The 72089-nt window shown below is 43.5% G+C and overlaps 1 protein-coding gene across 1 annotated transcript; it reads left to right on the top strand.

Moving 5' to 3' along the window:
- The first annotated feature begins 13177 nt into the window (after positions 1–13177).
- Positions 13178–30043, top strand: LOC147731507 (uncharacterized). The gene is made up of 5 exons (XM_086958756.1): positions 13178–13231; positions 15756–15855; positions 27781–27879; positions 28020–28160; positions 28344–30043. Exons 1-5 carry the CDS (start codon positions 13178–13180, stop codon positions 30041–30043), a joined length of 2094 nt encoding a protein of 697 aa, XP_086814882.1.
- The last annotated feature ends 42046 nt before the right edge of the window (positions 30044–72089 follow it).

Consider the following 72089-nt stretch of genomic DNA (forward strand, 5'->3'; position numbering starts at 1 on the left):
AAGGATGAGAAAGGTACAAATGTTGTTCGTATAGTTGACTGGTGTTTAATCAATTAAAGGAATCACCTTTTCGTATTCACGAAAAGCCTGCAATTTACAGTACACTGTATTTATTTAGTTTATAATATGCAACCAATGTTTGTCTTTATTTTACCATTAATTTAGGGTTTCAATTTTGTGAGCCTCAGTTGACATCAGTTGGCAACTGGAAGTTCTTGGTTTGGCACCAATTATGAAAAGTGATGTGATGTCACAACATCACTAATATATACTAAGGGGAGCATGGAAACAAATTAAAAAAAATTGGCACACCCCACACTGAATAAAGGAAACTGCGTCTGAATGAGCAATCTTTGTAAAATGATTACAGAGATCAAATCGGAGAAAGCCGTTCTTGTGTGCTAAATATAAAAGAGGTAGCGTGGCTGAACCACCTCAATTCAGAACATATTTTTTTAGATGTACATGGGTTAAGAAATGGAAACTGTGAGCCTGTCGGATTTTATCTTGAAAAAAAAGAATCATATATTATCTAAGATGGCTATAGAAAATGTAATTCGCAATGTTCTGTCTCCAAGGGCCTCGGGGACATACAGAATCCCAATTAACATACTCAAATTGAATCCACAGCTCTGGGCGTGCATATCTGATTCCGTTTTAAATTATATTTTACGAACTGCTTCCACACCAGAAGAGAGGCTGAGATAATACTAGCTACTTATATTAAAAAAGTGGCCGAAATCAGACCCAAAGACATTACGCAGCATATTTATAAGGGCTTATCGCCACCAGAACGTCACTTTTGATGGAGTTCTGGTGGTGATAAGCCCTTTGCCTTATTTACAAGGCAGCATTAGGCCATTTAATGTGGCTTAATGACACCTTGTAAATAAGGCCCCTTTTCATGCAGCACTTAGCATGAAAGAAGCGGGCAATGGGTGTTGCCGTTGGCGTGCCGCCAGAACACCCATTGCTCTTGATGCTGCCCTCTATTTACAAGGGTGGCGTAAATATGGGGCAGCGCCAAAAATAAGACCAGGAAAAACCTGGTTTTAACTTGGCAAAACAAGGTGAAATTATTGATTTCTCCTTGTTTTTGTTGTTTCTAATGTTATGCATTATGCAGCACACATAGAAGCAGCAAATTGCCTTTAGGGATTGTTCACCATCTGTACTTAAACAATCATTTAAAAATGGCAAGTTGCAACTTCTATGTGTGCTGCACAAAGCAGCATACAAAGAAGTTACAAATCGCTATTATGTATTGTTTATGTGCAGGAAGGGAAACCTTCCTGCACAATAACAATCATTCCCTGTAATGCAGACACCCATGTACTATCGTGCAAGGGTGCCTGCGATGGCACTAGGAAGCTAGATTTAGTGTCAATGCTAGGAGAAACGCATCGGTGCATCGCATTCCTTTGAATACGAAACATCCTTGCATTTTTAAACTGACGGCGCTCTGCGTTTAAAGTCCCGGAGCTGCACCGCGCTCTGCCAGTTTATTGTAAATATGCCCCCACGTCTCATTGCCTCAATTCGGAGGTAAACATTTTAGCTGAGTGTTCAAGAACTTGAAATTATCCATTCGTTGAAAACAGGTCTCAGGGCAAGCCACGGATTAATCAACAATATGAGGGTACTAATGGTGATAGTGTTGTATGGCATTTTAGGATCTAAGTGAAATTTCCCGATTCATGCCCTTATATAGGTACAATGCACATTGCCCTAATATAGGCATAGAAATCATTCCCTTATTTAGACATGGCCCATGCAGTTCAAATACAGGCATGGCTACTTCCACCCGTACCAAAACGTCACAACAATTTCTTGGAAAATCGGCTTAAGCAGTCAGGAACCTCCCTCTGCTTGAATATTGATTTGTCCAAGAACTCGTACTTTACAAAGAACTACTATTCTCTTTGGGGTTCTTTACTGACGTTATTATGCCCCACTTTACGTCAAACTAGGCACTTTCAAGGTATAAATATGCCTTCACTTGCTCTAGCAAGACACAGTGGTTCGGAGCAGTTCGACTATCTACTTGCCCAACACAGCTCGCTACAGCAAGTGCCAAAGGAAGCCGACCCTCCAGCTGACGCACTGATCGAGAGGCCGCATTTCTCTCTGCGATAATCCAGCTTCAGTGTTTCCAAGCTCCCCTTGCGGGGAATCGAGTCCCGAGCAAGAGATACCAGACCTCCTTCATTCTAAACTAAAGGTATGGAGCTGATTAGAACCTAAGAGAAATCTTGGATGGATTCTTGGCAAAGAAAACTAAACCTATGCTACAGCACACTTACTTCTTCCCTCGTACTAGACTTAGGTTAGGTACATTGGTGTAGGCGAATTTTAGAAGCACTGGTTGAGTACTTTTAGTCATTATTATTTATGTATGTATTTATATATGGTTTAGACACCCTACAATGCTCTTACAGTATTATTTTATAATATTGTTCTCGCTGTACGCACTATACTTTGCAGTCTGCATTACGATTGTAGCAGTTCACTTTACTTGCATGAGAAAGAAGACTGTTCAATAAATCCTTTTATTGAAAACGCCCGTCTCTCTATTTCTCTGCACCTCTGTTAAAACGAAGCATGCACGATTGACTGAGTGAAATAGTTATCTATTGTTTCAGCGACTCTAGAGATACAATTCATATTCTTGGGAAACAAAGTTGTCATGTTTATGCGGTTGTCAGAAACGAATCCCTTCTTGTGAATTCGAGAAGGTTTCTAGTGACCTCTGAGCTAGCTGGCACTCACTATTAAGTTTAATATACTTGATAGAGACCTTGTTGACCTTAGTCCTACGTCTAATCTACAGGATATATTATTCCAATGCGCAGAGCCTATTGGAAATATAGGAACTACACTACAATAGCACCTGAGATGAAGCGCGTCAGGATCATTGTTGGATTTCCCTGGTTGGTCCACCTCGTATGGCTATCCTGAGCAGTGAAATCAACTGAATTTTCACCACACCCTAAATAGAGTGGGGTGACTGTCACCGTGACCTGACTGTCAGAAGACTGAGGCATGCCAAGGCAGGCACTTACACCAGTGGATCCCACTGCGGCTCCCACAGTTGAAACCGAGCGCTACCCTCACCTTGAAAGGGAGACAGGAGTTTGGTGGTGTGGGAGCACGCTGGTTTATGTAGGGTGTCGAGATCTGCAAACCTTAAATGAAGATCTATGCGCTTTGGAAAAAGTGATAGGAATTTTCTTTGGCAATTGAAAGGAAAGAAAATTTAATAACCCTGCAGTTATATAAGTTAGATACTGACCTGCCTTAGATATCATGAATATGGAAACAGGAAAACCAAAATGCACCAGAGCAGCGGGGGTAAAATTTATAAGTGCCAGGGCCCAAAGGTTTGCCTCAGAAGCCCTCAGCCAGTGTAATAGAATGTCAGGCGGACCTGCACGAACCCGCCCTTCCTCCAACGCCTTGAGACCCTCACGGGTGAGTAGTGCGCTTCACAAATACCTGATTGATTGATTAAGAGGTGTGAATGCCAAGGTTGTTTAGTCTTGATTCCATCTCATGCCGCTTTCATTACCACCAGACACCCCTTGTCCCTTTCTCTCACTATTGCAGGTTCTTTACGGTGCTTCATTCTGCCTTTGCTACCGCTGTTCCGACTTTCTCCTTCTTCTCCTTTCCCTCTTTTATGGTTCTCTCTCTCCTGCTCTAGGTCAAAGTTTGATGAGTAAAACTAAGTGCTGGTACCTAAATATGATCACAAGTTGGCCCCACCTGCAACCACTGGCTCAAATTAACCACAGGCTCAAATTAAGCAGTGCTTGCAGGTATCTGGAGAAATCTAGGGGCTTCTTTACAAGGCCCTTGCAACACTTTTGCGTCGTTTTTGACATGGGAAAAGTGGCGCAAAAGTGGTGCAAGGTCCTTGTAAATCTGCCCCCTATTGCTTCCACCGCTGCCAGGCTCACCGTCCATAACTCCTGCCTTCATCGAAGGTGAAGGTATTAGACAGACCTGACACATCCCTGAATGTGCTAAGGAGATTCCAGAGTCCAGAACCAGCTGTTTATGCTGAAAACAAGCACTGAGCTTTTGGATAACTTTTAACCCAGCGTTAGACAGAAATATCCGATACAAGGCAGCTCGAACGCAAATGATAAAAGCATATTGCCTGAAAAGACTACTCAAGCTGACTCCAACCTCATACAACGGGCAGCTGAAATAATTACCACTCTTGGACCTATTTTATGAAAGCCTCTCCTCGAATTCATACACCAAATCTATTGGTTTAGAGAATAGGGAACAACTTAGGTAATGTATGTGGAATTAATGGCTACGCTGTTGTCTGAGTCAAAGAGGTGGGTAAGCATCATGCCTTGGCTGGAGATTGACAAGTGCACCTCATTCTTAAAGCATCTGCTGTTTTCTTTGGCCCAGAAACACCTAGAATCCAGGTTCTGTCTTGATATATCAGTGCACTTGCTTGAGCACAGTAACGAGTCATGCATTTCAAAGCTCTCTTTCATTCCCCATATTCTAATTACGAAGATTTAGGGCATGCAGCCCATCCTCATTAGTGAATCTAGACAGGCACTAGATAATGTAAGCATCGCATAGCCTATTACAGTAAAAACAGGCTGTGTCTACTTATTTAAATACATAGTTAGACGTCTATTGTCCAGTCGTACTTTGAACATGGAGAAATCCGGAAAATGTGACATGGGTTAGTGCTAGTGACATGGGTTCTGCATTGAAGTGCTACATTTAAAGGAGTATTTCCGAGATGATATGGCAGCTGTTTGGTGATCTGTGTGGATGACTGCCTGCATAACTGGTGATCTGGGTGCATGGGTGCACATAGGTCTGGTGATGTGTGTGTTTTGTAGTGAATATATGTGATTGCTTTGGTACGAATTCATTTATTTCACATTCCTTAATCCATCAAACTTTCATAATAGCAATAACATATACAATGTCCATGACTGTACAGTTTTTCACATCTGATCAACATAACACATATATATTTAAAACATCAATCAATTAAGAAACTCTCATAAACTACATCTATTTCCCAAAGGACAAAATTATCCACCGATTGGTAAATACCTCATACGTGTCCAGTGAACAATTTGAATACTGATATTTGTACTGTCTATACCCCAAAACCTCTGGCTCTATTCTGTACCACAGTACCACCAGTGCTAGACACCCGATGGGTCAACCCACGGTAAAATCTATAAGTAAAATCTGCTGGTGTGGCATCACACAGATGAGGGATCCACTCGAAATATTTGCTATGATATTTACAGTTTTGTCTACATTACAGTGGCACTCATAGATTTTATTGCAAGCTCTATGGCCATTGAGATACCTAAAATGCGCAGACTTTAAGAACAACATGGAAAGTCTGAATTCCTTTCTCAGTACTAGAGTAGCCATTTTTTTCTAGGGCCTTGGTTAAGTAGGCAGAAAAAACTAAGGGGTTTCAGATACAGCAAAGTTCTCACAATGATAACAATGCACAACTGGGAAGAAACTGTCCCCCGTGTTTCGGTAACAGTTGCTAATGGTAAAAATAGCATATTTAAATTAGATACACATTAGCAGCTTCAGAGTCAATGAGATCTTAAAAGATTCACAAAGAGAACACATTTAAACAATAAACATTTTCCAATTTCAAAGCGTGTTATCACCACACATATAAAGAAAATCGTGACGTCTTCTTTTGAACAAATATTTCCCATTCAACACCAAACATGGCCCAAGTGCTGGACATATTGAAGGTATGACAGTTTTTCTGCACTCTTCAAGCCAAAGACTTCCTGCTATGGCAGCTCTGCAAGGATCCGGCTCATCAATGCCCTACTTCTTACCCATTGATGGGAGGGATTCAGCTCTATGATGGATTCCATATCCCTGATGCCCACATCCCACATCCAGGAACAGTCATATTAGGGTTACTTGGGGCAATTCCTAAAAGATCTTGTAAAAGTTGAATATCAGTAGAAACATTTAAGAAACCCCAATCAATCAATCATGGACATTTGTATAGCGCGCTACTCACTCGGAAGGGTCTCAAGGCGCTGGGGGGTGGGGGGGTCCGCTACTAAGCATGGGCGAATTTTGCGAATCTCGCGTTCGCGAATTTTGCGGATTTGCGAACTCGCAATTCGCAAAATCCGCGAATTCTCGCGAATTTGCGGATTTTTTTTTTGTGTTCGCGCGTGTTTCTGCCAGTTCGCGAGGGTTTTGTACAATTTCGCAAAACGCGAACTTACCTGTCGGGTCGCAAGTTTTGCGAACTTGTTGTTTCTACGTGTCCGGCCTGTTTGGGACACTCTTCTTCATCACTGCCACTCTCTGTCACCACTGCCACTCTCTGACTACTCATGCCACCCTCTGGCCCACCCATGCCACCCTCTATTTCATCACAGCACCCTCTGGTTGTCCAGTTTTACATTATTGTGGCAAAGCAAAGCACACCTTCCCTGCCTCAAGTGACCTGAATTAATTTGGGGCTGATTAATGTGTCACAGAATATTTTTTTAGCTGGCACCTGCTTCCTTAGTGCTTCCTGATTAGTGATCTTTTGCACTTGCTAAGTGCTTTCATTGTTGCAAAATTAGTTACAACACCTGCCCTGCCCCAACTGACAATAATGAATTAGGGGCTGATTAATGGATTTGAACTTCCAGCCTGGCTCCTGCTTGTCTCCCTTAGCTGTAATTCAGGACCTTTGTGGCATATGTGTAACTATTCTGAGGTTCAGAGCAGGGTCACATAATAGTTGCAACTGGCAACTGAACTCTGGAGGGGCCCCTCAGGAAGCACTACAGGAAATGGCTACTAATGATGAGCCTGAACTTTTGAACCTGGTAAGTAGTTTCAGTTTTGCTAAGATCGTATTTCTGCAATTTAGCGCTTATTCGCGGGGCGCGAAGTTGTACTGGAAAGCCGCGAACTCACGCGAACAGTGCTAGCAAGCCATAAAATCCGCTGCTCGCGGATTTGCGGATTTTGCGGGAGATTCGCGAATCTCACGGATTGCGAATTTACCGAAAATCCGCAAAATCCGCGAGCGAAACGGATTTTCCGCCCATGCTTATCCGCTACTGCTCGAAGAGCCAGATTTTGAGGAGCTTCCTGGAGGAGAGATGATCCTGGGTCAGCCGGAGGTGGATCGGGAGGGAGTTCCATGTTTTGGCTGCCAGGTAGGAAAAGGATCTTCCCCCGGCAGTGGCTCTGCGGATGCGTGGTACGGCGGCGAGGGCGAGGCAGGTTGATCGTAGCTGGCGGGTGGGCGAGTAGAAGGTCAGGCGGTTGTTGAGGTACTTGGGGCCCCGGTCATGGAGGGCCTTGTGTGCGTGGGTGAGGAGCCTGAACATGATCCTCTTGCTGACGGGGAGCCAGTGCAGGTTTCTCAGGTGGCCGGAGATGTGGCTGTGTCGGGGGATGTCCAGGACGAGTCGTGCGGAGGCGTTCTGGATGCGCTGGAGTCTTTTCTGAAGTTTGGCTGTGGTTCAGGCGTAGAGGGTGTTTCCGTAGTCCAGTCGGCTGGTGACGAGTGCCTGGGTGATCTTCTTCCTGGTTTCGGTGCGGATCCATCTGAATATCTTACGGAGGATGCGCAGGGTGTTGAAGCATGATGATGAGATGGCGTTGACTTGTCTGGTCATCGAGAGGGAGGAGTCCAGGATGAAACCCAGGTTGCGTGCGTGGTCCGTTGGTTTGGGAGTGGTGCCCAGGGCAGGGGACCACCAGGAGTCATCCCAGGCGGAGGGTGATGATCCCAGGATGAGGATTTCCGTCTTGTCTGAGTTCAGTTTCAGGCGGCTGTTCTTCATCCATTCCGCGATGTCTTTCATCCCTTCGTGTAGGCTGGTTTTGGCGGTGGCGGGGTCGTTGGTGAGGGAGAGGATTAGCTGGGTGTCGTCAGCGTAGGAGATGATGTTGAGGTTGTGTTTGCGTGCGATGGCTGTGAGAGGGCTCATGTAGACGTTGAAAAGGGTTGGGCTGAGTGATGATCCTTGTGGTACGCCGCAAATGACTTCGGTGGCCTCGGATCTGAACGGGGGGAGGTGGACTCTCTGGGTTCTTCCGGCGAGGAACGAGATGATCCAATCCAGTGCCTTCTCTTGGATTCCGATGTTGCTGAGGCTCTGTAATAGGGTGCGGTGGCAGACAGTGTTGAATGCTGCGGAGAGGTCCAGGAGGATGAGGGCCGCTGTTTCCCCGTTGTCGAGCAGGGATCTGATGTCGTCAGTGGCTGCGATGAGGGCAGTCTCGGTGCTGTGGTTGGCTCGGAGACTGCGAGGGGTCGAGGGATTAGTTCGTCTCAAGGAAGGCGGCGAGCTGTCTGTTGACGGTCTTCTCGATGACTTTGGCAGGAGAAGGGAGGAGCGAGATGGGGCGGTAGTTCTTGAGGTCGGTGGGGTCCGCTGTTGGTTTCGTCAGGAGGGCGCTGAGTTTGGCGTGCTTCCAGAACTCCGGGAAGGTGGCGGTGTTGAAGGAGGTGTTGATGATGTCCCGGAGATGGGGTGCGATGATGGAGTCGGCCTTGTTGAAGACATGATGGGGGCAGGGGTCGGCTGTCGATCCGGAGTGGATGGTGTTCATCGTGCGGGTGGTGTCTTCGGTGCTGACCGGGGTCCAGGCGCACAGGGTGGTGGTGGGGGCGTTGGTTCGGTGGTTGGGTGCGTGGTTGGTGCGCCGAAGCTGTTGTGTATATCGGCGATCTAACGGTGGAAGAACGAGGCGAGTGAGTCGCAGAGGTCTTGCGAGGGAGTGGTGTCGTTGTTTCCGGCGCTGGGGTTGGAGAACTCTTTGATGATGCTGAAGAGTTCCTTGCTGTTGTGGGCGTTGTTGTCCAGTCGTTCTTTAAATGCTGTCTTCTTGGTGGTGCGGATCAGCTGGTGGTGTTTGCGGGTGGCGTGCTTGAGGGCTGTCATGTTGTCCGTGGTCTGGTCGTGGCGCCAGGCTTTCTCGAGGGTGCGGCAGTTCTTCTTGGAGATCTTGAGTTCGTTGTTGAACCAGGGGGCTTTCTTGCTGCCGGGTCTGCTGGGAGGGTTCTTCAGTGGTGCGAGATCATCTGCGCAGTTGGTGAGCCACTGTGTGAGGTTGCTGGCTGCTTCTTTGGGGTCCGTTGTGCTGGCGGGAGGGTTCTGGCGGAGGGAGGTGGTGAGCTGCTCGGCGGTGATCTTGCCCCAGCTCCTGCGAGGAATCTGTTGCGGGTGGTGGTGGGTCGTGGTTCTTCTGAAGCTGAAGTGGATGCAGCTGTGGTCAGTCCAATGGAGTCCGGTGGAGTGGCTGAAGGAGATGTGCTTGCTGGAGGAGAAGACGGGGTCAAGCATGTGGCCGGCGTAGTGGGTGGGGGTGTTCATCAGTTGCTTGAGTCCGAGGTTAGCGAGGTTGTCCAGCAGGGTGGTGGTGTTGCTGTCCTTGTTGTTCTCCAGGTGGAAGTTGAGGTCCCCTAGGAGGATGTAGTTGGCGGAGGGGAGGGCGTGCGGGCTGATGAAGTCGACGATGTCTTCGCTGAATTGGGTGCGTGGTCCCGAGGGTCTGTAGATGAGGGTGCCTCTGAGGGTGGTCTTGGGGTCAGCGTGTATCTGGAAGTGGAGGTGTTCGGCGGCGGTGACGGTGTCGTCGGAGTTGGTCGAGATGCGGATGGTGTTCCTGTGTACGATGGCGATGCCTCCTCCAGTCTGGTTGACGCGGTCCTTCCGGGTGATCTTGTATCTGTCCGGGATGGCTATGGCGATGTCAGGAGCTGAGGAGGCGTTCATCCAGGTTTCTGTAAGGAAGGCGACGTCTGGTGATGTTGTGTTGAGCAGGTTCCAGAGTTCGACGGCGTGTCTGTGGACTGAGCGGGTGTTGAGCAGGATGCACTTGAGGTGATTGCTGCTGATGCTTGGCTTGTCGGGTGCGGTGCAGGTCCGGAGGCAGGTGTATTTGCAGGCTTGGCAGGCGAAGGGTCCGTGGGTGCGTTTCGGGGTGGCTCGGTAGCAGGCGGGGGATCGGCCGGCGTTGAGTGCGTAGAGGGTGGCGGTGTCTTAGGTCCGTCGTGTGGTGTTCAAGAGTTCAAAACGTTCAAAACACAGGAGGCCGCCGACTGCGCAAAGACCAACTATACTTCTTAGACTATAGAAACAGTCTGCCCTAAATACTTAAAGATCCTGACCGTAGCCACAGTTCACTGTGTTAACAAGATGCTACTTTTGGTGAGTCATTTACAGCGGCAGCATCCAAGCTTAACCTGACACCCGGATCGTTTCTCTTTGTAACCCATTCAAGCCAGCACTTGTTGAGCTAAGGCTTATTTCTGAACCCGTTATGTGGATTATACATCATGAATTTAGTGTTTTTGTATTAATCGTCAATCTAGCTGAAAGACATAATTCCATAAAGCCATTTAACTGATTTTGTATAACCATTGAAGTGCGCAATTATAGCGCAGTGTCATCAGAGAAAAAGAATTTAGTGAAGGTGCAAAATTACTACAATTCTCCAAATGTGCCCTAACACCGCTGATTTACAAAAAGTTAGGTGCCAAGATATACCCTTGTCTAACACTCTGTCACTTCAAAGGGGTTTGCTCTCTCTTCATTTTGTCCCAGTCTTATTTTTGCATAAATCCGATTGTGCAATCTCATTATGAGATGAAGCAAACTCAAAAGAACACCCATTCTTTTTGAAAAGAAAAAAGAAAACAGGTGCAGGGCTCCATCGTATTGATGAAGCCATGTTTTAAATAGTTTCTTCTTATGTAGATTGATGTTATGATTTTATTATGTCTTTATCTGTACTTGTATGATCCTTGGTGATCGAAATAAAGTTAATATATATGTAACTCAGAGTTTGGATAGTCGGGGTGCACTATTTACAGTTCTTCCGTGGTTGGAACTTTCTGTATCTCATGGGATCAGACTATTTCAGTCCATCAAAGGGCATGGTTTTTAGTTGTTGATTGGGGGACAGAAAGAGGACATTTCCCAGTCAGAGAGTTTGTTTTCCTGCCCCTCAAATGGTGGATGTTCTAGCTGCGGCCTTTCCAGTTTATCAGAGGGGAGGACTTCAGGCTCAAGGACACTCACAAACATTTTTGTGGAGTCCAGAATGCATAGTTTGTTGTTTGTCCAAGGATCGCATTGACTCTTAATCAGTAGCCACTTTCGCCACTCCCAAATAAATTTCTCCTGGAGAGGGCCAAGATTACTCACTATGCTCACTCGCCGCATTTAGGTATGTCGTGATTGTTGTCTGGGTTGGTTTTGGCTCTGGAAGCTGTGCAAAATGTTAAGGATTTTGTAAATATATTTTTGTGTGTATTGCAGCCAGCACTGTACTTAATATTTACATTGGGTCCACAAAATGTGGACTTCACAATTAGCAACATATTTTGTGCTTTAGAAACACATCAAAAGTAAAAGCAAGACTCAGACAGCTGGTTTGTACACATGTACATGTAATCAACTATGCACATCACATTATTTTCACATCTTAGCAGTGAATACAGGCAATCTTTGAATCTAGGAGTGACAGGGGTACGCAGTCAGCATGAGAGCGTCGGTGGAAGCTTCTGTTGCTCTGAGGTTGTCTGTGCAGGCTGAAGTTTATATGAGATTAGTAGTAGGGTATGATACCTTCCCTTCAAACTCTGGCCTTAAATTTGACAGCTCCAGCCAGGAAATCCTGGCCTTAAATGTGATGGCTCTAGTCTTAAATATGACAGGCCTAGTCTTAAACTTCTGTCAGGAAATTTTACAGCTCTGGATGGAAACCCTGGCCTTAAATTTGACAGGGCCTGGGCACAGGCTGTTGGCCTTAAACAGGCCTGGTTTTAAAAGGGGGTGACATGTAGGGATATTCTCAAGAAGTAACAGGTAGGGTTGCAAAACATGAGGTAATTGTGTATATGTTTAAAAGTGTATAGGAAAGTGTGTGCATGTAGGGTGGAAATGTCTGTGCATGTTTAAAACTGGCTGTGTGTATATGTTTAAAAGTGCATAGGAAAGTGTGTGCATATAGGCTGGAAATGTCTGTGCATGTTTAAAAACTGGCGGTGTGTATGTGTTTAAAAGTGTATAGGAAAGTGTGTGAATGTAGGGTGGAAATGTCTGTGCATGTTTAAAACTGGCGGGTTGCAGACAGCTGTAGGCTGAACAGCTGCTGAGCAGGCCTGAGTCCCCAGACCCAGTGTGTGGGAGGTACTTTTTATGTTTGAAAAAAGGGTCTTTCTGTAGAAGTAACTGATTGCAACAGGGGAGCTTTGAAAATGTAGTTGGTGGGAAACACATAGAATGTTTTAAAAAGCACAAACCATGTTCACTTTTCCCAGGGAGGCTTGGGCCTGTTATAAAATAATAAACCACAGCCACCCTGAGCTTTGAGATGTTGAAAAAGACAGATGTCGTGTAGAGGCAAAGCTTCCAATGAGAACCTGAAACAGGGTGCCAACTGTTAGGATGTAATTCACACACCCCCAAAGCCCCTGGTCCCAAACTTGACAGCTCTAGATGGAAAGATGACAGCTTAGGCCCACACTTGATGGCTCTGGCTGGAAAGATGTCAGTTTAGGCCCAAACTTGATGACTCTGGCTGGAAAGATGACATGTGATGGGTTTAGTGCTGGGACAAGAGTCTGTTCCCGGCGGTCCCTACTTCCCAGGAGCAGGACCAAACAGCTTTAACATATGAGGCCCATTATAAAAATGTCTAGAAGATTTAGATATGTTTGCGAAGGCCATCCCAGCACCGGTGATAACCCTACTGTTCCCAAGATAGGCCAAGAGTGTAAGTAACAGATGTATACAGCATAAACTGTACAAGGATAGAAAAAAAGTTCCCGTCCAAAGACCCCCATGACATTGTTCTAAACCCCCTCAAGTCATAAAGGGTGTGGGGGCTTCTAATTAGCATGCATGGACAGGTATAAAAAGGCCCCTTAAGGAACACTGTCAAACACCCATTCAAAAAACCTCTGGAAGCGTGTGGCGTGGATTGCTTTTGCTGCACCTTGTGGACTCCTTCACCAACAACCAAGTCAAGAAACCTTTGGGATTGCCTGGCCTGGATTGGTTTTTTTTGCTGCACTTTGAGGATTTCTGCACCAACAAGCCCTTCAACACCCTTGGGGAGCGAGTGGATTGTCTTGGAGGCACAGCGCCAACCCTTGGATCTTAAGGCAAGAATGGACATGAGCAACTTCTCCCAAATTGAAGCCGCCTGTGACAATTTAAGGAAGGTAAATAAAGCATGGCGCAAGGATGTATGTGTATGTGGTATTTAAAGTATACAAAACTGTAGTTTTGAAAATGCTAAATAGTACTTTGTAAACTGTTAATGGTTAAGGCGATGCAACATGTTTAATGTGAATTATGTTGCCAATGAAGTTTTTTACAAGACGTGAAATGTAAATGTATTTAAAATGAATAAAGGCGTTGTTGAAGGTTTGAGTTTAAAGCTATGTGTGTATGTATTTAATGTTAATAGAGGAGGTGTTGTTGGGCTGGCGCAGAGTTTGCAGGGTTTGTATTTAAGGGGCATAATGTTGTAGGCCTTAGGAGGGTACATGCAGAGGGGGAAACGTGTATTTTACAGAGCATAGAAACATTTTACCTGGATGCTGTACATTTAATGCTAATAAATGTTAAAGGCTTTGAGGTGTTGGTATTGCAAGCTTACCAGAGGGTCTTTAAATAATATACAATGCATACAATTTCAAAATAAAGAAAGCATTATTGTACTCACCAAGCCGTTGTTTTGAGGGTCAGAAGTATTGGTCTGGATCCTTAAAAGAGTCTGCATGGGGGGTCCTTCAGTATGCTTGGAGCAGCTGAGGGGGCTCTGGGGCAGGGTTCCATGGTCCTGGGGTTTTGGGGCATGAGGCCCTTTTTAAAATAAGCCCGAGCCCGCTTCTCCATGGCGCTGCTCGGGGTGAGGGTGCTGTGTTCCTGGTGTCCTCGTGGCTCCTGGGGCCCTTGTGCTGCTTCTTTTTTTTTTTTTTTATTAACCAAAGGCCCCCGAGCCCACTTCTCCATGGCGCTGCTCAGAGGTACGATGGGGCTGCGAGGCTGTCCCGGGGGCTCTGTGGGTGCCCGAGCTCATACTGTTTGCCACTTTTATTTTAATAATCAAATACCCCCGAGCCCGCTTCTCCATGACGCTGCTCGGGGGGTGCTGGGGCGTGGGCTGTGTGTCCTCGTGGCTCCTGGGGCCCGAATGCTGCTTCTTTATGTTTAAAAAATGCCCCCCGAGCCCGCTTCTCAATGGCGCTGCTCGGGGGTACGATGGTGCTGTGAGGCTGTGTGACCGGTGGGGCTCCGTGCCCTGAATGCTGCTTCTGTCCCGATTTTTAAAAAAATGCCCCCGAGCCCGCTTGCAGATGGCGCTGCTCGGGGGTGTTGTGGGGTAGGGGCTCTGCTGGCCTGTGGGGCTCCGGGCCCCCGAGGGTCGAGTTTGCCGCTTTTTAAAAAAAAAATGTCCCCGAGCCCGCTTTGCCATGGCGCTGCTCGGGGTTAGGGTGTCTGCTGGCCTGTGGGGCTCCGGGCCCCCGAGGGCCGAGTTTGCCGCTTTTTAAAAAAAAAAATGTCCCCGAGCCCGCTTTGCCAAGGCGCTGCTCGGGGGCTCTGGGTCGGGTGTCTGCTGGCCTGTGGGGCTCCGGGCTAACAAGTGCAGAGTTTGCCGCTTTTTTTTTTAATTAAAAAAAATGTCCCCGAGCCCGCTTCAGCAAGGCGCTGCTCGGGGATGTCTGGGGCTGGGCTCCGGTGCTGTTGTTCTCAGCCGTAGGGTCCAGGGGGCATTTCCAGGGGGCATTTCCAGGGGGCATTTCCAAGGAGCCCACATGGATCCCTACGGCCTCGAGGCATGGCGGCGGGGAGGCTTCCTCAGGGACTGTGGTGCAAGGCCTGCCCCCCTCCAGTGACATCAGCACTCGTCACTGAAGGGGCGTGGCTTGCCCTGCAGCCTCGATGGGTGTTTTTAAAAAAAAAAATGTATAGAGCGCAAACTTTACCCTAAAGTGTCAGAGGCTTCACAAAATGAACAGAAAATTACCAGTGAACAAATTACAAAAGCAGACGATAAGTTACACGGGGTAAAAGTGACATTTGGGAGTAAAACAAAATACATGAGGTAGCAAGAGGGCATTACAGGCTGCAAAAAAGTGACATTTACGAGCAAACAAAATACATGAGGTACCAAATGGTGCATTAATGGTGGAAAAAAAGTGAAATGTGTGCAGGTTACAAAAAACGTACAAAGTACCAGTAGAGGTATAATACTACAATAAATGGCAGACACTCAAGCATAAGAGGCAATTGTGGCGCTGGCGCAAGTATCAAAAGCATGCCAAATGTAAGAGGGCGCAAGCAGGGTGTTACAAGAGAAAAGTGGCATGTACATGTTACAAAAGAGTTCCAAACACATATGCGCAGTGGTTGCAAGGTAGGATGTTGGTTGTACATTAAGTCATTTACCCAGAAGCACAGGATATGGCGCAGGGTGTTTCTATTTATTTTAAAATGTCTGATAACGCTATCCCCAAGGTGCATAACTATTACAATACATACTTTTGCATTGTACAGTCACCCTTTTTTTTAAACATATGTTTTAGCGCAGCACATGCAACGCTTTTTTAAAAATGTGTGTCGTTGAACCCGCCAGCAACCCTTGTAAATGTATCATGGAATTGCTTGAAGTTGTGATACGTGTGTTTAAGAAAGGCGTTTTCTAAAAACAGGTGCTTTTTTTATGTTGTTTTAATACAGATGCAAGACTCTGCAAAAGCAGCCATTACCAATGTACCCCCTGCGCTGGACACCCATGTAATAACTGGCAACGCCGTAGACTTGACAACCCCTCAGCCAGGTATATATATATATATAACAATATGTTTTTCATTTCCATTTGTGTTCTTTTATCCAATCAATATTGAGCACTTGCACTTTAAATAAGTCACTTTCACTCACTTTCGCTGTCATGTGAGCAAGGCACAGGGTTGCCGAAACGTCATGAAATCGACAGGCGAATAAAGATTTGAATGCCGAAAAAATTGGTCCGTGCTTGGTGTATCTGTGCTGCTGTGATTGCTACGCGCGGAGTATACTTTGGTTTTGGACATATTTAGCCGTTTGGATCTACACGGCTATACACGAGACCCTCCCCAACAAAAAAACGGCAACACGTCAGGTCAGCACGACTTCAAGTGGATTCGTACCCGGGTTTTACCTGGGTGTTTTGATCTTCCGGGAGGAAGAAAGCGCTTGACTCCTTCATTCGGTACGGAGTGACCGGAAGCAGTTGGAGCCCTTGGGTCAGTCCACGCCTGCAGCAGGTCTGAGAGACGGGAAACCCGGGATGAGCATCGGAGCACCGGCAAATAGAAAATCCTATCGTATTTGGAGGAAGGGAGTGATACGGCATCGGGGTAAGCAGTACGAGTGGTAGATTAATTACATTTGGCAGCTTATACCTCGTAACATTTCGCATCAATATTATGTCGATTGACAGCGTGAGGGAGCGAGAGGCTCGAGTCCATGCCATGTTCTCGGAGGAACTCCCAGTTGCGTCCGCTGATGTACGTGAGAAGACAGACACACAGGATAACATTAACCCTGAATCGTTACACAATAAGATCAAAGCCCTTGAGAAAAAGTCACGCCAGGAACAGAGTAAATGGTGGGAGGCAAGGTCCCTGCAAAAGTATGCGGAAGTAAACAGGGTGCCGAGGGGACTACGAATTTTAACATCACCCACCAATGAAAATCCAAACTCTGATTTGATGCGTGAATGGGCGGAAAACAATTTGGAGGCATCGAGGCGCTCAGTATTGATTCTTATTAAATATGCTGAAATAGAGGGGGCGTGGCTAGCGGCCAAGCATGGCGGCAGCGTGAAGTGGGAGCTCCTCGCGGCATAACGGCCTTTCGTAAAATCCGATAATCTAATCCGTCACATCGCCTGCCCGAAGTGGCGGTACCTGCTCAGGAACCGAAGCAGCACCACCTGATCCGACTCCGGCGAAAATCGAGTGCCGGGAACTGCACTTTTCAACTCGTGCGCAGTGAGGCCTACGGTGGACCGGCGACATCGGCCTGGCGTATTCATCGAACCCCGGCGGAAGTGTGATCTGCCCGGATTGAACTCAGTAGCGACTGCGGGCCCCCGCGGAAAGGAACGTGGTGAAAGACGCTCCAGTACAAGCACTACTGGTGAGAGTCTCTGGAGGGGCCGTTGAGACCTGTGGACGAAGGCGGCTGCTCAGGGCGGCAAACACCCGCAGAGAAACCACGGCGGTGACTGAACAGTGAAAGTTTCCACACGGAGGGCGGCACCTTGAGACCCCATCAGGCGCCATTTTGGAGGTGAGGCCTGCTCGGCTCGAGTGGCACAGGAAAGGAATAGGCACGTCAGGAGTGCAGAAGCCTACTAGATGTGGTGATACCGAGCAGAACTATCGTTGAGGCTGCCATCGACACGGCCGGGAGCCCCTGGATCCCTGCACTGCGGAACGCCGCATGAAGTACCGACGGCCTCCTAGAAGAGCCCCGGTGGTCCTCGCAACGGTTGGATGCTAATCGAGCTCCTGAGGCTGCAATCGTAGGGCAACCGTGTGCGAAAGAGACTTGAAGTGAGCATTGCTACCGCCCAGCCGACGCCTAAGCTCACGGGACAGCGGGACACGAAGCTGCTCTGCCTCGAGTCATGGCGGGCAAAGGGACCAGAAGCGCTTCGACGGAGGCAAAATTGGACAAATTTGCCTATAGCCAACACGGCCACTCACAAGTCAGTGGGCGAAACTCCTCAGGCGCTACTCCGGACATGGATGGTACCAAAAAAGTGACACTGGAAGATAATATGAAGACCCTCTCAGAGGTGCAAACAACGGTGGGCTCCATTTCCTCTGAAGTTACTCTGCTGCGGGCGGACTTTCAAAAGATGACCGAGAGGGTGTCTCAGGTCGAAGTGGTTACAAAATCACTTATTGAAGACACTTCCGAACTACAAATAGCGATGGAACGCATGGAAAAAGTCACCAGGATGCTACAAGAAAAGCTGGACGACCAGGAAGGGCGTTCCCGCAGGAACAACATACGCATTCTTGGCCTACCAGAAACAGAAGGAAAGGGAGCAATGGACCTCTATGTCGAGGACCTCATCAAAAATAAACTGCAGCCTAAAGGTCTGTCCCATTTTTTCTCCGTTGAGAGGGCGCACCGGGTGCCAGGTGGGATGTCCAAACCGGGAGCGATGCCGCGGCCTGTACTGGCTAGACTGTTTAATTTCAGAGACAGGGATGCAATCTTACAGGCGGCAAGAGTTTCACCGCCAGTCAAGCTCCAAAACTCCACTTTGGCCTTCTTTCCAGACTACACGGCAGAGGTGGCCAGGCGCCGGAAGTCCTTTACGGAGGTAAAGAAGACACTGCGAGACAAAGGCCTGCAATATTCAATGCTATTCCCCGCCAAATTACGAATTGTAGCCGATGGAAAAGCATGGTTCTTTGATTAGCCAGAAGTGGCGCGAGACTGGCTTGATGGATGGAGACAGGCGGGGCAACAACAGCCTCCACACAGAGATCGACCAAACCATCGTAACGACAAGCATACAGACGAACAGAACAATCGTCCTTCACAACACGCTGATGCTGCGGGACTGGAATCTGACTTGGAGCGGGACCCTCTTGACTCTGGGAAGCCGGCCCCGATCTAGAGGTGGACTTCATAAGAGACAACACATACGAACTACAGGGACCTGGAGTTGGTTAAGCTGAGTAGGGTGGGCATTAGCCGGTGCCTGTAGGGAACTCACCAACCCCACGAGCAAGTAAGATAGTAGGGAATGGGGAAAAGCACTCTGCCAAGTTGGGGAAGCGGGCGGGGAGCGGTCCGTGGAGCAGGGGAGCAGGGAGGGGGGTTTGAGGGGGAGTTCAAATGTTAATGTTATTGTTATTTGTCATCACTTCTACTCTATGGTACGCTACAATGCCAAAAGCCACACGATTATGGTACACTACCACACGGCGCTGCATCTGTGTTGATGTCGGCCACCGATCGCTTACGACAATGATTACACGACCCGAAGGCCCAACAGTTAAACGTAGTACCCGTTGAGGACGCGCCTGCGACGGCTGACGTGCCCCCCCTGCGTATGCTGACCTGGAATGTTCGGGGCTTAGGGGATAAAATTAAAAGAGGTCTGGTCTTGCAAGCAGTTAAACGTCAGGGACCTGACCTAGTGCTGCTCCAGGAGACACACCTTGCAGGGTCAACGTGTAAAGCACTTAACAGACGTGGGTATGTTATGGCAGTGCATGCAGAATTCACAACGGGATCCAGGGGAACTGGGATACTCATGAAAAAATCATCACCTTTTCTGGTAAAGTGCCGCAGGATGGACGATCAGGGTCGCTTTGCGGCATTGCACGGACAATGGGAAGGAAGACCTTTGAATGTGGTCTCCGTGTATATCCCCCCGGCACTTCACTCAACGGCACTACCAGCACTTGGTAAATTTCTCCTAGTCCTCCCGGAGGGTGACACAATCCTTGGAGGGGACTTTAATGCAATAATAGACCCTGCGCTAGACACCTTCCCTGTGAGAGACCGCCCGAGGGGTTCTGCCGCACTTCCTGGTTTTATAGAGGCGATGGGCCTTACGGGTGTATGGCGACAGTTGAACCCAGCGGCTACCCACTACACATACTATTCTGCAGTTCACAATAGCCTTTCACAAATAGACTATTTTTTATTTCTGGGGGTGGGTCTGGGATCGATAGATAAAATAGATATCCTGCCTAGGGGTGTATCTGACCACTCCCCGATATCTCTATCACTCACCACCAAAGAGAAGAAATGTGCTAGAACATACCCAATATATCCCAACTATTTGAAAATCCCTAAGATCAGGAAAAAACGTAAATTGGCAACCACGCAATATTTCACAGAATATGAAGGGACCGTCTCCTCGCCCTCAGTACTTTGGGAAGCTTATAAAACAGTCCTCAGAGGGGAAGCGATAGCAGCGATAACGGGACACAAACGGGATTCCAGACGTGAACTCACGGAACTAGAACTAGCACTTCACAACGCGAACGTTGCACACATGTCAAATCCCATAACGGAAACAACACACTTATTACAGCTCCGCCAACAGCAATACCGGGATCATCTCAAAACAACCGTCAAAAGTTATCAAGCAAACACGTTACATAGAATATACGATGTGGGAGACAAGGCAGGGAAAATGCTAGCATGGCTGGACAGGAGAGGGGGCAGTAACAGAGGCATACAGAGACTTTACACGCATGATGGTCAACTACAGACACACCCTGAACAAATAGTACACACCCTGGCAGGTCACTTTCGGGACATATATACCCCAGAACGTGACGTCACTACACAGACGGCGACAACTTCACTAGAGAACATTACCATCCCCGCGCTCACACAAGAGGCACAGCAAGAATTAGAAACTGACCTTTCCGAAGAGGAAATTCAATTGGCGATACAAAATTTGCAATCCGGTAAGGCATTAGGCCCCAACGGACTGCCTGTGGAGTGGAATAAAGCGGTGGCCCCTATGCTAAGTAAACCGTTGCTAAATATGTATACCGACAGCCTTGAAAGGGCGGCACTGCCGCTTGACCAGCGTACTGCCACCATAGTGGCTATACCTAAGCCGGATAAACCACCGACTGCATGCACCTCCTATCGTCCCATATCATTGCTTAACGTGGAGGCTAAAATCCTGGCAAAGATCCTGGCCAGCCATTTGACACAACACCTGCACACGCTGATACACCCTGACCAGTCGGGCTTCATGCCTCACAGAAGCACAGCAATGAATCTCAGGAGGGTCCATGGGGTGATGGCACGTGCACACCTTATTGCTGAGCAGGCGGTGATCCTTTCCCTCGATACCAAAATGGCTTTCGACCTAGTGGAATGGGAATATCTATTTGCAGTGCTTACTCGTATGGGCTTTGGACCAAGATTTAGAGCATGGGTGCGCCTGCTGTACACGTTACCGGTAGCGCAGGTGGTGGCGAACGGACACATTTCAGCGTCGTTCCCACTGAAACGGGGGACTAGACAGGGATGCCCGTTGTCTCCTTTGCTCTTCGCCCTGGTGCTTGAACCACTGGCAATCCTGATTAGAACAACGCCACTGTTTCGAGGTATCAGGTGGGAGGAGGGGTGGGAAGATAAGATCTCCCTATATGCTGACGATATGCTCATCTACATGGTTGACCCTGACAGCAGGATCCCTGCCCTGTTGCAACTCTGTAACACACACGGGGAGTCGTCAGGTTATACCCTGAACTGGTCAAAATCAGTGGTGTATGTACTCAAAGGCCCGGAGCCATTGTTGCGGGAGGACTGCCCCTTGGCCTTAACGACAACCTCCTTTAAATACTTGGGTATTTTCATCACGGGTAATGCCACTGACTACTTTGACACAAACTTAAAGCCACCTATGGAACGTCTACGTGCTGACGTTAAACACTGGGCGACTTTGCCCCTGACCCTCCTGGGGAGGGCGGCTTTGTATAAAATGATGGCACTCCCTAGATTCTTATATGTGTTGGAAAATACACCTTATTTGGTTGCAGCGCGCTATTTTAAGCAGATTGCAGCGCTGGTCTCCAGCTTACTCTGGAATAATGGCCCGGCACGTATTGCACATGATAAACTGGTGAAGAGTTGGTATGAGGGGGGGGATTGCACTACCCAATGTCCAATTATACTACTGGGCAGCTCAACTTAAGATAATCAATCAATGGGTCCACACCCCACGAGAGGACCCAGCATAAAATGCGGACTGGTCTCAACTGGGGACAGACGGCATGCTCTCCGTCTTATACAACAAATCCCAGGTTAGAAAACTGATTGGCCCGACGCACCACACAGCAGCATTGTGGCATAAAGCACAAACACGACTGGGCTGGGCAGGGAAACTCACCAAGCTGACGCCACTGTGGGATACAAAATCATTGGGGAACCTCAGATTATGCAAAGGTTTTACACAGTGGGACCGCATAGGAATCTCCACGATAAGGGACCTATGGGAGAAAGGCACAGTGATTGCATTACCGCAACTCCAACAGCAATACGGTTTAGGCCCCAACGAGACGTTTAGGTACGTACAGATACGCCACGCACTACTCCAAGCAATTCCACCAGACACTGATCTACCAGAGTCTTCACCACTAGAAGATAGACTACTGACGGATTTTATGCCTCAGAGTGCAACTTCTCTTACATATAAAAAGTTAGTCAACAACCTGGCGGACCCCACATTACACCTTAAGGAGAAATGGGTAAGGGAAATAGGAGAAGTTGATGAAACAGAATGGAATGCAGCGCTAGCCTCACCGAGGGAAGTAGGCATATCGGCGAAATTCAGATTAGTGCAACTCAAAATTCTGCACCGAGTTTACTACACTAGAACATTACTTCGCAGGATACAAAGGACACCACACCCATTCTGCCTCAGGGGATGCGGGGAGGAAGGGAATCTGTATCACACCCTGTGGGAATGCCCGCTGATACAAGAATACTGGAAACAAATTATGCGCACTGTCTCTCAAGCACTTAAGATATCTGTCCTGCCTGAACCTCGAAAGTGTCTGTTGAACATTTGGGACCCCAATGATTTGGACAGGTATGGACTGTTGTGGTTCACGCTAGCCATTACAGTAGCCAAGAGGGACATAGCACAAAAATGGGGTGTTCCAGAACTACCTACAGCAACTCGATGGGCCAAAAATATGGACTTGTTGATGGTAACAGAAAGGGCGGTATATGTGCTTAGGGCTTGCCCCCGGAAATGGAACAAGATCTGGGCTCCCTGGAACACTTATAGAGGAGAAATCTGTGAACCTTTGCCAGAGAACGAAGATCTAGATTCTGAGGGGGAGGATGATTAGGAGGGTGGGTGTTTAGTTCTTCATACACCGGGCTGTCGCACGATTGTGGCTTACTCATGTACCGAATTGTAATTACACTGAATGGCTGATGAATGTTGAAGTGTACAGAAGACATACTACACATGATGACAAATAGTTAGATTTTCTTTTCTTTTCTTTATTATTATCTTATAAACTTTCACGCATTGTTGAACATGACATTGAGGGTTAGAGGGGTATACCTTATGTATAAATGAGACAGATTAGTTACGTTCCAACTACTGTACTAAGGACAATTACTGCTACAAATCCATGTACCTGTTGGGACTATATTTACTACATGTTCAAATACTCATTGCCATACTGTATTACCAGTCTACTATTAAGTAGAACCAAGTTGAATCCTAGTGCAATATTGTATATGTCACTGATGCCTTAATGACAATAAAGAATTAAAAAAAAAAAAAAATATGCTGAAATAGATCGAGCAAAATTGCTAGAGGAGATAGCTGTCATGAATGAGGAACTCGATACATTAGGCGAATCCGAGGAAAAAACAAAGCTCTTAAAAGAAATGTCTATTCGCCTAAAAAAAGAAGAGGAAAAGATAATTGCGCGTAAAACGTACAAGTTCGCAAGAGACAGACAGGACTATCTTCTGGGGCAAATTTTCACTTTCTCGAGAAAATACGATGTAGTGAAAAAACCGGCTGCTGGTATACAACAAAAGGCACAAGGAAAAAGGAATTACAAACGAGCACAAGTGAATGCTGGGGACACTACAGCATCCGATTTCAGTTCAGAACCAGGGAGTGAAAATGAGCAGGAAGTTAGAAACAACGATACCACAGGCAAGAAACCATCTCCGGGCGAAGAAATTATTTTTTATCCGAGGAACGCCTCCGTTCCCTAAGACCAGGGACGAGAAAAAATTACAAAGAAAATGGAAAAATTACACCTGCAGAAGAAGGAGGGGGGCAAGGGCGAGGTCAAAATCAAGGCAACACGAACCAACAGAAGAGAAGGGGCAGGGGTCAATGGCACAAAAAATGAGTGACTGCACCGATCAAACAATGGTTAATTTAACATCAATGACATTAACTAATAGGGAGGAGAATATCCTACGATTGGGTTTATCTTATGCTCCAAAAACCAACATGAACTATGCAGCTACACGAGTAGACATTTATAAAGCAACTCGTAAACTGAAATTAAAAAAGTTTCATAAAATGCGCCAGGACAGTAAAATTGAGACCACCTGTGATGCGGGACAACATTTCTCCTTAACTCAGGAACTTGATACTTTATGGATTAATGAAGGCTATGATTCTCTCAGCAATAATGTAAGCGAAAGTAGCAGATCAACAACAATGCCCTCAATAACATCATCCATATCAATGCCACTTACCCCTTTTAAACCCTCATCAACGTTCTGCCCTATCATGCCGCGTGATGCAATTGACGTGTTTCAAGAAAATTTAGTGAGCAACCACGAGGATCTGCATGGTAAAATCAGCAAAACAAAGTACAAATATGATCAAACAACTATGGATTTTGAATCAGTGGTGGAAAGAATCAAGCAAGACAACAAAATAATTGTCCGCCCCAGTGACAAAGGGGGTAACATTGTGCTCCTTACTAGAACAGACTATGACAAGGAGGCATATCGGCAACTCAACAACAGGGACCATTATGAAAGACTCAAGGGGGATGAAATTAGGAAGATGCAAGATGAATTTCATCTTTCCCTGCTAAAATGGAAATCACAAGAACTACTTAGCAAGTCCGAATATGAATATCTCAAAACGGACCATCCAGTGATACCCTCCCTATATTTCATCCCAAAGGTCCATAAAGACAGGAATAATCCCCCTGGCAGACCCATCATCTCAGCCAGGGGGAGTCTATTGGAACGAACATCAATCTACATAGACTATTTCCTCCAGACTTATGTTCAAGGATTAAAATCCTATGTCAAGGATACGGGGGATTTCCTGTCTAAAATCAGCAACATACAGGTACGAGAGGGTGATTGGCTAATTGCCCTTGATGTGACATCCCTCTACACGACTATCCGCCACTCAGATGGTGTGGCAGCTGTAGAGTTCTACTTGGGGAGGAGGGATGAGAAATGTCATGTACATAATGCAATGCTGATCTCTATGTTGAAGTTTTGCCTCACTCATAACATCTTTATGTATAATAGTCTAATTTACAGACAACTGCAGGGTGTGGCTATGGGGGCCAGTTTTTCTCCAAGCTTCGCGTGCCTTCACATGGGAGCTTGGGAAGAACTGGTCCTCCAGGCTCGTTTCCAACTTGAAGTGGAGAACCATGTCATCTGTTGGCATAGGTTCACAGATGACTTGTTTGTAGTGTGGAGAGGGGAAAAGGAGGAGGCAATGAAATTCATTGAATGTTTAAATGACAATGAATTCAATATCCACTTTACTGCTGAAATAAGTCAACAGCAAGTACCCTTTTTAGACACTATGGTATACATACGAGACAATGCTTTGGAAACGAAACTATACCGCAAAAGTACTGCAGGCAATACTACACTGTATGCAGGGAACACACATCCAAACCACCTCATTATGAGCATCCCGTATGGGGAGATGCTGCGTTTGCGCAGACTGTGTAGCAACGATGAGGATCGAAGGATAGCCCAAGAGGCAAGCGCAATAAGATTCAGGGCAAGGGGCTACAGCCAGAAAACCATTCAAGAGGCAATCAATAAAACTAAGAAACTTGATCGCCAATCCCTACTGAATAAAAGTAACTTATCCACTGATACCATCACTGAGAAAACCTCTACGGACAACATCCCTGCTGTAGGAGGTGATGCCTTCAGGATTATAATTGGTTATAGCTCCAACCATAAAGAGGTTGGAAAAATCATCAATAAAAGCTGGCCCATAGTGTTACAAGACCCTATAATAGGACACAATCTTCCGAAACGGGCAAACATTACTTTCAGCAGGGCTCACAATATGCGAGACAGACTAGTGGACACTGGACCTGAGGTCATTGCCAAAACAGTATGGTTCCAAAATAAGGGAGGATTCCATAAATGCAAATCGTGCAAAGCATGCACACATGGAATCATTCGTACCAGTTATCGTGATGGGTTCTGTAACAAGGAACATAAGATCACGAAAACCCTTACGTGCAAAACAGATTTTGCCGTATATATTTTGGAGTGTACATGCCCACTACAGTATGTGGGCAGTACAAAGTTACCTGTACACAGACGTATACTCCAACATTTACGTGCCATATCAACTCAGGATAATACTTATCCGGTTGCACGGCATTTTAAGACCCACCACAACAGTGACAAAAACAGATCTTAAATACTTTGTGGTAGATTCTGCTTTGGCCAGCAGAAGGGGTGGGAACCGAGAGGCAAAATTGAGAAAGCTTGAGACAAGATATATACTATAACTTAACAGTAAACATCCAGAAGGTCTTAATGTGACGGAAGACATATACACCTGTTTACATTAAATTAAATCACAGTATCTCTGAAACAAATAGTTATAGAGTATAGCCTTGCCTTTGAGTGTATATGATGTATATGATGTTTCATGGTAGAAGCTGGTATTCTCTGTAGATCTAATGAATACTCCTCTTGTTGTTTTATTCAACAGCTCCTTCTGTGGACAGCCTAAAATGTTTTCATCTTTGAGGTTTAACCTCTAGTATGTGATGAGGACTTAACCGTATTATATGATCTTTCAATCGCCTACAGTCAGCTATACAATATGGATAAAACATGTAAGGCAATCATTTCTGCATTGGCAGAGCACGATTGAAGTCTGTAAAATTGTCTACATAAAACTACCTACATAGAACTTTTGTATTAACGCATGAACATTATGAGGTCTTCTGTATGATGTTTAGTTGACGTAGCCTGCATTGATCATGTGTCCTCCGCCAGTGATAAGTATTGATAAATATGTATTTAACTGGGCTCAGTTAAATAGGTTAGTGTAACGATATGGTCTGCAAATTTCTTCAGCAGTTCTGAATACAAATAGGGAGAAATAGAATGAAAAAAATCTCTGAGAAAAAAAACTATAAAAAATATAAATAAAAATAAGTTTTTGAGCACAAGTCACTTTTGGTATTAGATGTGGACAGAATAATTAGTATTATGTCAAATATATCTATTTTTGTAAGGTGGTTAAAGGTAATAAAGGAATATCACTAGTGGATGATAATATTAAACAACACGGAAATGTATTAGGGTTGGACGCAGGACAGACATTATAAACTAAATAGATGTACTGTATTTACATAGTCATAGGGACTAATTAATCTGGTCCTATTATCAATATATGAATATGTTGCAAATGTGGTATTTTAATATAAGTATTTTAGCTTGATATTTTATAATTAGGTGCACTCAACAAAAATATATTTTTGACATTATAGTATGCAATGTTTATATGTGTGCACCTTTACAGGCATGTACAGTATGTATATATTTTATAGGTATTATGTTTATAGATATATCAACACAATAACATATTATAATTAAGTGTTATTCTGTTATGCCACTGTATTTTACAGTTACTGTCCCCCTTTACAATATGTTTTTCATTTCCACTTGTGTTCTTTTATCCAATCAATATTGAGCACTTGCACTTTAAATAAGTCACTTTCACTCACTTTCGCTGTCATGTGAGCAAGGCACAGGGTTGCCGAAACGTCATGAAATCGACAGGCGAATAAAGATTTGAATGCCGAAAAAATTGGTCCGTGCTTGGTTTATCTGTGCTGCTGTGATTGCTACGCGCGGAGTATACTTTGGTTTTGGATATATATAAGTTCCCTTTTTTTTCTAATGTGGGTCTCATGTATGTATACTTTTACAGCTTATGATCCCGACCTACAACAAGTTTTTGAAGATCTTATGGTGTACCTCGAGGCTCAAGGAGCTCTGAACAGTGTGCAAAACACTTCAGTTCCCACATGTAAATAAAAAGACCCCTGTTATTTAAACTGTCTAAGACTCTGGGGAGTTGGAGGGGTAGGCCCGAGTCCTGACCCTGAGGGTGTATAGGGGGACTCCTCAGAAAGATGACTAAGGCTGGGTATTATTTTTTCTTTACAGGCACCCCCACGTTATGCCCGGATGGCGTCGAGGTACAAGAGGCGGCGCAACGTTCAAAAGAAAGCCCTTTGAAGAGGAAAGCTTTACCTTCTAAAGTGGGACCACCGTCAAAGAAAGGAGTTGCAAAAAGACCTCTATCAGGTGTGTTTGTTACAAAGGGTGTGAAAAGTACTTGCGGTGTTACAGACTCCCAAGCAGAAGGGTACAACGACTTGTAGCAATGCCTATATAAAAAGGTGGCTGTGTAGAACTTAGGATTGTGCTGATTGTATGTGTTCTTTTATGCTCCCTCTAACATATATATTTTTTCTGTTTATATTTTAGAAACGGCTCAGAAACATGCTGCTGAAGAGAGGTCGGCGCAGCCCTTAAGGGACATAACAGCAACCGCTCAGAACAACAGAAGCGCTACAAAAGGCGTGAGTAGGCGTGTATGCCAGGAAAAAGTCTCTGCGCACTACACACCAAACATGATGAACAATCCTCTACAACAATCTATTCTGCACAGGGGTGGAGTCAGCACTGGCGGAGTCTTAACAAACACAGATAACACAGGGCAGGGTCGGTGTAAAACAGCTACAGGGGGTCTGAGCCCTCTCAGGGTATCAAAAGGGAAAGGTGTCTCAAACACTGACGCCCTTAAGAAGAAACATAAGGACTCAGAGAACCTTCCCAACCCTTTAAAACATGTGAAGTCCTCCAAGGTATTCACAGAGCCCCAAGCAGAACCCTTAAACCTAAAGAAGACGGCGCCGGTGCTCCCAGAGGTCCAGGCAAAGCCCTTAAGCCCCGGGAAGAAGAAACCTAGGACCCCTGAACGCCATGATAGCCCCTTGGACCTATCTGTAAAAAAGGCTGTTAAACCCTTGAATGAGGCCTGTACACCCAGGAGCCCCAAGGAGGCGGTAGTTGTACCTGGGGTTGTAGAAGAGATGGCGCCGCCACAGCCCCCTAGAACATCGCGCCTCTCAAGAAAACATCTGAAGCTGAAACCGGGGGTCCCTAAACTACAGTTAGCAGAGGCCCTCAGTAACCCTAGTGCAACGCGGGATCCACCCAGCATCCTGGAACCACAGACAGTGCCAAATAAAATAACTGTGCATGTAGAGGTGCACGCCCCTGAACAGCCCCCAAAGCCAATTGTAAGTGTTCAGGCCCAGCCTAGGGTTTCAATGGGTGATAATAATACGCAGCCCCTAGAAGGTCCTTCTATCGTGAATAGCCACACTCTTGAGGTGCTGAGGGGGATGGTAGACAGCCTAGGTAGAACACCAGAAGCTAGGACCCATGAAGACAACGACAGCTCCTCACAATCGTCATACCCTTTGTCCCCTAGGACCCCTCCGGGGGCATACGACCCCACCAGCCCCGCTGCCAACACCGTGTACAGTCCCGTGTCCAGCCCCGATCCCAACCCCCTGTACAGTCCCGTGTCCAGCATAGCTGCCAACCCTGTGTACAGTCCAGTATCCAGCCCAGCTGCCAGCCCCGTGTACAGTCCCGTGTCCAGCCCCGCGGCCGTCATAAGCCCCACACAGCCCTCAGCAATAAGTGTGGATGACAATACCACGGGGGCCCAGGGGGTACAGCCGAGTTTGCCATACAAAGTTTGCAATGTTCCGTTCCTGTCCACCCCAGGGCGTTCGCAGGGGGTCCCTATTTCCAGAACACTAGCGGAACAGGCTTTACAGAATAGTGCTAAGGCTGTTAGCAGTATAGAGGGCCCTGAGGCGTTGCAGCCCTTTATAGGGCCTCGCAAGGTGGGGCCCTCTAAGCAGGTGCAAGAGGGGTCTGTAAACACATCTGAGGTATTTGTGGCTCATGTAAAAGAGATGCAGATGGCTGTTCGAAAACTAAAACGCCAGGCGCTCGCCGCAAACCTAAAATGGGGGGTGGGGTTTACCAAGACCCTGTACACGAGGGAGGCCCATCAGAAGATCGTTGAAAGGGTTGGGGTGTGTAAAAAAGTGATCATCCAGGCGTGTCAGGCGTCTGTGGCAGACATACATGCTATACGGGCATGACTATGGCAGCACCAACCCCTAAAGACCCCCACAGCCACTGGTGCTCATAAGAGGCCCCCAAAATATACCCGTAAGATCCAGAGGTTAGTGACAAAGTCTGTACGCTTCTTAAGACTGCTCAAGCAGCGCCCATCTGCTGCCTCACAACCCCTCAAACAAGACAGCCCCTTTTCCCTAGACCCCTTCAAACAAGACACATCTGTTTCCCTAGACCCCAATGTTTCCCTAGACCCCTTCAAACACTGTACCATAGTTTCAAGACCCGCCCCTGAAACATATAAATGAACACTTCACCACCGACAATACATAGGTGCAGGGTCGGGCATTTGAAGGGGGTAGGGGGGATGGCTTTAAAACTCCAAACACAGCAACATTCAGAAGGACCTAGGGGTGGAACTGTGCCGGATGCCTCCATGAACAAGTCGTACAACGACACTGACCTACCTGTTCAGATAGGCTGGGGCATGGTGTCTAGAAAAGCCTGGGCGCGTAAAAGAAAAAAAAAGTGGCTTAATAGTACAAAGCAACGCAGGCGCTTAATAAATAAGCTGAAGAAGGCTAGAATATGCGCTACCCGCAGGTTTACAAGGACTCCTGAGACAGGTCCCACCATGACCCCCCAAAATGACACAGCAGAGAACACCTCCGCAACTCACACTCCTACTGATGAGGGCCAGAGCCCTTGTTTTTAGAGAGTGTTAAAAGTTACACTCGCAATGTAGAGAGGTTTAGGGCCGTAGAACACTATGAGGAGTTTAGATTTATTAACCTGCATCAAATAACATCATCCGATCATGGTGTTCTGGCTATACATCAGGCTGTGCAGGAGCTCATAGAAAGGTTGTTACACAATGTGGGGCCTAATGACTTTTTCCAACTCCGCTTCCAGGGGCAGGGTTTTGACACTCCGTTGTTCACCAGGCGGAAGACCCGAGATGTTTTTGACGCTGTTCAATTTTTAGAAAACCTCTCAAGGCTTTTACAGAATAAGGCTGAACTAGTCGCCTATGGCACTTTTAGAGTCATAGCCCTCATTGTACGGGGCGTGAGGAGGGTGTTTCCAGACCTTTAAAGAGCATACTCTACAGTCAAATAATTGGTAAGAAACAGCGGTGGCTGCTCAACTTTAACAGCCCCTCTGCCAACACATGTCTGGCGGCCAGCATCGTGGGGCTGCTGATGGCTCGCAAGACCCCTGACGCTGTCATCATGTCTAGAGCTGCTGAAGCCCATGAGGTTCTTGAAATACCTCCTGACCGAATGGTCGGCTTTGGCGATATAGGTCTTTTTGAGAACTATTTCGCTGTGACAGTGAAAGTTCTTCATCACAACGGTTCCTGGAAGTACTTTACAACCGGGGGACCTGTGAAAAACAAGACCGTATATGTCCTCCACGATGAAAATCATTTTTACGGCATCTTGAACCTTAAAGGTTTTCTGGGGGCCAGGTATGTGTGCGCTCACTGTGACCATATATACACAATAAAACATACCACCAATGTGAAATGCATTGTAAGATGTGTCAGAGGGATGGCTGTATAGAAGACGCTACCCTGAAGGTGAGGTGCGGCACATGTAGGATGTTTTGTCGCTCGCAAAACTGCTTGAGCATACACGAGAAATCTTTCACATGCGTCCAAAAAAAGGACTGCAGTGAGTGTGGGCGGTATGTGGCAACGGATCACAAGTGCAAAGGTATGATATGTCCCCGTTGTCATGTGTCTTACGAGTCCGGCACCAGCCACCAGTGTTATATGGTTAAAGGTCTACCTCAAACCAAGACCGAGGACTATATAGTGTTTGATATAGAGTGCACACAAGAGACGGGGGTACACCAGCCTAACTATATTTACGCCCACCATCTAACTTCCGACGACAGCTGGGAGTTTGAGGGACGAACGTGCGTTGGTGATTTCCTAAAAACTTTCATTCAAACCAAATTCCAGGGGTATACCATGCTCGCCCACAACTCAAAAGCCTATGACTCCTTATTTATCCTGCGAAACATGATTAGTGAAAAGATACAGGTGGAACTCATAACCCAGGGGTCTAAACTGATGGTGATGACGGTATACCCTTTTAAAATATGAATTTCCTACCCATGAAATTGAGCAAGCTGCCAAAGGCCTTTGGGTTCCCAGGGTGTAAAGGTTATTTTCCACACTTTTTTAACACCTGGGCTAACCAGAATTATGTGGGACCCATGCCTCCTACCGACAGCTACGGGGTGGAATACATGATGCCTGATGAGAAAGTGAGCTTTCTACAATGGTACTCTGAAAACCATGAAAAGGAGTTTCGCTTTCAAACAGAGTTGAAAGCTTATTGTCAGGCTGATGTAATGATCCTGCGGCAAGCTTGTAATATCTTCAGAGATGCTGTGGTGTCTATGACTAAAGAAGTAACGGTCTTGAAGCCTGAGACACTGACTAAGAAAGTCAAGGCCTTGACATCCAAAACCCCTGAAACGCGGCATGCGGTCGAATACATAGACCCATTTCAAAACGTCACTCTGGCATCCATGTGTATGTCCATCTACAAACACATGTTTTTGAGGCCAGAAACTATAGCTCTAGTACCGCCAGACCTCTATAACGGTAAACAGAAACGTTATTCAACCCCCTCTATCCAATGGCTCATGCACGTCTCTGAGAAGGAAGACATACAAATTCAACATGCCTTACAGGGTGGTGAATACCGCCTGGGGCCCTATTACCTGTACGGGTTCTCTGTAATTAAGGGTGTGCCGACGGCCTTTGAATTCAACAGTTGTTTTTACCACGGCTGCCCCAAGTGTTACAAACCCCACGAGTATAACAAAATGTTGGGTGCCACATTTGAACACTTATACAGACGTACTCTGACAAAGGCCCAGTATGTTGAAAACCAGGGCTTTGCTACGAGAGTTCTTTGGGAGCACGAGTGGTTAGACATGTTAAAAACCGACACAGACCTCTGCTCTTTTCTTAAGAATCGTGATTTACCCACACCTCTGGAGCCCCGCAATGCCTTATTTGGGGGGCGTACAAATTCCATACAACTGTACAAGGCCGCTGGTGAGGGTGAGAAAATACACTACTATGATGATTTCACCAGTCTGTACCCTTATGTGAACAAGATGAAGTTGTACCCTCAGGGTCATCCCACCATCATCTATAGAGATTTTAAGCCCCTATCCGAATACTTTGGGCTTATCAAATGTGAAATCTATCCTCCTAAGCAGCTTTACTTCCAGGTGTTACCATGCAGAGTCGATGGCAAGCTGATGTTCCCCCTCTGTCGAACATGTGCGATGCTTAAAGAAGTTAACGGCTGCAGACACACCAATGAACAAAGGATGCTCACAGGGACCTGGTGTAGCATCGAGGTACAAGCTGCCTTAGAGAAAGGGTAAAGGCTAGGTAGAGTGCACGAAGTGTGGCATTTTAAGAGCACTACAACACAGCTCTTTGCTCCCTACATTAATTTGTTTCTCAGAGACAGGCCTCAGGGTATCCTGAATGGTGTACTAGTCAGGATGCAAAACAGAAATACATCGACGACTACTACGCTCACGAGGGTATCCATTTACGCCCCCATCTGATAAAGGTCAATCCTGCACGCCGACAGTTAGCCAACCTCTGTCTCAACTCCTTATGGAGAAAATTTGCACAGCGCACAAACCTTTCAAATACTACCTTAATATCAGATCCTGATGAACTGTTCAAGTATCTGTTTGCCCCATGTTACGAGGTGTCCCGGTGCGACTTTATCGATGACGATACCGCAGCTTTGTGTTGGAAATACGCCCAAGACTACCCCACATCGAGTAACAACATAAACATTTTCATAGCCTGCTTCACAACAGCCCACGCTCGTCTAGAGCTTTACGGGGTTATGGATAAGCTCCAGGATCGCTGCTTGTATCACGATACAGATTCTGTGATTTTTCTGAGCAAGCCGGGGGATGAAGACCCTCCTCTGGACCACCCTAAAAATCAATTTTGATAGTTTGAAGAATCTGGTGCATGAGTACGCTACAGCAGACGATTCTGAGAATGCTAAAACCATAGTCGTGAACCAGCCCTGCATAGTCAGATCCAAAAAGAAGTGGGAAATCACAACACAGACTCTACATAAAACATTGCGAGTTGTTTTTGATAAAAGGGTCCTGACCACAGACTATAAAACACTGCCTTATGGTTATTAGACCCATTAGAGAGACACCCACCGCAGCAGCATGGACACTAGGTTACAGCATCCGTTCTCCTGCGTGCTAGCAGGACCCTCAAACTGCGGGAAAAGCTACTTTATAAAAAAGCTTCTAGAAAATGCCGGCTCTGCTTTATCACAAACCCCTAACAACATTGTGTGGCTTTATTCATGCTGGCAGCCTCTTTATACAGATTTGGGCCGCCGGTTCCCACATATCAAATTTATAGAGGGTATACCGGATAACCTCAACGATGAGCTACTACCCCCAACCCTTGTAAATATGATAATTGTTGATGATCTGATGCGTGAAGGTGGTGATCATCCCGAGTTAGAGAGAGCTTTTACTCAATATTCACATCATCGCAATATAAGCATCTGCTACATTGTGCAGAACTTGTTTTACAAAGGCAAGAACAGTAGGTCTATAGCTCTCAACGCTTCATACCTTGTTTTATTTAAAAACCCTTGTGACAAGCAGCAAATAGCCGTCATCGCTAAACAGATGTACCCCGGAAACACACACTTCTTCATGGAGGCCTTTAACGACGCTACAGCAAAACTCCACGGGTACCTGTTGGTAGACTTAAAAAATGAAACTCTAGAAGACTATAGACTAAGGGCTTATATTTTTCCCCCAGAGCTTCCTGTAGTTTACACCCCAAAGCCCAAGACCAGGACCTATAAAAAGCAGCACTGATGTCTTTTAGAACCATTTACAGCACCAACCTTATAACGCTCAGTGGTGACCGTGTCTGCACACCTACGCCGCAATTTAGCCCTCCTGAAAATGCTTGTTAAAGCCAGTCCCCAACATCGAAAAGCCATCCTGGCAACAGCTTCTGACGATTTAGTGGCTGCCATTTCAGAAATAGCCCTAAACACCCTAAAAGGCAACGTCCCAATATCAAAGCGTCAGTTACAGGTTCTGAGGAAGAAGAAGAGGCTTATCAAGAAGCTCAGTAATAAAAGGGCCATACTCATCACCAAGAAGAAACTGGTGAAACAGTCTGGAGGTTTTATAGGCAACTTGCTGGGGATAGCTATACCTGTAATTACAAGCCTTCTCTCGGGTCAGTGATGGACCATGCCACAAAAATGTATCTGGTTTCTAGGCAGCAAATGGAGCAAATGGGGTCTTCATCGGACAACGCCTGGGATATCCGGAGAAATGAGACTCTACGCCTGGATACTGAAATTAAAGACATTTTGAGCAGGACTGATCTAAACCCCTACGACAAGGCTAACCTATACACCAGCACTCTCAAAAAATTCTTAAATTACTACACCCAGTGGAATACAGAGAAGAACAAGTTGACTCTATATACCCCAGACTCTGAACAACCAGCTGCTCAGGCCCCGACCCTCAGCCTCTACAACCGCCTCCCGATGGTGCGACAGCCTCAGATACCTTTGTTGGAGACCTCCTAAAAAATATAGGTCCAAGGCACAGAGGGGCTGCGCAGATGATCATGAGTAAACTAGCCACTTCTAAAGACCTAACCTCTTGGAATGAGCGAGGCGAGTTCCTCTACAAGGGCCAACCTGTTGCAGGGTCGCATATGTACAATCTAGTCAAAGGTCTCACACACCCCAAAATCCTAACGCCTCAAAATGCACCGAGAGGCTGGGAGCAGTTTCTGCAGGCCGCTGCTGAACTCAATATACCCTCCACGCTTGTTGGTAATAATGAACACCGCAGACTGCTAGACAATTTGAAGAGTCCCCTACTGCCATCGCCTACAGGTTCTGAAGTCCCAAGGCTATCCCCTAAATGGTCTACTCCTGCTCCGACGTTGCCGGATCGAAAAAAGAGAGTGCCTAAATCACCCTTCGCATGGATTTTTGAATAATTGTGTGTGGTTTTTATTCCTAGGTTTCTTCAATAAAGTTTTGTCAACTAAAATATTTGTAATAACCACCCTGTTATAACTTTACAAACCGTCTCGGTCGTCTTTTCAAAAAACATTTTATGGTGCATGTATATTGAAATAACGAGTCTGAATGCATGTTTTAAAAAAATATGTCTTTTATTTTATACGTTCAACATTAAACATACAACAGTTATAAACCCTTACAGTTTTGACAAGGTACATATTCTGTTTTCACAGGTCTGACCGACACCCTGGTGTTTTCTTTTACATATTGCGCAACTATAATATCATTGTTAACAAGATCCCTCGAATATAGCTTTAAGAAATTTCTCAAACGAGACACCCTGGGACATTTTACTGATAAAATAAATACAGTGTTCCCCGCATGTGATGGCCATGGAATCCTGCACCCTTAGCTTGTTATACTCCACCACAGCTGCAGCTTTTTTCACAAACTTGAATATAGGCGGTGTATAGAGTCTGTGCTCAGGGAACTCTGCGGTGCTGTCAAACACTGTAACCTTGTCAACATCTATAAACATGGCTGCCCAATGTGTCCCAGCCTGGTCATGCGGGTCTGTGTTAAAGACCAGGGTGCATGGTCTTTCTGCCCCTATTTCGGTCGGTAACCCGTCGCTAGGGAAAACACCCAAAAAGTATTTCCTAGCGTATTTATGTCTGCTTAAGAAGTCACGTATCTGCACAGTATCCATTTCACAAGTGTTTTTAAAGATAGTCAAACAAAATCTGCCTTGCGTGGTTGATCTGAATGATGCTGTCGAATACAGAGAATACGACCATGTTCACATTAGCTGCCAGTGGTGCTGCGAATCGTATTTCAGCTTTTAGAATCCCATTTTTGACCAGGTTGTAGTGATCGCCATCTTCCATGTCCGGTGTCAGGTCGAATGCGAACAGCGTGTATCCAAGGCCATAGCCTTCTCTTGACACCGCTACACCGCAGTCCCTTTGATGCTTTCCTGTTATCGAAACCAGTCCTTGATATTCCCTGATGTAATGACCGGCTGCAAAACTGGGTGTGTAGGGTTTTGCAGGAATCACATTGCCTTTGTGGACCAGCGCTGCGTAGTTGATGTTGTAGTGTTTAAAATTGAAGGGGTTTGAGGCATAGGTGCCACTAAAAGCTGTATTGTCCACAAACCCTATGATGATGAGCTTTGGTAGTTGTCCCAGAAATAGATTCTGCTGTTGTGTTAAGCGGGTACCTGCAGGGATGCTGAATACCTTCAGAGCTACTCTTTCCACAGCGTACTTGCCGTTGGATATTTGCAAAGCTTCGGCGTGCGCTAGCCTGACGCACGGGGACACTTTCACTCTCTTTACAAATAGGCTCGCAGACAGTATGTTCAGCTTGTACTGTTCCGCATCCCCGTTGATGAGGCAGAATGAGTCCTTGTTACGATTGAGCTTGATCTTAAGATCAATTCCGTTGATGAGCAGTTTATCTTGGAAGAAGAGGTCCGAATGTATACGCCCCAGGAGGTCAAAGGTACGGCTGGCTGTAGCATGCCCCGCTCTTTTTATAAAGCCCTTATTATCACCATCCAGAGCTGTGCTTTCAAACTGGCTGTGTGTATCCCTGTGAAAGAGACCGGCTGAAAGTTGTGTGTCAAGGGCATCGCTACTGTAATTTAGAATACTCTCTATGTAGGCTCTGTAGGCGTACATGTTATCGTTCTGGGTGATGAGTCGGTCGCCCAGGGTGATGTCCACTTGATTAAGCATGGTCACTAGAGGGTAAGCGATTGGTGCCACTTTAGAACCGTCATCAATGTCGGTCCCATCCGCTTTCACGATTTTACACATAAGATGCAGCAGAGTGTTGTTGAGATCCAAATACATATCCGTGGCCCCTGACACATAAAACTCTATAGGTGCCAGCGGTGTCAATGCTGCTAAAGGCGACACCTCCATGAAGAAGCTGTTTTCGATGCTTGTCTGTGTGGGTTTTAGACTAAACAAGTCCAACTCTGATTTGGCGCACTCTCCAGATCCACAATGTACGAAGGCCATGGTTGTGTTTACAAGGCTTTAAAAAATATTTACTTTAGAGCCGGGTTGCTTCTTTGCAGCTCTCTTCCGTCTTGGAGCTCTTCTTTTCTGAGGGCGTTTTGCAACGGTCCTCCTTTTTTTAAAGGGGGCTGGGGGGCCCCGACGTCTGGAAACACACTGTTTCCTTTTGACACTCGCACGTGGCTTATACATCAAACCAGCTCCTTCTTGAGGCTGCTTGTTCATGCGCTCTGCAACCGCCGATGTAACAGACCCCACCACCTCCTGGGCAATGTTCGTGGCAGCCGCCTTAACATGCGGCTTTGCAATTTCATAGCCTCTTCTCCGGAAAGGCATAGCTCTTCTAAACAGACTCCTAAAGAATCCTCCTAATCCAGCCCCGTACATAACAGGTGAACCGGCTTGACTTCTGTAATAGTCTATGTACATAGACGGATCTCCATAGGTTTTCATAACCACCATGATGGCTGCCTAATACCCTCTGTGGTGTCTAGGCCTTAAATGAAGCTTGACAATAACTTTCCCGTATTTAAAGGCCACCGGCTCAGACTGATCATCGTAGATCATAATTGAAATAGTGTCAAAATGGTTTTTAGAAACTGCGACGTAGTCAGGTTTGTTAAATTGTATGTTGACCATGCTAATATTATCACCCTGTACGTGCACCCACCTTAACAACGGTGAGTAACTATCACCTATCCTCTGAGCCTCTACAATATCGCTGTACACGTAGAGCGTGTAGAACCCCCCATTAAAGTCGGGGCACGTGTGATCTTGTTCCACGGGGCTTTTCACATGTTGTACTGTCCCTAAAATCCTTCTTAATTTGCCTGAGCAGTTAAACAGGGTGTTTTGATTTATGGATTTAAGAAACACCTTCCTTCTCACATTATCTAACACCAGATGAATATTCGGATGTGGCTCTATACCGGCTATGGATTTGTTGATGGCTTCGATAATGCTTGAAACGTGTGGGTAGTAGCCGGGTGGGAAGGATGTGTGTATGCCAGTGGGGTCCTGTTCCCTCTTGATGTGAAACTTGGTTTCGGCCGCGGTAAATGTATTCCATGTTCTAGGGTATGTATTTCTGTTAGGGCAACCTCCCAGTCCCCCTTCAGATCCACAGCCTTTGCCAATTTGACGGTGTAATTAGAAATCTGATTGTTGGGGAACATGTCCTTAGAAGCGTTGGATGGTAAGGTTATATAAAAGGGTGTAGTCTCCATCGTAGCAGCAGCTTTTAGCTCACACACCCTTCAAGGAGCTGGCCAACACCCAACTGTTAAATTTCTCAGGCCAGCCGCGCCATTTGACATATGCCTGGCTCTTAGCACCTGTACCTTTCCTTTTCAGAACCTTTTCAACCCTATACACACGGTTTGGATCATAGGGCACCTTTTGTAACTCTTCCATGTAAAAGGATCCCGACACCGTTTCCCCATCGTAGTCCTTTAACCTGTAAATATACAGCCCTTCCTTAAGCTCCACACTTTCCACTATAAATATTTCATCACTAAAGGTCTGTTGGTAACCCTTTGTGAAGACTCCTTTCAGTTTTGAAATCCTTACGTGATCACCATTTTTAAATACAGACTCCTTCACCTTTGTCCCGAAGTTAGGACCATACAAGTTTCTCCAAACAGTTAACGAATTACTAGGGGTTACCTCTTCAGGTGCCATTTTGATGGTCCTATGATAACTGCCATTATATACAGCTAAAAAAGCCTGTAGAACATCCACGTATCTGTACGTATTGTTGGCCGTAAAATACCGCCACATCTTAGATTTTAAAGTTCTGTTAAACCTTTCCACAACCGCTGCTTTTACCTTGGTGTGTGTTACAAAATGTTGAACATTATGCTGCTTTAATAATTTCTGAAATGACTTGTTTAAGAATTCTTTTCCTGCGTCTGTTTGTAGTTTTTGAGGAATATGCCCCTTATCGAAGATGGCTTTAAAAGCGGCCGTAACGCTAGCTCCACTTTTATCACGCAGCGCCTCTGCGTACGCGTATTTGGACAACACATCTATGACTGTTAATATATAACAGGCGCCGTCGTTATGTTTTGCAGTATCTTGAAGGCTGAATATGTCCGCTTGCCAATGATAATCTATACACGCATTAACGATTGTAGGACGCCTCTTAAAGCGTCTTCTGGCTGGTTTATGTAGTGAATACGCCTCCTCTCCTGATAACCATGTCTTCACAGCTTCTCTGCTTACCGACTCCTTTTCAGCCACAGCCCTTCTATATAGAGCGGCGCCGCTTCCAAAGCTGCCAACCCCTCTTGTATCATAATAAAGTTTTCTTAACAGGCCCTCCGACATGTTAGCAGTCATTACAGTACAGGAAATGAAAGACGCTTGTTTTGTGTAAGAACATTTTATTAAAAATAATGAGTATTACTATATCACAGACATGGGGGGTTTCATATCTTTTCACAGTATACGTAGTAAGTACGGTTTAACACACATATACGGTTTTTGGATGCAACATTCTAAGACTCTACTTTAATACACGCTAGCATTTAGCAATACATCAGGACTTAGCTATTATAAAATAGCCTTTGTAGTGCCAGGGCCACTACTTTTCTGCTTTTAAGATGCACATTACACATGCGCCTTTCTATAAGTCTTTCTATCATTCTTCTGTCACAGCACGCACAGGCATTTGGCATGCCTCTTAGTTTTCCGCAGGGGTCGTTGGCGTAGCGTATCTCCTTGACTGTCGCCATCAAGATCTTCAACATGTTAGGGTGGACAACATTATTTTCATCGCTCAGGCCGTGCACCACCCTTAGCAGCTTATACATCTTGTACGGATCAAGCAAACTACATATATGTCATATCATTCGGTCTCTGTATGATTCGGCTAGACACTTGTGCGCCCCCTGTTGAGGGTCCCTAATACGATGGCCGAAACACATGTTGTAATAGTCCCGTTTGACACACGCTCGTACAACTATAGCTGCGAAACCTTTAACACCAGCTATAGTGTCTCTGGGGAACCACGCCGTTGCTTTTACAAACTCGTCGTTCTTAGAACCATCTTCACATTCCATGGGCAGAGGCGAACTCGGCTTTGTGGAACTTCCAGTCTGGTTTGCACAGCATATACAGGACAGATTCAAGCTGCGACCTTTTGCAGTCTGCCCCTGGGCCTCAGTTCTTTTCGGTGTTTCATCCTAGGTTCAAAAGATAAATATTAACACACCGTCAGCTGTAGAAAGACAACAAACTTTCATGTAAAGGGTCTACGCCTAACATTTTTTTGACTTACCCACACATTTTCACCACCCTCTGCAGCGGCTCTGAAATCTTGAGAGTCGGGAATATCCATTGGTGATCCCTCATCTTCAATGCTTGTATCAGGCTGTTGCACAACTACCTCCGTAGGGCTCATAGCCTTCTGAACATCCATGGTTTCATAGATGTGCGTATTAGGAGGGGGCCTAGGATGATTTTCTTTGCGCATTATGAAGTAAGTGCATCCCACTGGTTCTGCTCTCTAGAGGGTCACAAACAAAAAAAACGAATTATTAGTGTTCAATAGTTGTAGAAATAGCAGTACATACTTATGTAAATGGCTGCTCATAACATTTTGACTGACCTTCACATTTTCAGAGCCCTCGGCTGCTGCTCTGACGTCTTGAGAGTTGTTAATATCCTGCGATGCCCCATCAGCAGCGGTTCTGACATCTTGAGAGTTGCTAATAACAACCGATGCTCCCTCACCTTCCACGTTTGTATCAGGCTTTTGAACAGGGACATTCTCAGGAAAAAGACTCTCGTGAAAACCCACGTCTTCATAGACGGGTGTATTAGGCGGAACTATGGTGTCTTCCGCATCCTCCGACTCCAAGAGCATGCTTTGCTCAACCGTCAAGTCGCCACTCGAACCCTCACTAGAGCTGCTGTCGCTCTTAATCGGGGACAGCGGACACCGCCAATCCTTGAAACCAGGGGCGCCAAAGCGATTAGCAAACCCACAACCAGAAGCAGTAACGTCGCAGCCCATATCCTTAGGTTCTTCTGGTTGAGCATTCTCGTCCATTACCAAAGGGCTTATGGTTCTGTAATAGCTACTGATGGGGGGCTGAGAGCCACCAAAACAGTGTTTTCTCGCAAATGGGTTGTAGCTCTTCTTTTCTGCCATGGCGATCCTTCACGTAGTCCAGCAGTTGCTTGCTATACCAGGCTCCTGACACAGGCTTATATGTATTCTAAGAAACCACAACCCCTAAAAGAGGCGTATACCTCTACAACATAACAGGGACACATGGCCTCAGGGCGGTTCCGCCACGCCTATGTCTAAAAAAAAAAACAACGCACCCCCTATGACTCATCCGCCCCCCTTCCGGGACAGCTGCTTTCCCTTGTCAACACTAGTGCCACCTGTCACTTGTTGCCAACAGTTTAAGGTCAGGACCTGTCATATTTAAGGCCAGAAGTTTAAGACTATACCTGTCACATTTCCAGAATAGAGCTGTCACATTTCCTGCCAGCCGTTTCCTGCCAGAGCTGTCACATTTTAAGACTAGACCTGTCCCATTTTCCAGACTAGACCTGTCACATTTCCTGCCAGCCGTTCCCTGTCAGAGCTGTCACATTTTAAGACTAGACCTGTCACATTTCCGGCCAGGATTTCCTGGCCGGAGCTGTCAAATTTAAGGCCAGAGTTTGAAGGGAAGGTATCATACCCTACTACTGAGATTGTCTGTGAAGGTTGCATTATCATATTTTGGTACCCATCCTACACTTGGTTCACTGTTACAACTAGCTGAATTTAGTTGCTATTGCCATTTTACTTACTAGAAACACTATTAAGCCAGGTGCCTCTTTTTTGCCTCTTTTTTTGCATAGGCATAGGTTCCAAATGCTTAGCGACTCTACGTAGGGCAGTGGTTGTTCCTCTTCTGACGACTCTATGGGAAGCCTACCCCAAGGGGCACAAAAGAGATCTGTCCATATTCCTGTCACATGTGTATCTCTGCATGAAAGTGTAATTTTAAGGTAATTAGGAGTAAATATTTTCAACTTTTTAGGTGACAGTAAGGATCCCTCTCCTGGTGTTTTGGTAATCCTGATGCCTCTTAATGTTTCCAGTTGTCTCCTCAGCTCCTAGAATCAAGACCTAATGGCTGTGCATGCAGATGCTAGATATTAATTGCAGAAGGAGGAGGACATATGTGGGCTACCTGGCGGTCGTGACTTCCTGCACCTTGGGCTTCCTGGCCCGACAAGAGAGGCAGGGGTAACAGTGCCCAAAGATCAAGGGGGCTGCCCACAACCGCCGATGGCCAGTAGAGAACTGAGTGGGGCCCAAAAGACGATCACAGACCCAGCGGTTGAGACCTGAAACATTACCCGTGATCAGTGGTGCGGTCTATTCGCCCATGAATCAGTAATGGTCCCATTAGGGATAAAAGATCGCCTTCATCTGTGGTTGTCAAAGTTCTCTTCCAGGAACATACCATGCTGGCACCGGCATGATCCCCTCCGACACTCCAGTCTCTAGGGCCTACCAGTACATGCCAAGCGTCAGGTCACACCAGTGCACGAGTGTTAGTCACCAGATACTCCAGGTGCACACCTCGCCTCAGGTTATGCTGGTGAACATGTGACTGCGACCCCTCGGGCACTCATGGCACACTTATGATTCCATGACCTCTGGATGTCACGTTTCCACAGGAGCCGGTAATGGTCTGACAGTAATCTGCCTGGGCAGCTACTCTGCTATGGGGGAGGAACGTCACCCACCCCACCGGCAGCCTCATAATTTGAAAAATAAAACATTTTTATTACTGTTTTGTTTTTCCTACCACGTCTTGTGGGTGGGCAATCGGGGGAGGGGGGAATCACAGGAGGAGCGGTGGTACTGCACTCAGTGTGCATGACGATTTGGGCGGCTGTCTCAGGATAGCCAAACTGTCATTCTCCTCACCCCGGGCTGCATTGCTGGATGAAGAGAATAGAAGGCAAAGGCTCCCAGTCCCCTTTGGAGCGGAAAACAAGCCCGCTCAGGCCAATCCCAGTGCTTCTCTCATGCATGAGGGAAGCACTGGGATTAGCGGCAGGGGAGTCTGGGAGCCTCAGCAGAAAGGAGAAGATCGGCGAGGAGATGGGAAGTTATTTTTTTTCTTTATTTTTGTCGTCCATCCATCCCCCACCTCACACTTCTCCCTCACCTCACCACACTGCTGTGAGAGCAGCCGCTACTGTAACCGGCCCAACTCCCCAAAGTCTGACACTATCCAGGTGAGGAAGAACAAATGATAAGGAAAAAGGGGTTTGGAACAGAGGGAAAGAGAACAACACTGGTACTGGTCCGGTTCTGCCACTTACCCAGAGAAAAAGTGACCAGGGGCAAAGTCAAAAGATGGGATTAATATACTGTACGCATAACAGACATACAAAAGTGATAGACACAGGGAGGGGCAACAGAAAATGTCAATCGCTTTAATGAACACAGGTTACTTTGCATTAAGCACTAAACAGTTTCTTGAGGTATTGGAGTGCGAACCTAACCTCTGGTTGTATTTGATGGTACAAGGCTTTCAGAAGACGTGAAGCTGGTTGGGGCTGAGGTAAGAGACTTACTTGAAATGGAAAGCCTGTCTTTGAGCCAAAACTTGAACCCCAGAAAAACAGAGTAATTGAAAAAGAATTAAAACAATAGAGACTGAGAGCTGCCAGGCAAAATGCTGAAGGAGGTAGTGTCCTAAATATGCCTTTCTAAAGTTGCCCTGAAAACATTGCGGTGATCTGGAAAACAGGCAAGGCATTGCCAATGCCCCAATGACCACAGGGCAGTCTGCCAATGCTGTCATCAATAACCTACACTCCACCTCTGCTGGTCAAGGCACGTCATTGGTCATCTCGGAGAAGGAATCCTATCACTACTCCTCTCCCCGCCTGGAAAATGTACTCCCCAGTACAACTCTCCTGGCCAAGGCCTGGCAGGGAACTAACTGTAAGAATAGACCAAAATTTGAGGAGCATGGAAAAAGAAGGCAGGCTCTCACAAACATTTAGAGGCATCATGACCCTTTCTGGGCTATTCCAACTTTCTGGACTATTCCAACTACATACAGTAGGGAAGGTGTTGGAATAGTAAATCTACTATTCCGTAGTCTAGAGCGCCCTCCAGTGCAAGTCGTGGTAACGACTTGCGTTGTAAAAGCTGCATTGTGAATGTATTGCGTGTTTTGACAGCGTTGTAAAGGTTGTTTACCCTTGCAACCACGTCTTGGCTCTTCTTTACACAAGAGTGACCTGCCAGGCAGTTCATGACAAAAAATAAAACTTGATTTCGTGCTGAACCCTCAGGTATACAGAGAAGCTGATGAAAACAGAGTCGGTTGAGAACCTTCCTGTCTGGTGGAAGGATTCATTCTTGCTGGTGCAATGACTGTGATCTTGTCCTATCTTTCGGAAATTGATCAAAACCTTCCATCCTATCTTGGGCGAGGGCCATGATGTATGGGGCCTTTTTTTCTTGTCGTTCGGGGGTTTCTTGTCCTGATAAGACATCAGTGTCGAGCAGGCAGGTCTCAGGGGCCCCGCATTGAGCTGGATCCGCTCTTTCATCTCGGACCGCACACAATCGGTCAGACTCGGCTCCTTCTCCGCTCCCATTATACCTACCACCTGCGGGGTACCACAAGGTTCCTCGTTATCTCCCCTTCTTTTTAATGTTTACTTACGCCCTCTTTTGCACTCCTTGCGTCATGCTAATGTAACCATCTTCAATTATGCGGATGATTTGCAGCTCATCTTCCCTCTTAACAACATTGACTCAGTGGACGTATTCCAAAGAACTATGTCCCACATATTGAGTTGGATGAGCTGCAATCATCTGAAGCTCAACCCGGGCAAGACCGAGCTGGTCCTGCCCGGACAGAGCCCACTAAGCTGGAACCCTAACTTCGGGCCCACTAACATGGGAGCCCCCCCCACTAAATCTTCCGTGGTTAAAAGCCTAAGCATTTTCATCAGCGAGGATCTCTCGCTAAAAAGACAGGTTGGAGCGGTGGTATCTTCCAGCATTTTTCAACTGAAGAAAATAAGAAAAATTGCTCGCTTTTTCTCTTCAGCAGCCCTTACACAGATCGTCCTCTCCTTGGTTCTGTCCAGGCTGGATTTCTCTAACAGTCTTTACCTCGGCCTCCAAATTGGTGAGCTTAAACGCCTCCAGCTTGTTCAGAACCAAGCTGCCAGGCTATTGCTGAATATATCCAGGAGGCAATCCATCAGACCTGGCCTTAAGCAACTACACTGGCTGCCAGTTGAGCAACGTGTGGCCTTTAAGGCTGGGTGTATTCTGTTCCGTTCTCTGAACGACTCTGGCCCTTCTTTTATCAGAGATCTTTTCAAAAAATATTGCCCCTCCCGTCACCTTCGATCCACCTACAAATCACTTTTGATTGTTCCTCCATTCAAAAGGAAACGCCTCGGAGGCAGCTGCTTCGACCATCAAGCTGCTGTACTCTGGAATTCTCTTCCTCTCCATATAAAGCAGAATGATAACATCCTCAGCTTTAGGCAATCTCTGAAGACCTGGTTGTTTTCTCAAGCTTACTACTGATAGCACTGCTTATCCTTTGACTGTCTTGTTTGGCTCCTTCTACAGCGCCATGAAGCCTCCGGGCGTACGAGCGCTTAACAAATCCCAACTAACATTAACATTAACATTTACCAAACCTCATTCCAGATCGATAGGTTCAGTTTGTTTTTAAACTAGGGGAAAATAACGCTAGGGAAGCCTAGCATTGGTATATGCCAGTGATTTAAGAAACTCCAAGTTCTTATGATCAGTCCCTATGGTGACAAGGTGTACTGCTGCTTCCAGATAATGTCTCCAATGTAGAAATCTTATGTGAGTAGCCTGCAGGTCAAGATCTTAGGTTGTATAGTTTTGCAAGGAACAAATGCCAGGAAAAGCAACCATCGGATGTTGGGCCTCTATATATCTGGGTCAATATGGCCCCTAATGTAAATGTAAATGTGTTTCGATTTATATAGCGCACTATAACCCAGGGGTCTCTAGGCGCTTGCTTAGGGAACCCACCCTGGTATTCCCCTGTGAGATACCCCAGCCGGGTGTCCACAAGGTGAAAGCCAGGCATCCCACCGCGAGGGGCCGTAGTGGAGATTAGGCAAGCTATTGCCCAGAGTCGCAGAGTGTGATCCCGTGAGTCGAGTAGGCACCAGAGCGAGAATTGACGACTTCGTGGAATATTTGAGCCCGAGACCCGCCGAGGCGGGGAATCGAACCCTGGTCCACAGTCCACGGCCGATCTCAGCTTCCGGGTCTGCCACCTCTAACCCCTGAGCCACACTTCTCTAATGCACAGAATGACTAGTCAGATTCTATAATATATGACGAAATGGGGTTGAGGGGGCTATAGGATGGGAACAGTCACTAAAGCATTCTTTGGCGTGCCAGAAGTCTCTTGCTTTTGAATAATCCATCAAATAAATGGAATATTAAAAATGAGACGAGTAATGAGTTGAACTATGCATGAAAAATCATGAATGAAGTGGCGTTATAAATTTGTGAAACGTGGAAGCTGGTGAATTTCTCTTATTGATGTGTATATATTACCAGTTGCATTACAAGACATCAGTTACATATACACTGAGTCACTCTGGCCTACACCTGTTCAAGGATCCAATGGTGCACGCTACATCTGTTTTCCTTGGTGAACATCTGTCGAAAGTCTTCTGGTATTGCACACATATCAAAAAGGTCACATCACTTCCTAATTTCTCAGGTGTCCACCCGTCCTCAAGCCAGTGCTTAATTTGTAAAAAATAAAAAATAATAATAATAATAAGTGGAGGGGCCCGAAGCTTTTTTAGGAGACGCTTGCCAGCACAGCCATTGCCAGGCTTTCCAGTTACCAAGGTTGCCTAGTCTGGATCAGACATTACAGTTTAATTTGTCAAATAATAAGGGCCTCTGTAGCTTGCAGCACCTATTGCCCTTGTCATAGCTGCAAATGTGGGCACCAAAACAACTACTAACCATCTCTCTCTCCTGCAAGTGCGACAGTTCAGTTTATTCCAGGTCCCCATAGCTAAAGGAATGCAAGGGGAGGCATGTATTAGTAATTGTAAATTTTTATTGTATTCATAAACAACCGTTGTTTTGCTCATTTCTAAATGTAATTAGCAGTGCCCAGGGCACGAGTCCTAAAAAGAAAAGTGGGGGGACGCTGTCACCGGAAGTGACGTCACGACCGGAAGTGAAATCACAAAAGGTGCGCTCCGATCTCGTCCCAGAGAGGCCAAAGAGTGAAGTCCAGATGTTTGGCAGGGGGGATGGCGTCCACCCGGTAAAATAAGTGGGGGGGGCGCCGTCCACCCGCGTGGTACCCTGACTCGATCCCTGGCAGTGCCACCATGTGACAGACTGTCAGAAGTGGGGTGTTGACAATCAAGTACCCGTGCCTCGCACCGGAAACCAATTAAGTGCAAGTTCTGAGCAGCAGAAACCACCGGCTCAAATTAAGCACTGCCCTACATTTCTTGCATCTTTTTTTTTTTTTTACACTTTTGCAGATTCTTTTCATCCCCAATTTCTCCTCTGGTCGTTGTTTTTGTATCTTTTTCTTCATTCTTTCTTTTCCCTTTTCTACCTTTGTCTTTCATGTTGTGGCTCAACGTGTCAATTTAAACAGAAGGCCTTGGTCTCCGCAATAAGTGCCAGTCCCACCCGCACCAATTCTGGATTGGCCATGCTCCCTAAAAGACTCCTGCCCTAAGCCACTCTGTGAGCGTCTTTCTTTTGCTTTCATTAACCATTGAAATGCGTCAAACAGAATCGTGTTTATCAAATTTCCAGGTTGGAGGGTTTGCTTATCTCTTCCTGAAGTAACTGTGATGCTGCCGGGAGGCCTATCAGTGTGACGTGGCGTCCACTCACACATGAACGCTGACAAATATTCAACAGATAATGAGCCGAGCTTGCAAGACAGCTACTACCTCTAGGGACCATATCCACCATCAGTGACGCAGTCGGCTCAGGCCTTATCACTTGCTTCCTCCAGGAGAGCAGACCATTACAGCGGGGATAGGGGGGAGGAGATGGGGAGGAGATGGAGGGGAGGAGGGGGGCGGCGAGGAGGGATTTGTTGCAGGAGGCAAGCGAGCTAGTAGTGCAAAGGACATGTATTTATTCTAGCACCCATTAGATGACAGTGTAGTGATGTAAATGTGCATTTTTTTTATTTAATAAAAGCGACTTGACGGTACTGTGAAGCACACAGCTGCACTGATTACACCAATCTTCCAATTTTCTGCCGCTGCAAACGAGTGGGTTTGATGTTGAACAAAATGCTGTAGTGCATATTGATGTAAACATTGCACACTGAACCATTTTCATTACGTTTTGCTACCCTGGCATGCAGGTGGCAAGAGGTAAAAACTGATGAATGTTTCAAAACAATTCAACGCAATTATGCAGTTAGCTCTTAGTTTCCTGTTATTGTATCTAGACATAGCACTCTAAACCAACCCAGACCTGTTGATGTTGCAGATGCTTTTAGCAGTATCAGATGAATGAGATACAACTATTTTATGAGTAGTTTGTGTAATTACTACTCAAGTTAGATAGCAATCAGAATTGCACATGCACCAATTCTGAAATTAAGAGACTCAAACATTGGTAGAGTCAAATATAGGTAGTAGTCTTCACATTATCTCAATCAGTTATTTTCTCTCCTTCAGGCTACTATCCTCTGCAATCACTATTAGGCACCTTCCTCCTTTGTCTCTCCATGAGCACTGTAGGTGTCTAGGAATACCACCCACTAGAGACTGCAGGAGAGAAGTTCAAACTTGAATGGCAAAATATCCTAGTTTGCATATGTTTTCCGCATAATTATAACTCCGCTGTGTTTGCCACATAAAGCACCATCTGCTTCGTAAGCTGATGGTTTTACCTAAATAATTGTTTGTATCTCAACGTGACTTGTGTTGCTGTGAAGTGGAGGGCCCTTTACAAAGGTTGACTGGTCACGTTCTCAGTGCTGCTATTAATGAGGCAAAAGCTTTGCAGAGACTGTTAGTATGTGTAAAAATGTCAAAGTAACAAAGTATCATAAAATGTACCACATTAAGCTGCAGCCTTTCTTTGCTCCATAATTTAGTCAACACTGCAACATAATTTTGCCCTCCATTACTGCGTAATTGCAGCGGCCCCAGAGCAGACAGCACATGTTAAAAGTGCTTGCTGCATGGAGCAAAGAGGCACCGTGACGTTTGGGAATTATGGGGCATATTTACGGGAATGGTGGTGGAAAGCATCAAATTACTTTGCTGTGCTGTCCTGCATCACAAGGGAAAGGGCAGACATCCACCGTTTTTATCCAATACGGTGCATTCCAGCCCTTTCCATGTGCGCTAGTGCTGTTTCTTCAGACTAGCGCCACAGCAGGCACCCTTGCACCACGGTGCAAGGGTTCCTCCGTTGCATGCAGCATTGTTTTTGTGCAGGAAGGGGCACCTTCCTGCACAAAAGCAATCCTGAGAGGCTTTTTCCTCTTTGTATGTGTACTGCACATATAGAAAGGAAACCAGGGAGAAATAACATATTTTCTCCTTGTTGAGCCTCTCTTGGGGAGGCGTAAGATTTTGAATCAGTCCCAGGTTTACAAGTCTTTTTAAATCTGGGAATGCGTTAAAAAACCATAGAGTTGAGTGGGAACACCCACTGCAACGACTCCCATGTGCAGAGTAAGGCAAAGCAGCAATTTCGCTGTGTTGCATTACTCCATATTTATGAAACCATTCAAAGCCATGCAAAGTGGCTTTGCGTGGCTTCATAAATATGACTTGCAGATTTGTGTCGTGCATTTACCATGTTCCGTGGTGCAAGCATGATGCAAGGCCCTTGTAAACATACCCCTTAGTCTGGTGTGCATGCAAATCCTGCATTGCCAATCCCTGGTGAGTTGCACTAGTACTGCTGGAACAAGGCCAATGGAGACACCAATGGGTGAGGCGGACTGGCCTCAAGGGTCCTGTGACCTCAGTGACAAAGTCACTGTTGGTGTAGGGTGTGCTGCTTCGTAGGCCTGCCCTCAAGACTGTAGGTGAACTTCAGTATGGATTGTGGTGGACAGGCCTTCAAGGTTAACCCATACTGGCCACCGTTAGGGTCCACCTGCTGGTGCTAAGGGTAATCAGACAAAATATCGAAAAAAAAATATCGGAAAGACAAAATATCGAAGTAAAAATATCGTAGGTCAAAAATATAGGTATGCAAAAATATCGGATACAAAAATATCGAAATAGGTGAGTATGCAAAAATATCGACAAAAAAAATATCGAGTGTCAAAATATCGTAAAAAAAAAATATCGTGTAGTAATGGAAAAAATCAATAGTATAGGAAAAAGTAAAATAATTGTATAGAAAAAGTATTAAAAAAGCTGTATTATAATAAATAAAACAATTATAAATAAAAATTTTAAAAATACATATCTATGTTTAGGAGCGGGTTATTGGGTTTATAGGGGATAAGGGTGGGAAGTAATTTATTAATAATTAATTAATATATGTTAATAACAAATACTAAATTATACGTATTATGTAATTAATTATAATTAATTAGTTAAATAATTAAGGTCATATAGTATATATTATTAATTAATAATTAATTGATAATTAATAAATATTAATTATGAAATAAAAATTACATATTTTAAATATTATATGTAGATATTTGTTAATTCTTTATTTCTACATTTAGTAAAATAATATTTTTTATAATTACATTTTTAGTTTTAGGAGCGGGTTATTGGGTTTATAGGGGATAAGGGTGGGAAGTAATTTATTAATAATTAATTAATATATGTTAATAACAAATACTAAATTATACATATTATTTAATTAATTACAATTAATTAGTTAATTAATTTAGCTCATATAGTCTATATTATTAATTAATAATTAAATGATAATTAATAAATATTAATTATGAAATAAAAATTACATATTTTAAACATTATATGTAGATATTTGTTAATTTTTTATTTCTACATTTAGTAAAATAAAAATTTTTATATTTACATTTTTAGTTTTAGGAGCGGGTTATTGGGTTTATAGGGGATAAGGGTGGGAAGTAATTTATTCATAAATAATTAATATATGTTAATAACAATTACTAATTTATACGTATTATTCAATTAATTATAATTAATTAGTTAATTAATTAAGTTCATATAGTCTATATTATTAATTAATAATTAATTGATAATTAATAAATATTAATTATTAAATTAAAAATATATATTTTATACAATATATGTAGATATTTGTTGTTTTTGATTTTCTACAATTAGTAAAATACATTTCTTCACTATTATTTTTTTAGGTTTAGGAGCGGGGTATTGGGTTTATAGGGGATAAGGGTGGGAAGTCATTTATTAATAATTAATTCATTCATTAATAATTGTACATATTCTTTTCTACATTACACCTAATTGGCAAATAATTATTAATAATTAGTTCAGTAATTAATATTATATAGTCTAATTTATTATTTACTCAATTCTTTGAAAATAATTATTTTTTATTGATATTAATTTTTATAATGTACTTAATTATTTTACATATAAGGGGTATTAGTTGAGTTTTGGGTCAGTTTTCAGTTTGTGGATAAAGGTGTATTTGTTGGGTTCAGGGTCAGTTTTCAGTTTGTGGATAAAGGGGTATTTGTTGGGTTCAGGGTCAGTTTTCAGTTTGTGGATAAAGGGGTATTTGTTGGGTTCAGGGTCAGTTTTCAGTTTGTGGAGAAAGGGGTATTTGTTGGGTTCAGGGTCAGTTTTTAGTTTGTGGAGAAATGGGTATTTGTTGGGTTCAGGGTCAGTTTTCAGTTTGTGGAGAAAGGGGTATTTGTTGGGTTCAGGGTCAGTTTTCAGTTTGTGGAGAAAGGGGTATTTGTTGGGTTCAGGGTCAGTTTTCAGTTTGTGGAGAAAGGGGTATTTGTTGGGTTCAGGGTCAGTTTTCAGTTTGTGGATAAAGGGTTATTTGTTAGGTTCAGGGTCAGTTTTCAGTTTGTGGATAAAGGGGTATTTGTTGGGTTCAGGGTCAGTTTTCAGTTTGTGGAGAAAGGGGTATTTGTTGGGTTCAGGGTCAGTTTTCAGTTTGTGGAGAAAGGGGTATTTGTTGGGTTCAGGGTCAGTTTTCAGTTTGTGGATAAAGGGGTATTTGTTGGGTTCAGGGTCAGTTTTCAGTTTGTGGATAAAGGGGTATTTGTTGGGTTCAGGGTCAGTTTTCAGTTTTTGGGTACAGGGCTAATTTTAGGGTTCAGGGTCAGTTTTCAGTTTGTGGATAAAGGGGTATTTGTTGGGTTCAGGGTCAGTTTTCAGTTTGTGGATAAAGGGGTATTTGTTGGGTTCAGGGTCAGTTTTCAGTTTTTGGGTACAGGGCTAATTTTAGGGTTCAGGGTCAGTTTTCAGTTTGTGGATAAAGGGGTATTTGTTGGGTTCAGGGTCAGTTTTCAGTTTGTGGATAAAGGGGTATTTGTTGGGTTCAGGGTCAGTTTTCAGTTTTTGGGTACAGGGCTAATTTTAGGGTTCAGGGTCAGTTTTCAGATTGTGGATAAAGGGGTATTTGTTGGGTTCAGGGTCAGTTTTCAGTTTGTGGATAAAGGGGTATTTGTTGGGTTCAGGGTCAGTTTTCAGTTTATGGGTAAAGGGCTAATTTTAGGGTTATGAGTCAGTTTTTAGTTTTTGGGTAAAGGGCTAATTTTAGGGTTCAGGGTCAGTTTTTAGTTTTTGGGTAGAGGGGTATTTGTTGAGTTCAGGGTCAGTTTTCAGTTTGTGGGTAAAGGGGTCATTGTTGTGTTCTGGGTCAGTTTTAAGTTTTTAGGTTAAGGTCTATTTTTGGGGTTCTGGGTCAGTGTTCTGTTTTTAGGGTAAAGGAGTATTTTTAGGGTTCAGGGTCAATTTATTGATTTTGGTACCTAGTTCTACAGGATAAAAATATATTTATTTTTCATTTAATCAATTACAGGATTTTTAACATATATAATATTACATCAAGTTTAATTTACTGTACACTACTGTTGGACTAATCTATTGAAATTTATTAGTGTATAGTACATATTAATATTTTATGTACAGTGCAGTAGGAATATTAATATTTATGTTATTACTGTGCTACACCTATTGTAATTTAATGTACACTGGATTTTGTATATTCTTCATTACATTATTAGAGTCCAAAATATACTCACTTGTAATATACAGTTATTTATTTTTTATTACATTGATACTTTTTAGTAAGATAATAAAATACAATATTCAGCATGATTTTATTAAATTTTATTTCATTTTCATTTTAACAAATAACATAAATGCATAATAATATTTTTTTATTGACATTTCATTCGAAATAAACTTTTATAAACACAATTAATAACAACTATACAGAACCATTCTTATTTTTCTTCTTTTTCATATGACATTAACATTTTTTATTATCTCTTTCACATATTGTTATGTCAGAAAAAACTGCAAATAACACTAATATTTTTCTGTTAAGCTTTTCTCAGCTTCATTTGTGAAGATAACATTTTTACAATATAAATAAACATTTTTCATTTTTATAAAAATATTTTTCCTTTTTGTGACAATGTACTTACATTTTTTAACATTGTTAACATAAACATCATTGTTTTCATCATATTAAATTATTATATTAATGTACATTTTTATCATGATTTCTTTGTAGGAAAAAAAAATAAAAATGTTCTCTATAACATAAATTAATACTTCTTTTTTTACACATTTAGTTCTGTATAGGTATTATATTTTACACTTGGGACTATTTTATTCAGTTTTTGGTGCTTTCTTTTGTAACCGGGTTTGGTCGTTTTGGGTTATTTGGAAGAAGGGCTGATCGCGGTTGGGAGACACTTCACGTCGCTGCAGGTAAGGTTCATTTTATATGTTATATGTGTATTAATATTATGGTTTGACACTAGTGAGCTTATATTTAGTGCTGTTGAATGTGAGGGAGCTATGTTTCAGATTTTGAAATAACATATTTACGTGTGGTATATACACGTCGTGTTAGTTAGTTTACTAATTATTTATAGAGTTCATTTAAGTCTTTTAGGGTATATCGAACATTAAATCATCAATGTTAATATGTTAGTCTGTCATTATTTGTTAAATATTGTGGGTGGGAACGTCTGTTTTCTATGTTTTTTTCCTAGGTGTACGCAACATCGGAAGTTCCGTTTTTTTTCTACAGGAAGTGTTAGTTTTTCTAATCCTACAGTGATTTACAAACACTTCTTTACAGTTTTTCGGGTTTTCCGGAGCGATTCTTTCTTTTTTTCGACTTTTTCGGGTTTTTTATGGTAGTTCGATGGCTAAGGACCGCGTGGAATTCCTAATTGTGGAACAGTTGTATTTTTACATTTTTTTTTGGGGTTACTTTTGCACTACCTGGATTACTTTGGTGGTAATGGACGTTCTTGGATAGACAACAAAATTGGTAAGTGTTTGCTTTCTATTATTTTTGTGGGTGGGTAATGTCATCTTTTTTATGGAATTGTTTTTAAATTATTATTTTGTTTTAATGTGTGCATATATTAAAATAATATCATTATATATTGCATACATTAAATACTTTAGAAGCTCACGTTACATATTTTCACATACTTAGGTGCTACATTTGGTGTTTTATAACTGTTTCGGCTTTATTTACAGTAGTGTTTTGGCTATGATGTTTAGGTATTCTATGCCTTTCGTATTAGGGTAAAGTTTAACCTGCTCTTCCAGGTACTTGTGCATTTGTTTATTTTGCTTGGATGTTTTAGGGACAATTTCGGTAACAGATTGGTCCATTCGGAATTCTTGATAGCTCTGTTCTTTCTGTAGGCATTTTATGAATTTTTCGAGACTAGGTTTGCTTCTGCCAGTTGATTGGACAAATGCATTGTGCCAACCTTCAACGGCATTGTTAGTTTTTGACTCCCGGTTAAGGGTACTATTGTACACATTCCACCAGGGAATAAGGAATTTTGGATTTCTTCTGTGCCCAGATCTGTGGAGTCTGCCTACCCAGGTGTCCTCAAAGTAATCAAGAAAAGGAGTTAATATAGCTTCGTTTTGTTTATAAAATGGACTGTCTATGATAATATTGTAATGTTCTGCTACATCTGTTGTAGGGACATAGGCAAGTGCTATAAGTTTTTTTATTTGAAAAGCAAATGAAGAATTTGTAGCATATTCGACACTTAGGGTAGTTTTTTGAAGGTGTCGCCATAAACACTGGTTGAAATGATAATAGCACCCTTGAATGGAGGTATGTGGGTGGATCTTTAGAATAGTTGAGAGCATTGCATGCTCAAAATCAAGAATGATTTTGTCCGGAGAGAAATCATTGGTTTTTTGTTTTATGACATTTAATAATTCCATATATGTAGAATTGTTTTTGTTAGGCAATAGTGCATATAACAAAGGGATATTGCAGTTGTGATAGAGGCCATGTATTGTGTATAATTGGAAGAATGGTTTGGGACAGATGTTAAATGTCCCATCCATCATCCAATATTGGCTTTGCTGCAGTTTCACTAAATTCATACTGGTACCAAAAATTATAAGTCTATTCTCATTGCTTTCGTTGTCATAAATTATAAAGGGTTGTTTATTTAAAGTTATTATTTCGTTAGCACTAAAACTAATATCCTGATATGTTCTAGGACATGGTGTTGAAGAAGTTGTCGCTTTTTTGGTCCGTGCTATAGTTCTTTTTAATGATAGGATGTTTGGCATTTGGGTTGAGGCTGTTTTGGGAATTTTTGGAATGGTTTCTTTTAAAATGACATTAGTTTGCTTTTAGGATCCGGTACTAGCTTCTTTTATACTTTCCATGGCTGTTCTGACTTCTATTTCTGTAATATTAGGTGGATGATTATGTTCCCTAGTATATAGTACTGTAGCTTCTTTTGTTGTTGCTCTGCCATAGCACTTGTTGGAATAATATTTGCAACATTTCCAATTCACTTTCATGCCATATTGTTTTTCCTGTGTGTACGTGTAACCCATGTAGCATAACAATAATTTTCCTTTTTGGCTCGTCACAAATTCGGCTCCTTCGGTCATTTTGTACTTTGTATATCTATAAAATATATATAATAGTTAATATCAATTTAAATGTGATCAATAATCTATGTTAGTGATAAGTAGGAATGTTTATACTTACGTGTTTTACAATGTACAGCTAAACTTCGGACTTTCTTGCTTCTTTAGTTGAGGATAAATAGTTTTGATGTTGTTGTAGCTGTTCTGAGAAATATGAAAGTAGTATATTATTTATTAATGTTTAGGTAAATTAGCAATTATAAAACTCATTTTTACTACAAAGATGTGTCTTCATTATTCACGTTGTGAAGATACTTACATAATTTTTGTCGTTGGTATTTGGCAGTTATAATTCTTTCTTCAACTTCTGTAGAATACTTTGTAGTGTTATCTTTAAAAAATAAGGAACATATGAGTTACTTTAATCACCATGTTGGTAGGTTTTTTGACACATGTGGTAAATATCTTATTTAATATACTTACTTAGTTATTTGTTTTACTGTTGTTTAGAATGTGGAGTTCTGTATGTTGTCTGTATATCTATTCACTGTGTTTGCTCTGTAAATAAATAATATGTCATAGAAAAATATTAAAACAGTTAGAAATGTTAGTATTGTTTTCACACATTTATTGCAGTTGCATAATACTTACTTACTAAAATGTATTTTAGAAATACTACTGAGGTCCTTAGTTAATTAGGAGTGCAGTTTTCAGAAGTCGAATCTACAGAGAAAAAAATATATGTTGAGGAAAACTGTTATTTTTTATTGTTTAGATTTTTGACCACAAAATTACACAATGTAACTTAACTTACATAGTTATTCGATTCTGTGTTCCTATGCTTTCTTCACACTTAGTTAGAGAAGAAAATTCAGTTGTTGTAGTATCTAAAAAAATTATAATATGTTATTATTTAGGATGTTAAGTAGTATGAATAGCAAAGAGCCACCGGGTATTTAGCAGGAAAATAATTAGTAGTACTAAATATGCAGTTTCTATTTTATGTACTTACTTATGACAAAGTATTTTAGAAATAGTTCTGATGTTCTTAGTTCTGTAGTAAAGCAGATTTCAGTAGTATAATCTATAGAGAAAAATAAATATGTGGGAGAAAATTGATTATTTCATTGTGTTTAGATTTATGTGGACATAATGAAACAATGTGCCATTATTTACATATATTTTGGCTTCTGTATTCCTATGCTTTGTTCACAGTTATTTTGAGTAAAATATTCAGTTCTCGTGGTATCTTAAACAAATAGTAGCAGATAATTTATTAGCATGTTAACTGCAATGAATAGCAAAGGGGTACTGGGTATTTAGCAGGTAATTAAGTATTACTAGCAAATGAAGCACTTTCTATTTTATTTACTTACTTAATATAAATGATTATAGATGTAGTACTGTAGCCTTAGTTCTGTAGTAGTGCAGTTTTCTGTAGCAGAATCTACAGAAAAATAAAAAGATGGTGTGCAAAAGTCATTATTTCAGGGTGTTTAGATTAATGTGCACAAAACGAAACAATGTCAAATTACTTACATAATTTTCTGATTCTGTATTCCTATCTTTTGTTCACAATGATTTGGAGTACAATTATCAGTAGTGGTAGTATCTAAAAAAAATAATTTTATATCATTATTTAGAATGTTAAGTAGTATGAATAGCAAAGGGCCAATGGGTATTTAGCAGGTAAGTAAATACAAAAAGAAAATAATGTAGGATATATTTTATTTACTTACTTAGTAGATGTAATAGTAGGTTTTGAGTCTCGTTCTTCTACTTGTTGTGCAGCAATTCGGATAGAGATGAATCTCCTTCTGTGACTTTTGGCAAGTAGTTTGTGCTTAGGTTTTCATTGCTTATATAGGGGAGTGTCAGTAGTAATTACTTTACTATTGGTTCATTTAAAAAATTAGGCTTGTGATTGGTTACTTAGTAGATTTAAATTTCTGTTGACATTAATTAGTATTAGAATATAAAATCAAAGAATAATTAGAAAAGTATACACAGTACCATAGAATATTTTTATATGTGTAGGTGCCATATTTTTAAATCAATATAAAAAAAGATTTGATTTTATGGTGTGTGTATAGTAGAAATGAAAGTGTTGTATGTTATTTTTGATGTGAAAACATATACAGCGTTAATTAATTATGTAAAGAAAAGCTTTACAAAAGTCGATATACTTCAAAATCCGATATTTATGTTCACGATATTTTTGATTTCGATATTTTTGTAAATGTCATTACATTTTGCAGATAGCGATATTTTTGTTTTCCGATATAAATGTGGTCGATATCACAGTAAACGATATTTTTGTATATCGATATTAAATAGTCGATATTTGTGTAGATATATAGTTAAGTATAGGATCCCGATATTTTTGACATCGATAATTTTGTTCCGATATTTTTGTACTTCGATATTCTAGTTTTCGATATTTTGTCAGACATTCGGTGCTAAGAGACAAGGGCTTCTATGTTTTAGTATGGCCTTCTAAGGTCCAGTAGGGGAATGTGCTCCCTCAGTGGAGTGGTCTGGTGGACTGGTCATGAAGCCTGATTCTCCAGTTCCAGATTTGGTAGCTCTGGTCATAGTGCCACAATCTATCCTCCCTGAGCACCCTTCTGTCCCTCTGAGAGACACTTGCACTGGCTTAAGCTACAACCCAATTATGCCCCATTATAAACACCTGGCTATGACTCAATTCAAATTATACACTGCCTGAAAAAAAGTAACAACATTCTGGAAAAAGCAAACACTCATAGGCAATGGAAGATTATGTAAAGCGTGCGAAATACAAGCAGGAACAACATGGTTACCTTAGCTTTTACACTCTTTGTTTGGAAATCAATGAGTGTTTTTTTGCCTCAAACGTTGAGGACATGAATACAGTGCTCCTCGTGTACACAGGTGTGCCTTTGGTGTACTCGTGGACAGCAAGGAAGAGAATAAGCAGGGCTAAGAAGATTAAGGGATTCTTCAGGAAAATCTGATCTGACTCACAGAAACCCACAAGGGCTACTCCACATTCATGTCAGACAGCTAGCTGCTCAAACATCGACATTATGTATTCAAGTGTCCTGCTAACACTACTTTTGAACTGTCTGGCTTGCTAACTCTCCTACCCACAAAAATCTTGAGAGAGCTCGAGAGTAAAAGGCAAAATTATATTTTCATTTGGGAAATGAAGGATACATACAACTTTATTTTTTGTGGTGACACAATAGTACATTAGTTAGGCTGTAAAGCGTTGCTAAAAAAATCACAAACCTAAGAGGTCCCAAGGGCAAGCCCTATTGGCTTTGCCAATGCTTGTTTAGATATCTCATTTGCTAAATGGGGTACTTTTAATTTGGTGCCAGACAGGGCCAAACTGGGAACCAAAAGCAGCCCTGGCAAATTTGGGTCCATCCCCTGCACAGTGTGATGTGTGCGAACGCAGAAAGCAAGCCTGACGACTGCAGAGGGGATACGGGGAAAGGGTGTTCTCTCCCCAAGAACATTTTCGAAAAATATACATAAATGGTGCATTCTACAACACATTGTATTATGTATTCCATTGTATTAGCTTTTAGAGCACAGTACATGATGACCTTACGGTGCACCAGGATACAACAATCTGGTTGTGGCCCTTCAAGGATTCCCTCACTATCACCCTCCAACACTGCCCCTCATCTCTCATTGCCCCTCTCTCACATGTATTTAAATTGTTTTATAGCGCCTCTCATATCAGTGAGGGACTTGGACCACTTTACATCATGCACACATACAGAGACAATGAATCATATGTGTGTAAATCGATGTTCAGAACATGTTTACAAGACAAATGGGGCTAAAAGCATTAGGATTCACATGCCATCAATTCTGGTTGGCATTTTTTAAGATCTGGAGAAGCACAACTTGAGGATTCAAAACATAACACAGTGGTTGGATTTTCTAATAAGAATGTATTTCTTCCCAAACAAACCAATTTTAGCAGTATTAGAATATATGACTGGGGAAAAACATAACTTTCAAACCCTCACCATGCAGTTTGCATGCAGCTCTTTGATGACAGGTCATAGCCCAAGGTGCTAGATTTATTATGATTGTAAGTTATGCAATGCAGGTAACTAAAGGATCTCTGTCACAAAAGCAATAACCCACTGAGTTGTGCCCATTAAATACAGTTCTGTGATCTGTGTTTTAAGGGTTCTTTGCAGCAGGCATCACAACCTTCTGCGCTACAATGGATGAGTCAAAACTGGCAATAGACAATACTCCAATCTCTCTCCAACAGGAAGATCAACTACCAGATATATAAATCTTGTCTCTTTTATTGTTGCCTGAAATCTGCTGGGCTTACAAGGAATCCAGCAGTGATTTGTGCATTTTTGAGAGTGAGAAGTGAGTCATTGTGCTGGACAGCCCGGCGGGTTTTGTTACTGGGGGTCGGTTTTGCAGACTCCACTAACAAAACCAGCCTCCCTTCAGATGCCCATTACACGAGCCCATTCTTGGTGCCTGGGCTTATTTGTTTTCACAGTCAGAGCCTGTATGGGGTCCACAAGGGGCTCTGGTGCTTGGGTGTCGCAGAAATTGACACCTCGGGCTGCTTTTATGTTATATCCTTAGAAAATGGTACACAGTATTTTTAAAAAGACCACATCACTGAACATAGAGCAGCAGTACACATTTTATAAATATAATAAGTTAGACAGCAGATAAGACATTAAACATTTTTCACATTTATTTGTAAAAAGTGCCAATGTTTAGGCACAGTCTGCCACAAATTCCACATGAAGTCCCCTTCCTTTCCTTGTGGTATTGTCAGTCTAGGTGAGCCTGAAAAAAAGGTATAGAAGGGGTCAAGGGCGGGCCGCCAATGTGTCCTGATGTGACCATTGTGTTGGCCACAGTGGGGGCAGGCAGGTGGCCTCCTCCCTAAATGAGGTGTGAATCACCGCACAGCCGGGCCATTAGAGGTCGTGTTTTCGTGCTGATTGATTGCTACTCCAGTGCAACATGGCTCCTACAGTGTTTCTGGGCAGGCCCCTGACCACAGATACAGTGGGGATGGGGGAGGAGGTCCTATGAACCTCAGAGGCCTTCCTCGATATGCACCACACAGGCCTGGATGATCCTGAAATATTTTTTACGTTTGGAACATTCCTGCCGCCCTGGGACGCATTTTTTAAATGAAGAAGCAGGGGAACGGACTTTATTAAATGAAATAAGTAGGGGCACACCGTGCCCTTCCGATCCTGCCCACTTTGACCACTGTTTCATTCGGATCACTGACAGAATTTCGACCTCATAAATATCGACCTACAAGAATATTGAGTCAACAATATCGAGGGCAAATATATCGACATCCTATCTACAACATGGTAAGTACAAAAATATCGAAAAAATAATATAGATGTAAAAAATATCGATGTTAAAAATATCGATTTTTTTTCTTTTAATATATAAATGTAAAATTAAGTATATAACACTAATAAATAAAATATACATATTTAAAAGTATCTAATAATGTTTAAAATTAATAAATAATACATATATATTAATAATGCATTAATTAAATATATACAGTAAATATATAATATATATGTACTGAACAATAAGTATTAATAATTATTTTACTAATTTATAAATTAATGAAATATATTCTAATTTACTAATACATTTACAAACATAAAACAATAACATAAATAAAATTTAAGTAATATAAAAAATAAAATAAACATTTGATATTTTAACAATTAATTATATAAAACGTTGGATAGCGTAAGGGTAAAAATTACTATTCCTACTCCAGAGAGTGCAACAGTAGGGAAAGCGTTTGATAGCGTAGGGATAAAATTACTATTCCCACTCCAGAGAGTGCAACAGTAGGGAAAACTGACCCTGAACCCAAAAAACACCCCTTTACCCAAGAACTGAAAACTGACCCTGAACCCTAAAAATACCCCTTTACCCAAAAACTGAAAACTGACCCTGAACCCTAAAAATACCCCTTTATCCAAAAACTGAAAACTGACCCTGAACCCAAAAAATACCCCTTTATCCAAAAACTGAAAACTGACCCTGAACCCTAAAAATACCCCTTTACCCAAAAACTGAAAACTGACCCTGAACCCAAAAAATACCCCTTTACCCAAACTTAATTAAATAAATACCCCTTTACCCAAGAACTGAAAACTGACCCTGAACCCTAAAAATACCCCTTTACCCAAAAGCTGAAAACTGACCCTGAACCCTAAAAATACCCCTTTACCCAAAAACTGAAAACTGACCCTAAACCCTAAAAATACCCCTTTACCCAAAAACTGAAAACTGACCCTGAACCCTAAAAATACCCCTTTACCCAAGAACTGAAAACTGACCCTGAACCCTAAAAATACCCCTTTACCCAAAAACTGAAAACTGACCCTGAACCCTAAAAATTTACCCAAAAGCTGAAAACTGACCCTGAACCCTAAAAATACCCCTTTACCCAAAAACTGAAAACTGACCCTAAACCCTAAAAATACCCCTTTACCCAAAAACTGAAAACTGACCCTGAACCCTAAAAATACCCCTTTACCCAAGAACTGAAAACTGACCCTGAACCCTAAAAATACCCCTTTACCCAAAAACTGAAAACTGACCCTGAACCCTAAAAATACCCCTTTACCCAAGAACTGAATCTGACCCTGAACCCTAAAAAAAACCCTTTACCCAAAAACCCAAAACTGACCCTGAACACTAAAAATACCCCTTTACCCAAAAACCCAAAACTGACCCTGAACCCTAAAAATACTCCTTTACCCAAACTTAATTAATATTATTTAATTAGCAATTAATTATTAATTAACAATAACAATAAAGTAAATATATTAGCACATTAGCTGTAATAAATTTAATTTAATAATTAATATCATTTTTCCCCAATTAATTAATTAACAGTAACTAAAAATTATATATATAAATAAATTACTCTAATTAATGTAATTAACTAATTAATATTATTTAATTACCAATTTATTACTAATTTAAAATATGTACAAAATTATATTAATTAATTACTAATTAATATTAATTATTTGCCAATTAATTAATTATAAATATTTAAAAACATATATTAATTAATTAATTATTATTAAATTACTCCCCACCCTATTCCCCTATAAACCCACATCCCGCTACAGAAAATATATATCAATTAATCAATTAATTTTTTTCCCAATTAATCAATATTAATTAGCAATTAATTATAATTAATTAATTAATCCTACTAATTATTAATCAACTTACCATAATTAAATTACTTCCCACCCTATTCCCCTATAAACCCACAACCCGCTACAGAACATATATATCAATTAATAAATTAATTAAAATTATTTTCCTATTATTTTCACATAATTACCAATTAATTATAATTTATTAATAAATCCTACTAATTAATAATCAATTTACCATAATTAAATTACTTCCCACCCTATTGCCCTATAAACCCACAACCCGCTCCGGTACTAAAACATAAAATTTACTTATGAATTTATTTATTATTATATAAAATTTATACACATATAATAGTAATTATTTTAAATACTTAAATTAAACATATAACACATAATAAAAAACTATAAAATAATACAAATATCGATATTAGTGTCATCGAAATTAGTAACATCGATATATATGCTATCGATATTACTAACTTCGATATTACTTACATCGATATTAAGTATTTCGATATTACTTACCTTGGGTCGATATTCTGTCCTACGATATTCTTGCCTTCGATATTATGCTCCTTCGATATTTCAGACTCGATATTATGGTAGGTCGATATTTCCTACTCGATATTTTGACTGTGTACCGTTTCATTCAACCTAACAGAGGAGTGTTAAGCCTCCTTCACAGTTGTAGCATCTTGCTACCCCAATAATGACGCTAGACTATATTGTAAATAGGAGTACTTTATTGTGCCTCCATTCTGGTCTTGTTCCTATTCTAACTGCCCCGAGTTCCTACCCCCAACTCCTCCTGTTCCGGTTCTTCCCCTAGCACCACCCCAAACACTAGACTGCATCACAATATTACATCTCCCCCTTGTTAACAAAATAAACTTAGCGTCCAACATGTTTATAGTTCTTCAATCAGCCACACGGGTCTGCAGGCCGCCTGTTTAAGCTATGGAGATGCATCTCCATTTCCTTTGTGTGGCTTTCTGTCGCTTTGGCGAGAACATCTTTTATCACAGGAGTGCATCTTTGAAATTGCAAGACGTCTCGCGTGGTCTTCTTGTGCTCAGGTTCGGGATGGTTTCCAATCAGCTTCTGGGTGATCCACTCATCTTCGGTTTCTGAGGTGACTGTGAAAGGCTCAGCTTGATGTCGGCAATCTGCCTTCCTTTGTGGCTCTTGTTTGATTGATGCTCGACCTCCTTCATGAGCGGATGTTGTTCGGGTTCTCTTCCGAGCACCCGCATATGTTTTTACTACTTTTTGTCTTGTCCGGTCGAGGGCAACACTGCCCTCCTGTTCAAAGTCATGAATACCAGACGGTAAGGCGCTATCCGAAGAGACCATCCTGGTTTGGTGTGGGGACTCATTCACTACCTCTGTTTGTCTCACCCACTCCCACTCACGTTTGAGACTGGTGAACCCTTTGACTGTCTGGGCATGTGCATGTTTCTCTCTCATCTGATGATGATCTGTCTCTGTTAACACGTCTGGCTTTCCTTGCAGAGTGACTGGATAGTCCTTTCCCATCCGGTGGGTAATGTCCACTATGTCTGTTTTCCTTCTGTAGGCCCTTTGGGTCGGCCTTGCTGACCCTATCAGGGGTGAAGGTATATTGTTTATATCTTGATGTACCTGCGACTGACATGACAGGTTGTCTTGTGGAGTGATTGAGTACTCAGGGACATTGGTGTGAGATACGTTACTCTTGATGATAAGAATGTCCTTTGGTTCTGCGGTGTGTTCAGGTGGTTGACGCCATGGCCGTCGTTGGGACCATGACTCGGTCGACTCGAGGGATCGAACAGACGTGCTTTCTAAATCAGAGGAGTCTTTTGTCGATTTCATTTGATACCGTTCCTTTGAGTGTGTCTTGAATGGAGGATTTCTGAAACAGGTAGGCCGTGACGAGCTGCTCCTAGAGTCGGAGTTCTCTTTGGGATATTTCTCTGGGTGCCTTTCTCGAAGTGACTTCGGTGTCATCTTACTGGAGGGGTTGTTTGATAACCACATATTTATTTCTTGTGTTTGATCCCTGGGTATTTTGTCTCTGCCTCTCTTGTGTGATGATGATGGCCTCCTCTCAGTTTCTTCATTGTCTCTGATGTCATGGATGCGTTTGTCTTCCTCTTCCCGGTGTCTGAGTGGATCAGTCCGTCTTATCCGGTTTGCTTCTTCTTCCCGCTTGTTTTGTGCACTGACATCTGTGTTACGGGTGTGATCATGTACCGATTTCCAGTGTTGACGTGACTGGTCCAGTCTTCTATAGTTTGCCTTTTTTGCACATTTGTTGGACAGGCTGTCATCTGGTCCATTGGTGCGATCTGTCCCACTTGACACGTCATCTGCTTCAGAATCGTTTGCACCATATGTTGAATGACTCCTTGAGGTTGAATAACTCCTTGAGGTAGTATCAGTGACTCTGTCGCAATCCTGGATCATCTCGGTCTTTTGTGTTGTTGACTCAGAGTATTTCATGCCACTTTGTCTCTCCCGTTGTCTTGACTCTGGTCTGCCTTCACCTTCCCCCTTTCTGGTTTTGTTTGTTTCTTGAACTTTATTAGTGTCTTTGCGTCTTGCGCTCGGGTGCAGTTTATTGAATATTTTCCTTGCTTTGACCCGCTCTCCAACTTCGGCCTTGTAAATGTAAATGTAAATGTGTTTCGATTTATATAGCGCAACACTTTAACCCAGGGGTCTCAAGGCGCTTGCTTAGGGAACCCGTCCTGGTATTCCCCTGTGAGATAGCCCGGCCCGGTATCCACAAGGTGAAAGCCAGGCAACCCGCCGCGAGGGGCCATAGTGGAGATTAAGCAAGCTATTGCCCAGAGTCGCAGAGTGTGACCCCGTGAGTCGAGTAGGCACCGGAGCGAGAATTGTCGACTCCGTGGAATTTTTGAGCCTGAGACCCGCCGAGGCGGGGAATCAAACCCTGGTCCACGGCCGATCTCAGCTTCCGGGTCTGCCGCCTCTAACCACTGAGCCACAGCCAAGCCAGGCATTCCTGATGATATCCTTTAGCGACCAATGCCCTTGAAGGATCTTGCGCTTCGTGTTAGAACTTGAACAGCCTTCGATTATCCGGAGCTGAACTGCTTCCTCATTTGTAAATGTGTTGAAATGGCAGCATTGTACCAGATTTTGTAACCGGGTGATGAGGTTTGGCAATGGTTCTCCTTGTTCCTGCTGTGCTGTGTTGAAGGCAATGCGATCATGATCCACGTCTGCCTGTGCGTTGAAATGGGCGCATAGCTTTTCTTGGAGTCTTTCATAAGTCTCTGTGTCCCTTTCAGAGAATGTTTTGATTAAGTGGCGGCCCTCAAGACCCACCAGCTGGAGGAGTAGTATCAGACATTTTCCATCTCTTCGTTCACCGATTGCATCAAGAAAATGCTCCAGTGACTCCAGCCACCGGTTCCATTTGGGACCCAAGCTCTGAATGTCAGTCTGTGTCACTGGGGGCGGCACTTCAATGCAGGGATTGGACCGTCGTGTTGCTTTTCCTACCGCCATGATCTGATACGGTCACAAAACTGTTCACTTTGCTACCGTCTTCTTTGCTGACTCTCTTCGGCCGAAGTCCTTGATCTGGTCGTTTCCTTTTGAGGTTGGTATGCTTCGTAACTATCTCGGTATGCTTCAGTGAGTGAGACTTGGATTTCTTGAGTTCAGAATGGCCACCACTCAGTTACACTATGCGTGACTCGTGGCTCAGCGAACTCCCGCTTCCTTTAGAGTTGCATGCTAGCCGCAGGTGGTTTGTGGCCCTTCCACGATGAGGCATGGTAGATTTTACATCGTGTTCGTTACATTCGGGATCTGCATTTGCTTGTGTTTGTCGCATTCGAGATTGGTGTGAGCTTGTGCTTGTTTACATCGAGGCTTGCATTTGCTCGGGCTTGTTTATACTTGAAGTGTGTGTTTGCTTGTGCTTGTTTTCAGTGTATCTCCTGCACTCACCAGTGTTTGTTGTGTTTGTTGACACTTTTGTTCTTTTCACTTCATGTTGCTTGTACTCGTGCTTGTTTATATTCAGTGCGATCTTCGCTTGTGGCTAACAGTCATTTTGTTCATTCCACTTTTGTTGCTTGTATCAGTGTTTGTCCGTTTACCTTTGCCAATGCTTGCTCTTTTGCATTTGCCAATGCTTGTTGTACTATTTCTCTTCTTGTCTTTGCTAATGCTTGTTTTGTGGTTGCTTGTGCTTGTTGATTCTGGACACTGCCTGACCTCAAAATGGCCGCTTACATTCTTCACATGGGGATGTCTCTCTGGCCGCCTGACTCTAAGATGGCCGCCGCTATGAGATCTCGTCTCTCACGAGATTTGGCTTTTCTCTCCACTTGCAGTCACTCTGCCACACTCGCAGCACTCACCGGGTGCAGGGGCTCCTCTTGGGATGCAGAAACTGCCACTGTCTCCACCACAGCAGCTAACAGCACGGGGACGACCAGGGTGAGCTTCCGACGTCGCGTCCCCCGTCTCGACACTCACGCTTTGGGGGGGAGCTTTTAAATCCTTTTTGGCGCGCGATCACGCTCGCTACTTCCTCTAGGCGCTCACTTGCAGCAGACTATGCTCTACGCAGCCTTCGCAGCCACGGAGCTTAGGTACAGGCAGGCAGTGTTTCTGGCGGCTTAATCTTCACCGCAGCGCTCCCTTTGATCGCGGTGGTCGCGATGGCAAACTCTTCATCGGCACCACCGGGGACAGGGTCATGCAGCGTCACGGGATAGGTGTCCGGTGCACAGTGCGCCCCATCCCACCCTCGTCACCAGCTGTAGCATCTTGCTACCCCAATAATGACGCTAGACTATATTGTAAATAGGAGTACTCTATTGTGCCTCCATTCTGGTCCCTGTCCCTATTCTAACTGCCCCGAGTTCCTACCCCCAACTCCTCCCGTTACGGTTCTTCCCCTAGCTCCACCCCAAACACTAGACTGCATCACAGTATTACAACAGTGAATACCGCGTTCTACCTTTGAATGTTATTTGTTTCCTAAGATAATACCACAGAATAAACACAAGTTAATTCCGAAGTGGTGTTTTGAGCCTTGCTTAGTGCAGTCAGTGCAGGGAAGTATGGAGTCTAATGGCAGTCTCTCCCACTCTCCCTTGCCGACTAGAACAACCTCTGCAACCCTGTGCGTGACTAGCCCTCAATGTGTACATTTTTAGACTTGAAGAGCTTGCATCTCCATAAGGCCTGTAATTTCCCTTCCACATTCAGATTGTACCTAAAGGCACCAGGCTCAGTGAGGTGATCCTTCCCCAAAATTGCGAGTCCAGGATTGCGACACATCAAACTAGGAGCTTCAGTTCAATAGCTGTTGGGTTATACTCAGGGCCACTGAAATTATGCGACAGGAGAGGGTCAAATTATGCTGCAGGGTTGAGTAAATTATGTGTCAAGAAAAGGCAAGTGATGCAGCATTATGCTGCACATTTTGTATAGTATTTCTTCATTTTTAAAATTTGTATTTCTCTCTGGAAATTGGTTGCACCTCATTAGTACCAGTTTAAAACCCAAAGATAGCAATAAGCAACAGAAAAGTGACCAGTCCTGGTTTACAAACGGCTTCCCACTGTGCAGAACCACGTGATGTTGCATTTTTTGTAACTATCGAACCGTTTGAACTAAATCCAAATTTTGTTTTTTGTTCAAATTTGCAGATAATGCGACAGATGATAGATTATGTGACAAATGCGACAGATCTATAATTATGCAATCACATCATAATCACATAATTCCAATGGCCTTGCCCATACTGTGGAGCATAGGTGCAGATTTATCAAAGGTTTTTATGTGTTCCCATCCCGCAAGTAGGCTGGTAGTCGCAACTGGTGTTTTGAGTCCAGTAGGTCAGTGCACCTTCTGCAGTTGTAGTAAGCATGTTCAGGGCAGCCCGAGAGAACAAACAGACTGGTGTTGTGCATCCAAGCAGCAGGTGCACACATCAGGTGCACTAGTGATGGGCCAAAGACTAGTCAGACTATGTTTGTTCATGCTGAGACCCGCAGAAGGCAGGACAAGCTGCCAAATCTAGTTTTGAAAGCCTGAGTTTATATAATACAACTTGAAATATTGATACATTATCTTCTTTATACATGTATACCCTTTCTATATAGTTATGTCTCTATATATTTATTACTTTACTCCTACTGTAGAAGAAGAAAAAAAACACCTCTGACTCTCTCCAATGCACTACTCTGTCTCCCCCTATATCTCTCCCAATATATGCTCTACCTCCACTATCTGACTCATCCCAAACCTCATTACTATGATCTCCAAAATAACAATTTCTAGGCTTTCCCCCCTCCTGTCCCTCCTTGGCTCACACCAAACCTCATTTTACTAACCCTTTCTAAATTCTTCGCTCATGTATCCCTCCTTGAACACATCCAAACCTCATTTTACTATGATTTCCCAAATCCCCTTCTAGAAACTCGTCCTTCCTCCATCTTTCCTTTTACTCATCACAAACCAAACCTCATCTAACTAACAGGGCCGGCTCTAGGGCGGTGCAACCAGTGCCACCGCACTGGGTGCTGACTTCGCATGGGGGCCCCTGTCTGCTAGTTTTTATTGTGCTTAAAAGCACCTGCTGCTGCGTTCCGGGACTCCAGCAATTTTCAGGCAACAATTAAAATGTCAAGAAAACTCCGGTGATTAATGTTCTTCCTGGTGAGATTGGCATTTTGTTGAGTAGTAATTTTGACTCATTGAAGTTGTGATTCATGGTAAGGTAGAGCAGAGTGTTAGTATGCTTACTGCAGTGAATGTGTACCATGCAGATCACATATTGAATATAATGTAAACAGGTCAGTGGGTTAACACTCTTGTCAGAGACTTCCTTTTGTTAGTTGCATTTCACAGTGAGCTATTAACTGTCATCAAGAACTGCGTGCAGGCTTCAAGGTATAGGTTAGAGCGTATGGATTTATTCCTCAGACTTTCATTATTCTAATGGTGCGAAAAGTGTTTATTTGGGTACAAATAATTTCTTGTTATTAAAGAGGGCCCTAATACATTTTAAATTTAGAGTTTGTGCTTCTCCAGGCCAAGTACTCTTCAACTATACTGCCTACCTGTATGGAAGCCATGTGAATCCACCCCTTGTTGTCCTCTGTCCTATGTAACATTTCCTATGCACTGATTTACACCCCTTTGATTCATTTTCTCTGTGTAATGTGTGCGTTATGTGAAGTGCTCTGACACCCTTCACTTTCATGAGTGACGCTATAAAATGATTTAAATGCATCTGAGAGAGAGTGGTTATGAAGAATGTTAAAGGGTGAGAGGGAGGGAATCCATGGTGGAGGTGGTCATTGGGGGGGGGCACCAAAAAACATTGTCGCACTGGGTGCCACCAGTGCTAAGGCCAGACCTGCTTACTACTATGATCTTCCAAATAACACTTTCTAGACTCTTCCCTCTCCATTATATTGTTCAATCCAACTAAAAGTCTCACATGTCCATCGCTCAGATTAACTCAAATTTCCCTATACTAATCCATAACTAATCCAGTTTGGGTTCCAGAGTACCATCCTACTTGCCAAAAAGCACTTTGATGCATCATCAGGGGTAGTAAGCTGTATATAAATATAATTACAATTATTC

Source organism: Lissotriton vulgaris, chromosome 2_1 (assembly GCF_964263255.1).
Source record: "Lissotriton vulgaris chromosome 2_1, aLisVul1.2, whole genome shotgun sequence".
Taxonomy (NCBI): domain Eukaryota; kingdom Metazoa; phylum Chordata; class Amphibia; order Caudata; family Salamandridae; genus Lissotriton; species Lissotriton vulgaris.

Excerpts from the sequence above, each read along its gene's own strand:
- LOC147731507 (XM_086958756.1), top strand. The coding sequence starts at position 13,178 with ATGGACATGAGCAACTTCTCCCAAATTGAAGCCGCCTGTGACAATTTA. Across the intron at positions 15,856-27,780 it reads CTTGACAACCCCTCAGCCAG|CTTATGATCCCGACCTACAA; the intron begins GTATATATATAT and ends ATACTTTTACAG. Across the intron at positions 28,161-28,343 it reads TGCAAAAAGACCTCTATCAG|AAACGGCTCAGAAACATGCT; the intron begins GTGTGTTTGTTA and ends TTTATATTTTAG.